Source organism: Lampetra fluviatilis, chromosome 61, assembly GCF_964198595.1.
Source record: "Lampetra fluviatilis chromosome 61, kcLamFluv1.1, whole genome shotgun sequence".
NCBI classification, from domain to species: Eukaryota; Metazoa; Chordata; class Hyperoartia; order Petromyzontiformes; family Petromyzontidae; genus Lampetra; species Lampetra fluviatilis.
The window spans coordinates 5,835,639-5,904,112 of NC_136335.1; the positions used below are offsets into that span (position 1 = coordinate 5,835,639).

Sequence of the window (68,474 nt, forward strand, 5' to 3'; positions counted from 1 at the left end):
CCCAGTCGCCCCCATCCGCCTTGAACGCCGACAGCGCGGGCAATCTTTGCTGGAGGACCCGATCGTCGTCGACGTCGGAGAGATTTTCCCGCGCTCCGCTGGAGTTGTGTAAAATGTCGGCTCGGTTGTCAGGCGCAAAATGGAGGGCTCCGGCGCGCGCTGATGACGTGGGCTGCGCTGCGCGGGGGTGTCCGGCCACGTGGCGTCCGTCTTTCCCGCCAATCGGTGGCGGCCCCCCAAAAACGGCGGCAACTTCCAGACTTTTGGCGCGAAGCGCCTTTTGGCGGGAATCCTCCAACGTCGCTTCCTCCACGACCCCCGCAGCCGTTTTTCCGCTCGCCGGAACGGAGATGTCGGCCAAGACAGCGGCGGCGGCGAGTAGCAACTCCGCCAACCGGGAGTGCGCGTCCTGGAGGCTGGTGTCGGAGGCAAGCGGAGCGTCGGCCATCACCGCGAAGTGCTGCATCGGCGGCAACTCCTCGTCCTCTACTCCCGAGGTCGGTGTCCCCGGTACGCCGTCGTCATCCCGACCTCGCTCGTGGGTACGGGTAGTCTTCCTTGTGTCCATACTTCTTGAAGACAGGTTTACTTCTGACGCCAGTTGTAATGTAGTAACTCGGCGGGAGACGACTTCACGGGTAACACACTCTTTATTTTATCAAACTTGGTTACAGGTGACTAACACCTACTTTGTATCTCGGGTGACAACCACCCACTTAGCTACTTGGCGACTAACGCCCACTGAGCTACTCGGATGACCAACATCCACTTAGCTACTCGGCGACTAACGCCACTGGGCTACTCGGATGACCAACATCCACTTAGTACTCGGGTGACAACCACCCACTTAGCTACTTGGCGACTAACGCCCACTGAGCTACTCGGATGACCAACATCCACTTAGCTACTCGGCGACTAACGCCACTGGGCTACTCGGATGACCAACATCCACTTAGTACTCGGGTGACAAACACCCACTTAGCTACTTGGCGACTAACGCCCACTGAGCTACTCGGATGACCAACATCCACTTAGCTACTCGGCGACTAAGTCTTCAGCTCCGTCTTCGGGTCTTCAACTGGGTAACTCTCCCCGAGTGCTCTCGCGCGTCCCCCTTTATACCCCACCTGCGGACGTCGCTGCGAGCACCCACTTATTCGACCAATCGCCGGGCGCTGGCTACGATCCTCTTTTCCCACATCTCATCGTGCCTCACCACTCACTCCGCGCCGCCCCGTCATCTGTCACTCCCGGCGCGCGTGTCCACACCACGCCCACAACGCGTGCCCAACCCCACACCCCGCGCCGCCCCGTGATCCATCACTGTCACAGTCGGCACACGTCAATACCACCACTACACTAGCATCGACGCAAGTCACAACGGTCTCCTCGTGTTCACCTCCACGCGCACGTGGCAGGCATCACCAGCAGCAGTGAAGTGGAGCGCAGCACCATCCCTCGCGATGGAGAAGCCGCAGTCCCCCTGCGCAGACTCCACATCCACGGCCTCATTCCGCACCGCTGGAGACATCAAAAACAAAGTTAAAAAAAAAACATGCATTTGGATGGATTACACACCACAAGTTCATGTGGGCAGCGTGACTGTAAGGAGAATAACAAAGTATGGTGTCAGTGTGAACGCAAATAGGAAATCTCCACAGTACCAGGAACGTCTCTAGAACACCGGATCCTCAATACACTGTTGGAATTATGGTACTCCCAAACCTGCACAACGACCTCTTCTAATAGTTGCTAGTAAATAAGGCTGCGTGTCGGATTTAGCGACAAGAGCTCCCAAGTCGTCAACGGAGGACTCGTGGGAAATGCAGACAATGCGAGGAGAGAACCAAAGTAGGACAGGAGTCACCAGGTTCAGTTTACAACGGAAGTCACGACCTTGCATGAAATGTTCCAACGAATGGGAGAGCCCATTGTGCAGGCAATCACGAGGTGGTATTGATTAATAAGGGATTTCACCGTCTAGTAAACACACGCAGCTATCCTATGGAAGAATAAGATTTGATTATCGTCGTCTGCTGCATTAGACTAGTGGAAATGAACCCTGACGCCAATACAGTATCATGCTTTGAATCCCAGATAAAAGTTTCCATCGTTCATGCGAAATACATTCCACACAGCGTTAACCAAAAATACCTAAAATCGACACCGAATAAGAGAAATTGAGAGGTTAGAGCACATCGAAAGCTAAGCAGTTGGGACCAAACTGGCCAGAGAATTTCATCCTCGAATCAATTTGATAGCATCTATGAGAAGCGTCATATATTCAATCATACAATGGATCAAGATGTCAATTATGTCATCACAATTTAAGTGAAAGCTCGAGGACTCACTCCGTACAAATACACGGTAGTCACTGTGGGAGGGGCTGCTCCATCCCACAGAAAAACCAAGGGTGGAGGAGATGCATTGCTTCAGCAGACCTGGGGGAGGCAGTTCAGAAGTTGAGACGTCAACATCAACTACACCTTATGGAGCAATTAAAAAAACAGCCCGCGACGGTTGCTTGGAGGGCGCACATCAGTACCTTCACTTTTCTGTGCACACATGTAAGGTGTTGTGTGTTGTTCTTATTTGGCGCAAATTCAAAAGGCACGTGCACAACTGGACAGTATGAACCTCACACCAGGGATCGTCAGCCTGCAGTTTCGACGCAGCTGGTTGCAACATGATATTTTGGTAGTAGACCCCTGCATTAGACTCTTGAAATTGCAGTAGAAAGTTGCCAAGGTAGAGCCTGATATGCAAATTATCAACGCGAGTGCACAGTTCGTTGTTACTATAATGGAAAGGAACAAGGTCATGATGATTTTGCACGCGTGTTTTACGTATAGTCGTGCAGTCAAATGTTGTACAATTCACTATTTTAAGTAAAGTTGCAAGGGCCGTGCCAATCAGTCACCAGCCATATTTTTCGAAAGCGTTATTATCGTAAAAAGGAACGTGCAAGGGAGAGTTAATGTCCCCGAACGCCCCCTTTTCCATGCGCTGGAGGATTATTAATTATCCACGTGCCGGCCTATGCCCAACGGCAGCCATCACGTCGCGTCACGTGACCGCTCCAACGGCAAGCGCACAACAAATTCACCCCCCTCCACCTCGTCCAGGCAGCGCTCTTGTTGGCAACTCGTGTCGCCGGTAACGCTTTACCAGTTCACCGAGAGACGCCGCCATTAAAGTCTTGTGCATGGCGGTGTCCAGACACACGATAGCGGTATTGAGAGAATGCGCGATGTGGTTGTCATGTGGCGACAGCAGCAGCAGCAGCGCCCCCTACCACTCGGCTCCCCCAGCGTCCGCGGTCCCAGCGACTGTCGAAGCCTCGCGTGGACGGAGCCCAGGCAGAGGAAGCTGCGGGAAGTACGAGACACGTGACCGCCAAGACGAGAGAACGCAGGGGGAGGAGAGAGAGAGAGAGAGAGAGGCAAACACCGCAACCCCTCCACAAAAAAAGAAGTGGCCCTGTAGCGATTTTAGGAAGGGCCTATTCAAGGCCAGCACGGTGCACAAAGGAGTTGGTGTAAACAGCGCCACGCAAAGCCACCTTTGGAACCCCTACCACCCACAATTGGGCAAGCGAGACATTTCGGGACCGCATTTCCACATTTTTATCTCAATGCATTTCTCCATGCAGGCCAGTTACCCAAAGCGATATGGAAACGCCCTCTCTTACAAACGTACACAAGACTTCATTAACCAGTGCTGTTGAGGAACATCCCTGAACACCACTCAGCACGCCCCTCCGCCTCCTCACCTGGTCAGGAGCAGGAGAAGAACTCGCAGAGCCGCCATCGTAAAACAAATCATCGGCTGCGTCGCTTCCCTTAGGCCATTGACCCCTTTTATATGGAGAGCCCTCAGCGATCCCGATCCAGATTGGATCAGATCCACCCACGCATTGTCTAATCAGCGAGATTTTATCAGAGCAGATCGAGTCACTCATTGTCTCATCAGTAGAGGTTTGCTCGATCTCGGCGCACGTGCATGGATAGGAGCTGCACCGCAAATCACGCGGCACGTACGCAGGAGGAGTTCATTGGCTCATTACTGAAACTGAATGAGGCCGCGCGCAGATAAAAGCCCCGAGTCGGGACAGTAGCTGCGTTGGCTCTGCTGGTGCCGTGCTAAGTCTCCGTTTTTTGTTATCCTTGCGATGGAGATCACGAGGGCTTTGTTTTCGGTCCTGGGGTTGTTATGTCTTGTCTCTGGTGAGTGGAGTTTGGTCGAAAGATTATTTTACAAACGTGTTTATTCGTCGTGTAATGTAACTGCCGTGTTTACTAATGCGAACACCATAATATACACGTACTAACGATGGGTTTGGTAGTGTGGCGTGGTGGTTAATTCACTGTTCTATATACCTGAACACGAATTTGCGTCCTGGTAATGTTAACATTGGCGAGATGTGTTTAGACCTGGGGCTTTGCCCTAATTCAGCCCGTACTGATCTGTATGGTCAAACTGACGACCGCAATGTGCGAGACTTGATCCAGTAGTAGATTGCCAAAACGTATTCTTAACCTGTCGTGACGCGTATATACATTCATTGAGGTGTTACTGGGGAATTCGAACTCCCTTGTATTAGCAGCTCCGTGTGGATGATTGACTCGAGGCTCAGACTTTCTACGGCTTCACTGACCACCTGTGTCACTGTTTGGGTAACTCTCGCGTCTCGTCCCGTGCGGCACTTCCAGCTGCAGTGGCCACCTCCGCCACGGTGAGTGTGGTGTGTGACGAGGCGACGCTCACGCTGACCGTGAGCAGGGACCTGTTCGGCACGGGTCACCTGGCCCAGGCGAGTGACCTGTCCCTGGGAGTACCAGCCTGCCCCGTCACTGGGAGCGACGCCCTTGCTGGAACGGTGACCTTCCTCTACGCACTGCAAAGCTGTGGCAGCAGCCTCCAGGTAACTGGCTGCTAATGCTGCTGTAACATAATCTGCGCAATCCAACTGCTTTATGTTTTTGCCGAGTATAGGTGCAGAAGAATTACAATTCCGCATTCGAGTCAAGCCAGACTTCTTCAATAACAGCGGGGAGTATCGCTTTGAAATCCCCTTGGTATTTGTAGATCGGTCATTGCATTATTATGTTAAAGTCCGTTCTGGTTGACCAGTCGTACATTAGAGCGTTTTTATTCTTCCATAATACATTGGGAATCTGCGTTTGCCATGGTTTGTGTGGGTGTTTTTATGGGTGACATGAGCTAGGTGAATTATTTAAACCAAGGAACAGCTGCATTGGGTCTTTCACCAAGGTGTTTGAGCTTTTTTATTATTATTATTATTCCGCTAGTATTGCAATGGGTAATAAATCCCACGTCTTCCTCCCTTCTTAGACGAGTGCAGAGCTGCTGTCTTACGAGAACTACCTCTACTACCGCCCCACGTCCAACACGGGCATTATCCGCACAAACTACGTCGCCGTGCCGGTCGTTTGCCGCTATCCCAGGCGAGTTCACCAGCAGTCTCTTGTTGACATTTTCTTAATTTTGAAGTCCAGCTAAACTGTTTACAATTCTACCACTGTCTTTAAAAATTGCCTGCCGTTGCGTGTGCTTTAGCTTTGCGAGGCATGAATTGCAATAAAGCCAATGTCAGCGAGTTAATCCACCGATGGAAAGTCTCCCTGTGCTGTCTGTCGTGGGGGTTTTTAGTGGCAACTTTACTGATGGGTTCACATCAAACGCCTGTCATGGCCTGCCTCAAACATCCAGCCTTGCAAGTGTCCACGCCTGAAGTGGTGCATGCATTGCATACTGTGTGAACCACGGTTCCCTTAATTATACTCCATTCCCCCAAGTCGTCTACTTTACTATTATTTGGTCCTCGTCGGATAAAAGTCTTGCAAGTTGCGATGTTAAATATACTCTGAAAATATAGTTCTGTATCTCTTCGCTTGTCTATTCATTGTAAGATGTTAACGACATTGCAATAATAATCTGGTCACAAATTGGTGCAGTTGAGCATCACCCACCTCTGCTCTTTGTAGAGAATGTGTGCCTGATCTCTTCCTGACTGCAGGAAGGGGAACGTGTCCAGCAATGCCATCAAACCCACATGGATCCCGTTCAGCAGCGCCAAGGTTATGCAACAGCAGCTGAGCTTCACGCTGAGGCTCATGACCGGTCAGTGGTGATGTGAGGACGTTGATTGCCTGTTATGCACATGGCTACTACCAGGATGTCAATTTAGACTATAACCCCTTCAAGATGTGTGCTTGGTATTGAAGAATAGGCCAGATATATGCCCGAGGTCCCTAAACTTTATCTGAGGTTTAAGAATAGGGTTGCCCCTTTTTTTCTGGCACCAAAACTGTGGTGTTTAGATGTTAAAACGCCAAACTGAGAACTTTTTTTATAAGGAATCTTGTCCACATTAACCACTAATTGTGGTCAGAATGCAAACAAAACAACTGATAATATATGCATTGTCTTTGAAATTGATTGGTCCACACCAGACGGCTTTCTGTCGAGGCGAAAGACTCTGCCAGAAAGAAAGCTGTCTCTGGTTTCCACCAAATGAGTTTCAAAGATGATGCATATATTATCAGTTTTTACTGGTATGAAGGAAGTGAACCAGCCTACAATGGATTATATCGTCCGTCCAGCAACATCGCCCCCTACTGCAAACTTTTGGCAGGACCCTACAAAAACCTTTACACTCGGTGAGGGTTTCCTGGCTAAACAAGTGTAATAATACATTATGTTTATATTCTTTGGTTATTTGTTCCTACCAGCCCACCCCGCAGGGACCTGTTTTATTTGCATTCTGACCACAATTTTTGTGGTTAATGCAGACATAAATCATTTGTAAAACGTTTCAGTTTGCTGTTTTAACATCTTAACACCTGTTGCCAGAAAAAAGGAAAACCTATTCTCATTTTGGTACTGGCAAAGGAGGTCCCATGATTTATCTTGGTTTCTTCCACAAGCAGTGGCGTGAGCAAGCACTTTCAAGACTGCGCTTTTAGTCTGCACTCGGCCTTGGCAATTGTGTTTTGAAGTTGTCTAATTGTGTTTCCTTTTATAAAGACGACTGGAGTGTGGCGCGACCTTCCACCGTATACCAGCTGGGCCAGACTCTGCATGTCGAGGCGAGCGTGCAGACACTGAACCACGTCCCACTCCGAATCGTCGTGGTCAGCTGCTTTGCAACCCCGGTTCCGGACAGGAACTCTCCCCTCAGCTACCAGATAATTTCTAACTCTGGGTGAGATTTCTCTCTTAATCCCACCTAATGAATGTTTATGTTCCTTGTCTTTAAAGGTGGCATTCCACTGCTTGAGTATATAACAGAGCCTGACCTTGGAATGCCGCTGAATCTTGCTCTGATGGTTAAGCCTGACCAGGTGTATGGTTAATGATTTTTACTGGTAGGAACGAAGTGAACCAGCCTACAATAGATCCGTCCGTCCGATGTCCGATTAGGTGTAGCAACATCGCCCCCTACTGCAAACACTTGGCAGGACCCTACACAAACCTTAACACTCTCTGAGGCTTTCCTGGCTAAACAAGTGTCATAATACATTATGTTTATATTCTTTGGTTATTCGTTCCTACCAGCCCACCCCGCAGGGACCTGTTATCATGTGGTGTCTGTCGGTACATTACTGATGAGAGATGTGGTCAATGTGTGTCATCGGTGACTGATTTGGTTTGCGAGTGGGAGCCCCTTGCCCCTTAAGAGGTGGGCTTGGCGCACCCTCTGTGCCGTATTATTCAGTGGAAGAGGAGTACTACATCTCCTAGCGCTGGCTTTCTGCTGGCCTGCCCTATGTAAAGTCACGTGTCGTACATCTACGGTGCCTGTGCAGGTGTCTGGTGGATGGCAAAGTCTCGTATGATGCTCACCTTACTTCTGGCTTCCTGCTCCGGCAAAGTGACAACGTCCTTCGCTTCTTCATCGATTCCTTCCGCTTCCTTGCGACGTTGACCAACAATGGCGATCAGGTGATCTACTGTCATGCAGGCTTCTACAGAAACCACCTTTTTAGCCACGTGGTAGGCAGTGTGGTTGAGTAATAACCATCTTCCTCTTCTCGGTCCAGGTTTTCGTCTTCTGCCAGCTGAAGGTTGCAGATGTTGCTACATCTCCTACGGCTGTCAATAAAGCTTGCACCTACAGCCCCTCGGCTGCTTACAGGTTGGTCTGCTTCCTTGCATTGCCCAGCAATTTGTTTTTCAGTGTCTTCCATCCAATAGCTCAATCCATGCCTTGCATGTGGGCTACATATTATTGCATGCCTGTGTGCTTAACTAATATCCCTGAGAGCTGACTGGTTTCTAGCTGCAACTGGTATTACAACATTTCCTGTGCAGGTCCCACGGGTCTTCTCTTGTTTAGATTTATTCAGGTGATTATTGGTCATAGCCTGCACTTGTCTTGAGTTTATCAACAAGTGTAGCAGCCTGCAAACGACGTCTGTCATTCGTTTGAGCTCCTTTTGAAAAATCTCAGCCTCTTAGCCAGAGTTCAAATCTCACTCGTGGCTAATGTCGGGAGCATCAACCGAGCCTCGTCTTCGTAGATTTTTTTTTCTTCCTCAAGCTGATCACTAGGGCTGGTGTGTAACAACATTGGAAGTGGTCCTGTTCACAGACCATCCCTTCATGCTACAAATACTTTCAGTACTTTCCTATAAGGCTCTGACTCTACAGGTCGGGTGCCGTCATACAGTTAAACACAACTACGCCCATAAATGTATTCCTGGCCACTGCTCCCATCGAGTGGCATTGTCGCTATCGGTCTGATCGACCGTGGTGCTGGCCAAATGGTACACCACTGTACGTTGCTTGCCCTGAACTGGTGCTCAATCAGCACTTTTCTCAAATGTGAACGGATACGAGTGAGCATTGCCTGTGTAACTACAGACGACGTTTGTGTGCAATGCAGGTGGGTCTCTGCTGATGGCTCGGACTCGGTGTGCAGCTGCTGCGAGTCCACGTGCCCCAGTGGAAGAAGGCGCAGGGAAGTGGCAGCTGTGACTGGTGAGTACAACCGTCGTATTCAGCCATTTAGTCTTGTACAGAAAACCCTTGAATATCAAGGGAGATACGTTCTTGGAAAGTGTCAGAAAAGCCAAACTGCGACATTCACTATGTAAGCCTTGCCTAAATAATGGTGTTAGCTATGTGCCAAGTAAACTAAATGGAAATAATTTCTATTTAAAGCTTTTGTGACTGCAGGAATTCCTATTCTTGTTTTTTTCGGTAAAGTCACGTAGAAGGGAAATAAAAAAATTAAACACTAAAATTCTCATGACGTTTGGATTGCAACACAAGCAATCATCATCAGTTGTGTATGGGCTTAAGCCTGGGCCTTCGCCACATTACTAATGTGGTCCTCTCACTCAGGACCGTCGTATGCGGTGGAAGATGTGATGCTGGGCCCCATCGTGATTGCCAAGCCCTTCTCAGATGGTGCCGAGCCAAGCAGCCCTGCAAAATGGCAGCAGCCACTGGTTTCTACATCTGCATCCAAAGGTAAAGCTACCAGATTCTTTAATGGCACATTTTTTCCAGTCTCGGTTAAAAACTATTTCTCATTTGATACTGGCAAAAAGGTCCCATGATGCATCTGCTCGCCCAGGGATATAAATGCTCTGATGCATGGATTGTCGTTGTACTGTTTGCCTTTTGACGTTTTCTGGTTTGACTCGGACTAGCCCATGAAGAAGGTTGTCTCTGGTGTAGACCAATCCGTTTCAAAGATCTTAATTTAGGAGCTTTCGTGACTGCAGGAATTATTCTTTGGTTCTTTTCGGTTAAGTCACGTCTAAAAATAAAATAATAAATTAAAATAACATATTACGACGTTTCGATTGCAACACAAACAATCATCATCAGATGTGTGTCCTCTCTCTGTGTGCCGTTGTGATGTCTGTCTGCTTGTATGTCTGTCTATAGTTTTCTAGTTAGATTTTTGTTGCTATTTCTTTTATACCTGATGATGATTGCTTGTGTTGCAATCGAAACGTCGTAATGTTATTTTAATTTATTATTTTATTTTTAGACGTAACTTAACCGAAAAGAACCAAAGAATAATTCCTGCAGTCACGAAAGCTCCTAAATTAAGATTGAACCACTTCTACGGGGAAGTTTTAAGCTTATCCTTTTTCTTTCTGGCTATTTGTTCTCTCTGCCTGTGTCCTCTCTTTGGAATTTTCACACTTAAAATTCTAACTTAGCAAATTTTGAAACACGTAATCAACCAGGCTATGCGTTAATTGTGTGTTAACCGACTCTCTGTGTTGTATTACATCACATTTCGATATTTTGCTGGGTTATTTAATTTTCATGTGCCTGTCTCCTAGTTTTCAATTTTGCGTGCGCGTTCCACATTGTCATCTTACTTGCAGCAGCAGCAGCAGCAGCAGTACGTTGGCGTACACTCATTGATATGCTAATTCTCTCTCCCCCCTCCCTCTCTCCGTTCTCGCCCCCCCTCTCTATATTTAAGGGACCGTCATAGAGACAACCCCTCTCTTTGTGCCGATGTGTGTCCTCTCTCTGTGTGCCGTTGTGATGTCTGTCTGCTTGTATGTCTGTCTATAGTTTTCTAGTTAGATTTTTTGTTGCTATTTCTTTTATACCTGATGATGATTGCTTGTGTTGCAATCGAAACGTCGTAATATGTTATTTTAATTTATTATTTTATTTTTAGACGTGACTTAACCGAAAAGAACCAAAGAACGTTTCAAAGATGATACCTATATAAAAGGAGCATGTTCACCAAAAGTGCGTGCGGTTAATGCAGACTTAATTTAAAACCAGGACATCCATGAGGCAATGACGCTTTAAGGTTGACCTCTCATGGATTGGCAGTCTGTAATACTTATTCTCTATACGGAACTTTGTGCAATTTGGGGAGGAAGCAATTTCTTTTTCGAAGTCTGCTTTCTTACTCATTTGAAAGGGCCTATGACATCCAACTACAACCCCTTTCCCCAATAACAAGTTGAAAAGGTACAAAACACGGATATTACAGCAGTGCCCTAAAAGGTATGACCAACAAATATTGCCATGATCCTCCTTAAATGTGCTTTGGTCGTCAGATGTAAATGTTTAAGATCTCAATTTGTTTAACATACCTAATATGATATTTGTGATTGGTTTTTTAATAACATAAGATGTGTGACGTGCTGAAGTAAAGCCATCCACCAGTGTTAAATGGCACACCTTGGTGAGTGACAAATTTGAACAGTACGCCTTTCACACCTTGACCAAATACTTGGATAGGTCAAATGCCCCCACAACCTCCAGCATGTGGAAACCCTAGCTTTACGGCTCTGCAGTTACCCACCAGCCCTTTCTCTCAATTGTTATTTTACAGGTGCTGCTCCCGTCCTTGGTCTGGGAGTGGCTGCGCTGGTGATGGCTGTCGCAGCAAGCGCCACGGTGGCTTTGTTTGTTTTGAAGAGGCGTCACACGACTCCTTCAAAGGGATTGGAAACGAGCTTCTGATCTTCAGTTGCTTTGCTTAAGTTGTGATAAATAAAACTGGTGCATTACTTATTGTCTTGTGAGGTCTTTGCTTGGCGTTTCGAGCACTTTGTGTAACCACACCATAGCCCAGTTCATGACGGTGAGCATGGAAACAATTATGGTCTCCAATTCATGCGTGCCCGGACTAATAGGATGTACCTAATAATAATGTCAAATGTTTTTTTTAAACCTTCCCAATTGTCCAAACTGGCAGTCATTGTTGTCCATGTACAATTGAGCAGTTGAACAATTTCAAGTAAGAAATCCATTCCTATGTCACTTTAATCTTCCATAAAAATGGCCCCAGACGTTTTTAACCGTGGCAGTAATTGGGCATTGTTGGTACATTACAAAGACGGATAATGTGTAACAACCGTGCACAAAATAGGAGCATTTAATACTGTACTTAAGCTGGTTGGAGTATTACATGTGGAAATTTGCTTCCAGAGTGCCCACAGCCTTAAATCAAAAAATTACCGGTAGGAACAATTCCACACTGCCCACCAGGGATTGGTGATCTGTCTTGCATAGCCACGCCCTCTATTTGTATTTCATAGAGCGCTTCGGGCGGGCTTAGTACCACGTGACACGCCGCCCCACGTAGCTTGCGCCGCGTGACACAGATCGCACGAATGCGTTATCCAACCAAGTTCCTACCTGCCCATTCCGAAGGAACTTGTTATTACAAATGTTATCAGTTCAGGACAAAGTAACTTTATACCATGACATTTCAGGCGCTAGGTCACGTAGATGTTTCGTATGTTTTTTTTACTTCAACAGGTACGACTTAAAAGGAACATTCAAATCTCCCCAAAAAAAATATAGTACCGCTTCATGCGTCATGTCAGTTTATTATGCAGGATTGAGCAAGTCCAGGAGAAATGGTCTTTACAGGTTGTCAGTCCTTCATACAGTTCGAGGAAGTTGAGGAGAAACGCCAAGGTAGAAGGGAGGAGGTCAATGATTTCCAGGCCGTGTTTGAGGCAAAAACTGTCTCCCTAACAGCCGAGTTTTCCAGGCAGATGGTTTAACACAGGTAGTTGTAGACAGGAGACTCTGGGCTATCAGCAAGTGTGGTGGTCATCAGAGGCGTAGCTAGGGGGGGGGGGGGGGCAGGGGGGTACATATGTCCCTGGGCGCCAAGGTAAAGGGGCGCCAAAATTAGGCTTGCAACGTTACATTATAACTTACTGCGGCGGGCGTGGCAGCCTGAAACTACTGCACAAATCTACACCTCAACCTAAAAGTTTATATATCCTGCCACACACAGCCTACATGTCATGTAATTACATGTTGGTACGCGCGCCTATTAAGAACTTACATGGAAGAACGTCCCAAACAACAGACAGGCGCAGTCTTTCAGCCTTAGTCACTGGCCTGTTTTTTTTTGGTGGCAGAAACTACGACGGCCTATTTTTAGTTCTTATTAGTGATGTAGTGGTGGTATTGACGTGCGCCGACTGTGACAGTGATGGATCACGGGGCGGCGCGGGGTGCGGGGTTGGGCACGCGTTGTGGGCGTGGTGTGGACGCGCGCGCCGGGAGTGACAGATGACGGGGCGGCGCGGAGTGAGTGGTGAGGCACGATGAGATGTGGGAAAAGAGGATCGTAGCCAGCGCCCGGCGATTGGTCGAATAAGTGGGTGCTCGCAGCGACGTCCGCAGGTGGGGTATAAAGGGGGACGCGCGAGAGCACTCGGGGAGAGTTACCCAGTTGAAGACCCGAAGACGGAGCTGAAGACTTAGTCGCCGAGTAGCTAAGTGGATGTTGGTCATCCGAGTAGCTCAGTGGCGTTAGTCGCCGAGTAGCTAAGTGGATGTTGGTCATCCGAGTAGCTCAGTGGCGTTAGTCGCCGAGTAGCTAAGTGGATGTTGGTCATCCGAGTAGCTCAGTGGGCGTTAGTCGCCAAGTAGCTAAGTGGGTGGTTGTCACCCGAGTACTAAGTGGATGTTGGTCATCCGAGTAGCCCAGTGGCGTTAGTCGCCGAGTAGCTAAGTGGGTGTTTGTCACCCGAGTACTAAGTGGATGTTGGTCATCCGAGTAGCTCAGTGGGCGTTAGTCGCCAAGTAGCTAAGTGGGTGTTTGTCACCCGAGATATGAAGTAGGTGTTAGTCACCTGTAACCAAGTTTGATAAAATAAAGAGTGTGTTACCCGTGAAGTCGTCTCCCGCCGAGTTACTACATTACAACTGGCGTCAGAAGTAAACCTGTCTTCAAGAAGTATGGACACAAGGAAGACTACCCGTACCCACGAGCGAGGTCGGGATGACGACGGCGTACCGGGGACACCGTCCTCGGGAGTAGAGGACGAGGAGTTGCCGCCGATGCAGCACTTCGCGGTGATGGCCGACGCTCCGCTTGCCTCCGACACCAGCCTCCAGGACGCGCACTCCCGGTTGGCGGAGTTGCTACTCGCCGCCGCCGCTGTCTTGGCCGACATCTCCGTTCCGGCGAGCGGAAAAACGGCTGCGGGGGTCGTGGAGGAAGCGACGTTGGAGGATTCCCGCCAAAAGGCGCTTCGCGCCAAAAGTCTGGAAGTTGCCGCCGTTTTTGGGGGGCCGCCACCGATTGGCGGGAAAGACGGACGCCACGTGGCCGGACACCTCCGCGCAGCGCAGCCCACGTCATCAGCGCGCGCCGGAGCCCTCCATTTTGCGCCTGACAACCGAGCCGACATTTTACACAACTCCAGCGGAGCGCGGGAAAATCTCTCCGACGTCGACGACGATCGGGTCCTCCAGCAAAGATTGCCCGCGCTGTCGGCGTTCAAGGCGGATGGGGGCGACTGGGGAGCCTTCCAACGAAGGTTCCTCGCTCATCAGGAGATGTCGGGGTGGTCCGACACCACTGCCCTGCGTGCGTTGCCAGCGATGCTTGACGACGACGCGCTTGCAGCCTTCACATCTGCTGCAAGGTCGTCCCGCTCTACGCTCCAGGCCGCACTACACCTGATGGCGAAGGTGTTCGGGCCGCCCTCCACGTGTCGCCACCAGTTCTACGATCGGCGGAAGGTGGCTGGGGAAACGACGCTAGCCTACCGCACGGCACTACTCGCCTTGGCGGACGCAGCTTTTCCCCGCATGGATAAGGAGGGGAAGGACGCCATGGTGACGGAGCAGCTGCTGGTGTTGGCCCACGAGTTGGGGGTCCCCATCAACGTGGCAGACGAGATGGAGATCTGCTCCCTGGCGATCGCCACGAGCATTCACGCGTACGAGGTCCTCAAACGCAAGCCGGGGGTCGTCTGCAAATGGCCGGGGAACGCGGCACTGGCCGCCACGATCGCCGAACCTCAGCCAGCTGCGGTGCAGGAGCAGGCCTTCGCTGCATCGCGTCCGGGGGAGTGGAGAACGGGAGGTCGTTCGCCCACACGTTCGCCCCGCAAGCTGGAGCAACCGAAACCTACGACGTCCGTCGTCTGCTACAACTGCGGCCTTCGGGGTCACGTCGCAGGCGGGTGCCGGGCCCCGCGTCAGCGCGCCGCAGGACCACGTCGGGACGACGACCAGGGCCACAAGTCATCCCAACAAAACCCGGTGCCTCGGGCTTGACGGCTGCTGACCGTCGAGAGCCTGAACCCCGGGGCACGCACGAGTCCTCGATGCCTGGCCGATGTCTTCCTGAACCGCCGGCACCACCGGACGTTCAACCGCGTCTGGTGCCGTACGACGGACCGGCAAGGCGGACTCGGGCTAGGTCTCAACAATTTTCATGAAGACGGTTTTTTGCTCTACACCGAGCTCGCCCGGTGTTCCCCTCTGCCGGGGTTATGTCCCGTTGTAGGGACGCTCGGAAGAAAAGGGGACACTGCACGAGTCGAAAGAAAAAAAAAATTTCCATTTGTTTTTTTTGCATACACATTGCTATTGTCACTAGCCGGTTTGTATATATTGTTCTATTGTCGCGGTGGCATTGGTTGAGGGTTGCGGATGGTAGTGTTCGCGTCGTGTTGTGTTGTTAGCTTAGTTGTTGTTCTTGTTGTTGTGTTGTGTTACGGGGCACACAGGGGGGGTTTGTATATTTTTATAGCAGCCGGGGCGGCTGCGAGCTATGTGGTAGGGGGTGATGTAGTGGTGGTATTGACGTGCGCCGACTGTGACAGTGATGGATCACGGGGCGGCGCGGGGTGCGGGGTTGGGCACGCGTTGTGGGCGTGGTGTGGACGCGCGCGCCGGGAGTGACAGATGACGGGGCGGCGCGGAGTGAGTGGTGAGGCACGATGAGATGTGGGAAAAGAGGATCGTAGCCAGCGCCCGGCGATTGGTCGAATAAGTGGGTGCTCGCAGCGACGTCCGCAGGTGGGGTATAAAGGGGGACGCGCGAGAGCACTCGGGGAGAGTTACCCAGTTGAAGACCCGAAGACGGAGCTGAAGACTTAGTCGCCGAGTAGCTAAGTGGATGTTGGTCATCCGAGTAGCTCAGTGGCGTTAGTCGCCGAGTAGCTAAGTGGATGTTGGTCATCCGAGTAGCTCAGTGGCGTTAGTCGCCGAGTAGCTAAGTGGATGTTGGTCATCCGAGTAGCTCAGTGGGCGTTAGTCGCCAAGTAGCTAAGTGGGTGGTTGTCACCCGAGTACTAAGTGGATGTTGGTCATCCGAGTAGCCCAGTGGCGTTAGTCGCCGAGTAGCTAAGTGGGTGTTTGTCACCCGAGTACTAAGTGGATGTTGGTCATCCGAGTAGCTCAGTGGGCGTTAGTCGCCAAGTAGCTAAGTGGGTGTTTGTCACCCGAGATATGAAGTAGGTGTTAGTCACCTGTAACCAAGTTTGATAAAATAAAGAGTGTGTTACCCGTGAAGTCGTCTCCCGCCGAGTTACTACATTACAGTGACACCACGCTCCAAGCGGCTGCAGCAGCCAGAGCAGCCCACGCACGTTCAATTACATCAGCATGGTTTAAACGCCGACTAGCGAACGGAGAGGAAGTGAATCGTTCGTGGCTATTATATTCACCAATCAATAAAGCTGCTTACTGTTTTTGTTTATTATTTACATCGAGTTCAAACTCACGAGCTTCGTTTGAGTTAACAAACGGTTTCAACAAGTGGAGAAAGCCAGAAAAACGAAATTCTCATGAAAACAATCCTAACCACCGCACAGCTTTTACTGCATGGAAGGATGCCGAACGAAGGATAATTGATGGTACTGGAATTGACGCAGTGGTTCAAGCTCTGATTCATTTGGAAAAACAACGTTGCCGAGATATATTGCAAAAGATACTCACCTGTATTAAGTTTCTGGTTTCACAAAATTTGGCACTACGTGGCCATGAGAAAAATTTGAATGCAGATGAGGATAACAATGTTGGAAAAATTATTGTGCTGATCAAATTCGTTGGTCAGTATGACCCATTGTTAGCAAAACACGTACAGCACGCAGGAGAAAATCCGGGATCAGTTTCTTATTTGTCACCCGAAATCCAGAATGAATTTATCCACATAATTGCGTCGACTGTAAAGAACCAATTGTTGAGTGATATCAGGAAGCATGTTCCTTCGGAGTGGGCAGGTAGGAACTTGGTTGGACAGCGCATTCGTGCATGACAGACAGACAAATAATCCCTGGTGGGCAGTGTGGAACCTGTTGTTTGTACCTGTATGTATAAAAAATAACTTGACTTTAGGTAGCCAGGCAGACAGCCCCCTTAACAATCGCCCCCCCCTCCCTTAGGCCCCTCCCCCCTTAGGCCCCTCCCCTGACCCCCTTTCCCATAGGCCCCTCCCCTGACCACCCCCCCCCATATCCTCAGGCCCCTCCCCTGACCCCCCTTCCCTTAGGCCCTCCCCTGACCCCACTTCTGTTAGGCCCCTCCCCTGAGCACCCCCCCCATATCCTTAGGCCCCTCCCCTGACCCCCCCCTCCCTCAATCCTCTCCACTGACCCACCCCTCAGGCCCCTCTCCTGAACCCCCCTCAGGCCCCTCCCCTGAACCCCCCCCCTCAGGTCCCTCTCCTGACTCCCCCCTTCCTTAGGCCCCTCCCCTGACCCTCCTCCCTTAGGCACCTCCTCTCTCCGTACCCGGCAGTAGGTCTCCACCAATCAAAGAGCTGTTTGTAAGGTCTCCACCAATCAAAGAGCTGTGTGTATTATATATTTATTTATGCACGACAGACAGTCAGACAGACAGACAGCTCAATAATCCCTGGTGGGCAGTGTGGAACATTGTTCCTCCCTGTAAAACAAGTACTACGGTATCTTACTTGACTCAACTCCTGATCTAGGACATCGGGAACAGCTTTCTCAGGTCATAAGATTTGTGAATGTGGATTTTTTAACTAAAAAAGTAACTATCAAATACATTTTTTTAGGTTATATCGATATACATGTGTAATAAACCTTCTCAAGACGGCTTCTGGAATCAGTCCTTTATTTTTTACTTCCACAGTTACACACACTCCCCGTTGCTGACAGGCAACTGGAAGCGGGCAGACAACCAGCTAAGTCGTCCGCGGCACCCAGAGCCCCGAACGCGCGTGGCTCCTGCTCTCTTCGTTCCCAGGTCTGCTCCCGACTCCTCCGTCTTTCCTCCTCTTAATCCCTGGGTCACGTGGTACTCCTAAGCCAATCCTCCGTAGTCAGCGTTGACCGTTCCAGATCATTCCCCGTCAATCCCGGGACCACGCCTCTGATTCGGCTTCCCATTAGCTGAGGCCCCGATCGGCCAAGCCAATCACCCAAGCTAACATGCCGTGATCACGCCGAGGCCATGCTCCCTGGCTCTCCCCTCATTGGCTACAAAGCGGGACCGGCAAGCCGATCACCACGTGAGCAATACATGGCTCTTATTACACATGCAAAAGATGCAGCAAGCCTAGAAAGAGTCATCATCGATAGACTGAAATCTGACAACATACCTCTAGCCGACTGTCGGGCACAATGTTATGACAATGCTGCTGTGATGACTGGGCATATATCCGGCCTTCAACAACGAATATGTGACAAAAATCACAGCATTGTTTGTCAACTGTGACAACCACAGCTTAAACTTAGCAGGAGTACACTCAGCTAAACAGGATCCACATTTCGTCACATTTTTAGGAACAGTTGAAAGTATATTTTTGTTTTTCTCTCGTTCAACAATTCGTTGGGAAGAGTAAAAAAAAAAGCTGTGCCCATCACAGTAAAGTGGGAGTCTGAAACATGCTGGAGTGCACGATCAGAAGCTGTTAAAGCTATCTATGAAGGACTGGATGAACTAGTAGGGTTGCTAGATAAATTATTGGAGGACGTAACTATGACGCCTGAAACCAGAAGCGATGCAGAACAGTTACAGGCATGCGTATTAAATTTTAACTTCATAGTTTTATTAAATTTCTAGAATGTCATTCTTGGAAAAATGTATCGTGTTCAGAAGCTCTTACAGGAATTTTTGGAAAACGGGGCATAGATACAACAGGATCCTACTATGAACTTCAAGGAAGCAGCAACTGATCTTGAATCTTTGGAGCATGAATTTGTCAAGCTTCGTGATGATTTGAGCCAAGTTTCTGTAGAAAACGCCAAAACAAGATGCACAGCCTGGGGATAGATGTGGACTCCATGCCAGGAGAACTGGCAAGAGATGCAGGACTTTCAGCAGAAGAAGAAATTGTGCGCGTTATGAAGAGCGTACTTTATCGACTTCAACAGGAGATGTCAACACGGCTTTTACGACTAAAAGACCTGAAGACAAAATATGGATTTCTGCTTGACGTCAAAACTATTCTAACCGACACAGATGTCGATGCAATTCGTTAAAATTGCACAGATTTGGAAAATTTCTGTGACACCGACATCAATGGCCACGAACTTTTCACAGAAATTGGAGATTGCAAAATGCTGATCAGTAACCGGAATGAAGTTCTACCAGAAACTCCTTTGGATCTTCTTGGTTTTATGGAGACGAAATATTTCCGAATTTCATTGCAAATTGTATTAACAATAGCAGTTTCAATTGCAAGCTGTGAGCGGTTGTTCAAATTGAAACTTATTGTCGTATTTGCGGCTTCAATGGGACAAGATCGTCTCAGCGATCTTGCTCTTCTTAGCGTTGAAAGAGAAACATTGGAAAAAACAGATTGATTTCGTGATTGACCAGTTTGCGACAGTGAAATCAAGAAAAATTAATCTTTTGTAGACTGTCAACCAGTCTATGACAGTGACCGAGTGAGCCATGTAATATAATTTCTATAAATTTGCTTCTTTAAATACGATGTTTCATTAAAATTTAAATTGTTATTCCTTATTCGATGTAATAGGAACATGTGATTAAACGGGGGGGGGTTGTCTTTTCCAGGGGCAGAGCACTTGACATAGACAGATGCTTTGTAATGCTACAACCAAGGTCAACCGAACCTTTACTTAAAGCTAGTTAAAGTTGGCAGTATTTCCGTTTCTCCCCCCTTGCCCAACATTCTTGATGTTCCTTTGAAATAGTTTGTTAGTGTGACGGAAAAAATTATCTGGAACATAATGTCCACATTTGCGTGTTTGGGGAAAAAGGATTCATTAGGTCATAAATAAAAGAAACCTGGATTCAGATTCTTTAAGAATGGCAAGGCACTCTTGTTTGAAGCCAAAGGCCTAAACCTTGGTACACGTTGCTGCTATCGAGGGACTTTCCTTGGGGAAGAAACGTGGCCAAATGCAGCACTAACACTGCCTACATATTGCACACATACAATCCTCGTGAAAGGTCAGAACAGCAGTAGCGAATTTAAGAATTTTATTTGACAATGGTCAGCAAGACATGCAAGTGCCAGCAATCACAAGTAGTCATCAATAGCCACTCCCATCGAGCGCCACAGCCCGGCTCCTGTGCCTCCTGACGGCAATGGCAGCAGACAGGAGAGCAATGACGGCTGTGGCAATGACGAGGAGAAAGGACAGAGTCCCAGCCGAGGCCCACGATGAGGAGGGAGCCTCCAGCAACAGCAGAGCAGCGTCGTTAACAGGAGCTTCTTCAAAGAGCACGGGGCCCTGCAGTGACACCACGTGCTTTCCTACCACGCTGGAAGCGTCAGAGATGGCGTTGCGCTCTGGAACAACAGAAATCGGTTGATGACAACTGGCCCATACGAAAGGACATCATATGCTGAAGGTAAAGTTACCCAGAAAATCAAACGAGTAGGTAATTATGGCATGCCACGGGTTGTGAAACCAGTCTGCAAAGTTTCGATTTAAAGCTTTCGTGACTGCAGGGAATCATCTTCTTTTGGTAAAGTCACGTAGAAGGGAAGTAATACAATAATAAAAATAAAACATAATAAAATAATTCACGACGTTTCGGCCACAACGCAAGCAGCAGTCCTCATGTGAAGCTTGGTGGCGTTTCATTCTTCACCTGAGGACGGCTGCTTGTGTTGTGGCCGAAACGTCGTGAGCATTATTTTATTATGTTTTATTTCTATTATTTTATTACTTCTCTTCTACGCGACTTTACAGAAAGAACCAAGAAGAGTCTGCAAAGGTCACAGCAAATGCACTTTAAATATAAACGATAACATAGCAACATTAAAACCCCTTCGTCCTCTTGAAAAATCGTTACTCTGAAAGGCTTTTCTGGGTAAACAAGCACAAAATATTCAATAGGTCACGGTGGTGCTGCTCACTGTAGCGCCTGGTCTGTCCACACTGCCGATTGCACTCGGTGAGGAAGTTGGGGCTAGAGCTGTCGCACACCACGATAGAGCAGTGGAGGTAAACCTGTGGGCAGACAGAATGCATCGCTCCGGTAAGTAAAGGTTCCCATGTTTTTAGGTAGTCCTTTTGCCCTCCAGTTGTACACAGTACACATCATCCCTCCATGGTGACCTGGTTTTTAATGGATGGAATGAATCGGGCACTCACGAGGTCACGGGTGGTGCTGCGGTCAGAGTTCATGAAGGCGAAGGCCTGGAGTGCCAGATGCTTGTAGTGAGAAGGCAGTGGCAGGTCAGCAACACCAGGGAAGAACACACTGCAACAAGGAGACTGCACGGGGCAGCTGCACAAGAAAAAGTGCCGTTTACCCTCAATTCAAAGAAGATTGAATGCACGCATTTTTATTTAAATCTGCACGCAAGGATGAAGGGCAGCTTTAGTCAAGACATGCTCACGACTAGCAAGGCAGCCCAAATGCCAATATTCAGTGCATCAGGTGCAATGCAACCATCACTGCATGTAGTCGGGCCTTGTACAAATCACCAGCTCTGGGAGGCAGAGGGTGGCTGTGTTAACATCCAGAACCAAAGGAGCAGTGGCCATCGACATTTGGGGATGGCACTGCAATCTTGCTTAGACGACAGTACTTGATAGTCACCATTACACGAACCGTTGTCATTAACAAGGGGACGTAATTAGCACAACTCTGCTTACGTGGGGGAAAAAAAAGAGACAACCAATGCCTCAAAAACCAGTTTCCCTCTGCAGGCCCTGCTGTGGCAGAGAGAGCACTACCCCGCCCAGCCTCACCCATCCACCACAAGTTTCCACTGCGTGGGGTCGGTGGCATCTGTCGTGGGCGTGGCCCAGCAGTCCTTCAGGAAGAGCACCAGCGTGGGGTCAGAGCGGTGCAGCAGTGACGCCTGCACGTAGAGCGGCGTTCCCAGAAGCGTTACCAGCGGGTACTGCCAGGGCTGGTACGGCGTGGTGTAGGAGTTGTCTGGCACCGTTCAGACATGGTTCACAAGGTATGTGGATTAGTGGTGTAAAGGACCTGTTTAGAGCACATTGGACAAGGTAAAGCACAAAACCCCTAAAACGTGCGCATTACTGTTGAATTGAACTAGTGCACATCTCAACATGTTCCTGGCATAACAATCGTGGTTTATATTTTAGTTGTATTTTCAGAATACAATTCTGTGACCCTCACCTACATACAACGGCATCTCTAAATGTCTGTAGATGCTGTAAGGGGGCACCATTTCACACGGAGGGACGGGAATCGGGTGCTAACAGTTGGCCAAGTTCTAGTCCCATTTTTAGCCAATTGGTAACCAATGAAGCTATTGATAACAATTCATTCAAGCAATTGTGATCTGACGAATGAGGCTAAGAAAGCCAGTCCAATTTTCCTGTAAACAATGCCCTCAAGGAGATCGTTTTGATTGATAGGGGCATTGTCATCCCGTTCAATGTCGGCCCCACACCAACATGGTTTCAAGCTAATAGCTGCTAGATTCAAAACCTCAGCAGAAATTAGCATTTGAAGTTATACGTCGTACCATGGAGAATGTGAACGTCGTTCTAGTTCCCTTATGGCGAATTATGAACTCTGTTGGCAGGTTCACAACACTGGCAGCACAGCCTAGCACGTCATCCGTTTGCAGTTCAAGTCCAGCAGCCATGCCGATTAATGCATTCAAAAATCGCATGCAGCCTGCAATCAGTGGAAATTAAACCAGGGTTGAGCTCCTAGCCGAGCAATGGCTATAATAATCATGACTTTCAGCTGGCTTCGAGTCAGAGCTAATACAGACCCAAGTCTTCCCTGGGTAGAGCGACATCACAACTCGTGTTCAAGGTGGCATTTGTCCATTCAGAGCTGCACAGGGTGTCGGAGAGAGCAGTACTCACCAGTGAAGACCTGGAGCAGCAGGGAGAGGGGCCCAGTGGCCGTGGCTGGAGGTGGCGGTGGCAGAGTGCTCACCTGCACTCGAAGCTGCAGGTCTCCACTTCCAAGGAAGCGGCATTGAAGAACCATCCTGGTAAAAACACACACCACCAGCCAAAAGGCATGCACAATGCCCTCACGGCAGCAATAGATTGCAGGAGCGACACAGCAGACCGATAGGGTGTTTTGCAGATGTACCAGTGAAGGGACCCCCACCTTGGTTAATACCGTGTTTACATTAGCCATGAACCATATTCCTACTACAAGATGTTAAAGATCCTGTGACGAGGAAAAGTCGCCCTTGTGCGTCGAATGTCCCAATTTAATAATTAAATCGTTGAATATGGAAGCACAGCTTGGTCACGGTTCTGCTGGCATATGCTGCAAATATTTAATGTCGCAGGGACAGTGGCCATTAATGTGGGTGGGTCTCCTCTGCAAGACTCATGCTTGACACTCATGAGCACAGCACTTGCAGGGGTGGTGGCAGTGCTTACTTGTATGTGGATGATTTGGTGATGGCGACGCTTCCATCAACGCAGAGCTCCCGCTCGGAGACCAACAGCAACTCGTACACGAGCTCCTGCCCACTCCACTGGACACACCACAAAGTAGTTGACACAAAACGATAATGCCAGAGTGATCAAGTAGAAGAATGATAAGTGGTACTGGCCAGGAGTCCAAATTTCTCACAATTAGCTACAAATTATATTAGAATCCCCCTAAAGTCTGCTTTGGCACTCGATTCATTTGAAACTCAATCATAAAGTGACCCTGTTGTTCTTCATCAACGCGTGTATGATTGTACTCTGCACATCAAGGAGTTGTGCATCGTGAAGGGTCCCGATGCAGCACTTCAACAAGGTCAAACAACAACCATCAGGATGGGGGCAGGGCAAAGCAGAGTCCAGGAGCCCATTACCTGGACAGTGGCACCACACGCTGCCATGGGTACGTCAAAGACTGCAAGGTCTGCAGACACCAGCACGGGGCTGCACTGCGCACTGCTACCGCCAGTCAGGTGCACGGTGCTCAGGTCCAGCGGCGGAGACGTTAGGTTCCGAGACACGGGCACCACAAAGCGCCCATCTGTGGTGCACACTGGGTGGAGCATGGCGGGAGGGTATGGTGAATCACGAAAGATGCCCCATGTAGACCGTGGTGATGGAACAAATCCAGGGAACCAGCACAGCAGGATGCTACTGTGCCAACATAGAACCTCAAAGCAGGAGCCTAGTTTAGGTAGTGAATGATGGAACCTCTGTTTTGAGTCAGCTACGTACCAGCTTCACTGTAGAAGCAGCGGCGTAGAGTGGGGTCGTAGCAGCAGCCACTCTGTGCACAGACGTCCGCGCTCGGGACACTCTGCACAGAGTTGCATGGGAAGTTCCTGCTCTGACCAGAGCACGTGGCGATCTCTAATAGCAGCAGGAGCACAACAGGTCATCGTACAAAACCCCACACGTACTTAAAATAAAACGGCATCGTTTGAGCCACGTATGTTAAGGAGTGTTACTTGGCACATGACCAAATCACCCGGGCAATGCACGAAATCTCAGAAGCGGAGCAGGGTTGAGTGTACAGCAAAGATGGGCGAAAACGTTGCTCACTGGCTGCAAAAGGCTCTGGCAGTGCAGCACAATTTGTTGCATTGAAGGTTAGTGCCACTCAACCGCGGCCAACAAGGAGCAGCGTGGTGAAGCATGGTCAAATTAACCCTCACGACCCAGGGCAGCACCAACCAGCAGTGGATTAGGAAAACGCGTTTTTATGGTGCAACTATTGCAATCAGCCATTGGGGGAAAGTGCATCGGAAAAGGATTCAAGCTGCAAGTTTGTCCAGTAAAAGCCAAGGGCATGAAACGCATCTGCAGGAAATGCAAGTGCATTATTGCAAGAGCACCAGGAGAGATGATCTAGGTCGAAACAAAAAGGTAGCTGTTGACCCAGCAGACCCATTCTATAGCACCAAGTCACAGGTAGTGCAGTCTGTGGGTCAGATTAGCAGAGTCAAATCAATGGTACTCACCTCCAGCCCTCGCCGATCTTAGGTTCTCAGGGCAGTCGATGGTGAAAGCCCAGACGAGTCCATTCAGCCCCTGCCGCATCTCCTGCAGCTCCACCTGGATCTTCCTCCTGCCGTCCTGGTGAAATCAGCAGTCCTGAACATCAGACTCGGGGCCAGTGCTCCAGGAAGGCTTAAACAAATCAGTAGATTTAGTGCATTCGACATTGTTGGGCGAGGCCAGGTTAATGACAAGTAAAACTGTCAAATGGGAAACCCGCCACCACCTACCACCCAAATTAAGGCAGGTAGACCGCACGTGGGGGGGGGGGGGGGGGTTGCATTCCTGGGTCCGAAATCACTTTCCCAGGTTAACCCTTGTTATTGTACAAACGGATGCTGCGCCGCGCCGTGTGTAATACAGTTTCCATATTCAGCTTGCCACAAAACCGCCAATACTCTTCCCACACACATAGCGCTCACAAATTACCAGAGGTGGGACAAAGTCATTGTTATGCAAGTCCAAGTCGAGTCGCAAGTCAAATTCATGACTCGAGTCCAAGTCACATGACTCGAGCCCACATCTCAGAGGTGGGACAAAGTCATTGTTATGCAAGTCCAAGTCGAGTCGCAAGTCATCAAATTCATGACTCGAGTCTGACTCGAGTCCAAGTCACATGACTCGAGTCCACACCTCTGCAAATTACCACCCTTCACAAGACTTTCATGTCTTCTGCAAGCAAACCTCAAGTAGTGCACATTTCTGGCACAAAGCTCGTATGTTGGTTAGGTCTGCCACTTTCATTTTGCTGTTGTAGATCATACATGTCCAAGTAAGCCCCGTGTGCAATATTTTCTTACATCTACGTTGGTCTCTTAGAGGCCAGCTTGGATAGTGACCTTCTGTAGCAATATATAGTGCCGTTAATTCTATACCAAGCATCAAACTGCTCCGATTCCCTTCTTTGCATTGAATAGTATCACGAATGCTGCATCCATTAGCAGGCGTGAAATACATCAACTGAAAGCTTGTTTTGCCGTGTATTTTGTGTGATGTAAACACCAGTTAACCGTTCAAACATTGCCTCTATTAAGGTGACCACTTTGGTGACATGGACGTCTAGATGGCAAATCCTTTACCATTAAGCACCGGAAGAGAACATTTATGCTAGAGATAAGACGGAGACTAAAGACAAAAAAGCAATGCAATGCGGCAAGAAAGGATACTTAGGATTGGTTTAAAGAGTAATGTAGCGACATTGCATACTACAATGAACAAGAGCACAAATGTCAAGTGCAAATCAAGGTAAATCTGATAAGACAAAGATAGCAGATCTTGATAAGACATATGGAATGAGGATTGCATTGATTGTCCAGGGATACCAGTCAAGAGAAAGAGCTGCTGTATAAACTAGAATTAAAGTCGCTACCACCGAGAGATGATCGAAATAAATTGAAAAAGCAATGCAAACAATCTGAAAACAAATTCCAGAGTGGACGGCAGGAGCTAAAAAAATAAAAAATCTTGGAAGGAACTTAAAAATAAATGCACGAGCTAAGCAAACGTGGAGGGGAAAATGCCAGAGTAGACAAAATCAAATTAGATTCTGGCCAGACAACATCTGTGGGCACGTGATGGCCGATCGGTTATGGACTGCGAAACATCAATTTCGCTACTACCACAGCAGTCCCAGCGGGTACTAGCATCGACGCAAGTCACAACGGTCTCCTCGTGTTCACCTCCATGCGCACGTGGCAGGCATCACCAGCAGCGGTGAAGTGGAGCGCAGCACCGTCCCTCGCGATGGAGAAGCCGCAGTCCCCCTGCGCAGACTCCACATCCACAGCCTCATTCCGCACCGCTGGAGACATCAAAAACAAAGTAAAAAAACCTGCATTTGGATGGATTACACACCACAAGTTCATGTGGGCAGCGTGACTGTAAGGAGAACAACAAAGTATGGTGTCAGTGAACGCGAATAGGAAATCTCCACAGTACCAGGAACGTCTCTAGGACACCGGATCCTCAATACATTGTTGGAATTATGGTACTCCCAAACCTGCACAACGACCTCGTCTAATAGTTGCTAGTGAATAAGGCTGCCTGTTGGATTTAGCGACAAGATCTCCCAAGTCGTCAACGGAGGACTCGTGGGAAATGCAGACAATGCGAGGAGAGAACCAAAGTCTGACATGAGTCACCAGGTTCAGTTTTCAATGGAAGTCATGACCTTGCATGAAATGTTCCAACTAATGGGAGAGCGCATTGTGCATGCAATCAAGAGGTGGTATTGATTAATAAGGGATTCCACCGTCGAGTAAACACACGCAGTTATCCTATGGAAGAATAATATTTGATTATCGTCGTCTGCTGTATTAGACTAGTGGAAATGAACCCCGACGCCAATACAGTATCATGCTTTGAATGCAGATAAAATTTCCCATCGTTCATGCGAATTACATGCCACACAGCATTAAACAAAAAACCTAAAATCGACACCGAATAAGAGAAAATGAGAGGTTAGTGCACATTGAAAGCGAAGCAGTTGGGACCAAACTGGCCAGAGAATCTCATCCTCGAATCAATTTGATTGAATATACGACGCTTCTCATAGATGCTATCATACAATGGATCAAGATGTCAATTATGTCATCACGATTTAAGTGAAAGCTCGTGGACTCACTCCGTACAAAGACACGGTAGTCACTGTGGGAGGGGCTGCTCCATCCCACAGAAAAACCCAGGGTGGAGGAGATGCATTGCTTCAGCAGACCTGGGGGAGGCAGTTCAGAAGTTGAGACGTCAACATCAACTACACCTCAAGGAGCAATTAAAAAACAGCCCGCGACGGTTGCTGGGAGGGCGCACATCAGTCCCTTCACTTTTCTGTGCACACATGTAAGGTGTTGTGTGTTGTTCTTATTTGGCGCAAATTCAAAAGGCACGTGCACAACTGGGCAGTATGAACCTCACACCAGGGATCGTCAGCCTGCAGTTTCGACGCAGCTGGTTGCAACATGATATTTTGGTAGTAGACCCCTGCATTAGACTCTTGAAATTGTAGTAGAAAGTTGCCAAGGTAGAGCCTGATATGCAAATTATCAACGCGAGTGCACAGTTCGTTGTTACTATAATGGAAAGGAACAAGGTCATGATGATTTTGCACGCGAGTGTTACGTATAGTCGTGCACAGTCAAATGTTGTACAAGTCACTATTTTAAGTAAAGTTGCAAGGGCCGTGCCAATCAGTCACCAGCCATATTTTTCGAAAGCGTTATTATCGTAAAAAGGAACGTGCAAAGGAGAGTTAATGTCCCCGAACGCCCCCTTTTCCATGCGCTGGAGGATTATTAATTATCCACGTGCCGGCCTATGCCCAACGGCAGCCATCACGTCGCGTCACGTGACCGCTCCAACGGCAGGCGCACAACAAATTCACCCCCCTCCACCTCGTCCAGGCAGCGCTCTTGTTGGCAACTCGTGTCGCCGGTAACGCTTTACCAGTTAACCGAGAGACGCCGCCATTATAGTCTTGTGCATGGCGGTGTCCAGACACACGATAGCGGTATTGAGAGAATGCGCGATGTGGTTGTCATGTGGCGACAGCAGCAGCAGCGCCCCCTACCACTCGGCTCCCCCAGCGTCCGCGGTCCCAGCGACTGTCGAAGCCTCGCGTGGACGGAGCCCAGGCAGAGGAAGCTGCGGGAAGTACGAGACACGTGACCGCCAAGACGAGAGAACGCAGGGGGAGGAGAGAGAGGCAAACACCGCAACCCCCCCACAAAAAAAGAAGTGGCCCTGCAGCGATTTTAGGAAGGGCCTATTCAAGGCCAGCACGGTGCACGAAGGAGTTGGTGTAAACAGCGCCACGCAAAGCCACCTTTGGAACCCCTACCACCCACAATTGGGCAAGCGAGACATTTCAGGACCGCATTTCCACATTTTTATCTCAATGCATTTCTCCATGCAGGCCAGTTACCCAAAGCGATATGGAAACGCCCTCTCTTACAAACGTACACAATACTTCATTAACCAGTGCTGTTGAGGAACATCCCTGAACACCACTCAGCACGCCCCTCCGCCTCCTCACCTGGTCAGGAGCAGGAGAAGAACTCGCAGAGCCGCCATCGTAAAACAAATCATCGGCTGCGTCGCTTCCCTTAGGCCATGGAGCCCTTTTATATGGAGAGCCCTCAGCGATCCCGATCCAGATTGGATCAGATCCACCCACGCATTGTCTAATCAGCGAGATTTTATCAGAGCAGATCGAGTCACTCATTGTCTCATCAGTAGAGGTTTTCTCGATCTCGGCGCACGTGCATGGATAGGAGCTGCACCGCAAATCACGCGGCACGTACGCAGGAGGAGTTCATTGGCTCATTACTGAAACTGAATGAGGCCGCGCGCAGATAAAAGCCCCGAGTCGGGACAGTAGCTGCGTTGGCTCTGCTGGTGCCGTGCTAAGTCTCCGTTTTTTTTTGTTGTCCTTGCGATGGAGATCACGAGGGCTTTGTTTTCGGTCTTGGGGTTGTTATGTCTTGCCTCTGGTGAGTGGAGTTTGGCCGAAAGATTATTTTACAGACGTGTTTATTCGTCGTGTAATGTAATTGCCGTGTTTACTAATGTGAACACCATAATATACACGTACTAACGATGGGTTTGGTAGTGTGGCGTGGTGGTTAATTCACGGTTCTATATACCTGAACACGAATTTGCGTCCTGGTAATGTTAACATTGGCGAGATGTGTCTAGACCTGGGGCTTTGCCCTAATTCAGCCCGTACTGATCTGTATGGTCAAACTGACGACCGCAATGTGCGAGACTTGATCCAGTAGTGGATTGCCAAAACGTATTCTTAACCTGTCGTGACGCGTATACACATTCATTGAGGTGCTACTGGGGAATTCGAACTCTCTTGTATTAGCAGCTCCGTGTGGATGATTGACTCGAGGCTCTGAGACTTTCTACGGCTTCACTGACCACCTGTGTCACTGTTTGGGTAACTCTCGCGTCTCGTCCCGTGCGGCACTTCCAGATGCAGTGGCCACCTCCGCCACGGTGAGTGTGGTGTGTGACGAGGCGACGCTCACGCTGACCGTGAGCAGGGACCTGTTCGGCACGGGTCACCTGGCCCAGGCGAGTGACCTGTCCCTGGGAGTACCAGCCTGCCCCGTCACTGGGAGCGACGCCATTGCTGGGACGGTGACCTTCCTCTACGCACTTGAAAGCTGTGGCAGCAGCCTCCAGGTATCTGGCTGCTAATGCTGCTGTAACATAATCTGCGCAATCCAACTGCTTTATGTTTTTGCCGAGTATAGGTGCAGAAGAATTACAATTCCGCATTCGAGTCAAGCCAGACTTCTTCAATAACAGCGGGGTGTATCGCTTTGAAATCCCCTTGGTATTTGTAGATCGGTCATTGCATTATTATGTTAAAGTCCGTTCTGGTTGACCAGTCGTACATTAGAGCGTTTTTATTCTTCCATAATATATTGGGAATCTGCATTTGCCATGGTTTGTGTGGGTGTTTTTATGGGTGACATTAGCTAGGTGAATTATTTAAACCAAGGAACAGCTGCATTGGGTCTTTCACCAAGGTGTTTGAGCTTTTTTTATTATTATTCCGCTAGTATTGCAATGGGTAATAAACCCCACTTCTTCCTCCCTTCTTAGACGAGTGCAGAGCTGCTGTCTTACGAGAACTACCTCTACTACCGCCCCACGTCCAACACGGGCATTATCCGCACAAACTACGTCGCCGTGCCGGTCGTTTGCCGCTATCCCAGGCGAGTTCACCAGCAGTCTCTTGTTGACATTTTCTTAATTTTGAAGTCCAGCTAAACTGTTTACAATTCTACCACTGTCTTTAAAAATTACGTGCCGTTGCGTGTGCTTTAGCTTTGCGAGGCCTGAATTGCAATAAAGCCAATGTCAGCTAGTTAATCCACCGATGGAAAGTCTCCCTGTGCTGTCTGTCGTGGGGGTTTTTAGTGGCAACTTTACTGATGGGTTCACATCAAACGCCTGTCATGGCCTGTCTCAAACATCCAGCCTTGCAGTGTCCACGCCTGAAGTGGTGCATGCATTGCATACTGTGTGAACCACGGTTCCCTTAATTATACTCCATTCCCCCAAGTCGTCTACTTTACTCTTATTTGGTCCTCGTCGGATAAAAGTCTTGCAAGTTGCGATGTTAAATATACTCTAAAAATATCGTTCTGTATCTCTTCGCTTGTCTATTCGTTGTAAGCTGTTAACGACATTGCAATAATAATCTGGTCACAAATTGGTGCAGTTGAGCATCCCCCACCTCTGCTCTTTGTAGAGAATGTGTGCCTGATCTCTTCCTGACTGCAGGAAGGGGAACGTGTCCAGCGATGCCATCAAACCCACATGGATCCCCTTCAGCAGCGCCAAGGTTATGCAACAGCAGCTGAGCTTCACGCTGAGGCTCATGACTGGTCAGTGGTGATGTGAGGACGTTGATTGCCTATTATACACATGGCTACTACCAGGATGGCAATTTAGACTATAACCCCTTCAAGATGTGTGCTTGGTATTGAAGAATAGACCAGATATATGCCCGAGGTTCCTAAACTTTATTTTAGGTTAAAGAATAGGTTTACCCCTTATTTTCTGGCACCAAAACTGTGGTGTTAAGATGTTAAAACGCCAAACTGAGAACTTTTTTTACGAGGAATCGTGTCTACATTAACCACTAATTGTGGTCAGAATGCAAACAAAACAACTGATAATATATGCATTGTCTTTGAAACTGATTGGTCCACACCAGACAGCTTTCTGTCGAGACGAAAGACTCTGCCAGAAAGAATGCTGTCTCTGGTTTCCACCAAATGAGTTTCAAAGATGATGCATATATTATCAGTTTTTTATTTGCATTCTGACCACAAATTTTGTGGTTAATGCAGACATTATTCATTTGTTAAACGTTTCAGTTTGCTGTTTTAACATCTTAACACCTGTTGCCAGAAAAAAGGGAAACCTATTCTCATTTTGGTACTGGCAAAGGAGGTCCCATGATTTATCTTGGTTTCTTCCACAAGCAGTGGCGTGAGCAAGCGCTTTTAGTCTGCACTCGGCCTTGGCAATTGTGTTTTTGAAGTTGTCTAATTGTCTTTTCTTTTATAAAGACGACTGGAGTGTGGCGCGACCTTCCACCGTATATCAGCTGGGCCAGACTCTGCATGTCGAGGCGAGCGTGCAGACACTGAACCACCTTCCACTCCGGATCTTCGTGGTCAGCTGCTTTGCAACCCCGGTTCCGGACAGGAACTCTCCCCTCAGCTACCAGATAATTTCTAACTCTGGGTGAGATTTCTCTCTTAATCCCACCTAATGAATGTTTATGCTCATTGTCTTAAAGGTGGCATTCCACTGCTTGAGTATATAACAGAGCCTGACCTTGGAATGCCGCTGAATCTTGCTCTGATGGTTAAGCCTGACCAGGTGTATGGTTAATGATTTTTATCATGTGGTGTCTGTCGGTACATTACTGATGAGAGATGTGGTCAATGTGTGTCATCGGTGACTGATTTGGTTTGCGAGTGGGAGGGGGAGCCCCTTGCCCCTTAAGAGGTGGGCTTGGCGCACCCTCTGTGCCGTATTATTCAGTGGAAGAGGAGTACTACATCTCCTAGCGCTGGCTTTCTGCTGGCCTGCCCTATGTAAAGTCACGTGTCGTACATCTACGGTGCCTTTGCAGGTGTCTGGTGGATGGCAAAGTCTCGTATGATGCTCACCTTACTTCTGGCTTCCTGCTCCGGCAAAGTTACAACGTCCTTCGCTTCTTCATAGATTCCTTCCGCTTCCTTGCGACGTTGACCAACAATGGCGACCAGGTGATCTACTGTCATGCAGGCTTCTACAGAAACCACCTTTTAGCCACGTGGTAGGCAATGTTGTTGAGTAATAACCATCTTCCTCTTCTCGGTCCAGGTTTTCGTCTTCTGCCAGCTGAAGGTTGCAGATGTTGCTACATCTCCTACGGCTGTCAATAAAGCTTGCACCTACAGCCCCTCGGCTGCATACAGGTTGGTCTGCTTCCTTGCATTGCCCAGCAATTTGTTTTTCAGTGTCTTCCATCCAATAGCTCAATCCATGCCTTGCATGTGGGCTACATATTATTGCATGCCTGTGTGCTTAACTAATATCCCTGAGAGCTGACTGGTTTCTAGCTGCAACTGGTATTACAACATTTCCTGTGCAGGTCCCACGGGTCTTCTCTTGTTTAGATGTATTCAGGTGATTATTGGTCATAGCCTGCACTTGTCTTGAGTTTAGCAACAAGTGTAGCAGCCTGCAATCGACATCTGTCATTCGTTTGAGCTCCTTTTGAAAAATCTCAGCCTCGTAGCCAGAGTTCAAATCTCACTCGTGGCTAATGTCGGGAGCATCAACCGAGCCTCGCCTTCGTAGATTTTTTTTTTTTTTTCCTCAAGCTGATCACCAGGGCTGGTGTGTAACAACATTGGAAGTGGTCCTGGTCACAGACTTTCCCTTCATGCTACAAATACTTTCAGTACTTTCCTATAAGGCTCTGACTCCAGGTCGGGTGCCTGTCATACAATTAAACACAACTACGCCCAGAATTGTATTCCTGGCCACTGCTCCCATCGAGTGGTATTGTCGCTATCGGTCTGGTCGACCGTGATGCTGGCCAAATGGTACACCACTGTACGTTGCTTGCCCTGAACGGGTGCTCAATCGGCACTTTTCTCAAATGTGAACGGATACGAGTGAGCATTGCCTGTGTAACTACAGACGACGTTCGTGTGCAATGCAGGTGGGTCTCTGCTGATGGCTCAGACTCGGTGTGCAGCTGCTGCGAGTCCACGTGCCCCAGTGGAAGAAGGCGCAGGGAAGTGGCAGCAGTGACTGGTGAGTACAACCGTCGTATTCAGCCATTTAGTCTTGTACAGAAAACCCTTGAATATGAAGGGAGTTACGTTCTTGGAAAGTGTCAGAAAAGCCAAACTGCGACATTCACTATGTAAGCCTTGCCTAAATAATGGTGTTAGGTATGTGCCAAGTAAACTAAATGGAAATCATTTCTATTTAAAGCTTTTGTGACTGCAGGGATTCCTATTCTTGTTTTTTTCGGTAAAGTCACGTAGAAGGGAAATAAAAAAAAATTAAACACTAAAATTCTCATGACGTTTGGATTGCAACACAAGCAATCATCATCAGTTGTATATGGGCTTAAGCCTGGGCCTTCGCCACATTACTAATGTGGTCCTCTCACTCAGGACCGTCGTATGCGGTGGAAGATGTGATGCTGGGCCCCATCGTGATTGCCAAGCCCTTCTCAGATGGTGCCGAGCCAAGCAGCCCTGCAAAACGGCAGCAGCCACGGGTTTCTACATCTGCATCCAAAGGTAAAGCTACCAGATTCTTTCATGGCACATTTTTTCCAGTCTCGGTTAAAAGCTATTTTTCATACCTTGATACTGGCAAAAAGGTCCCATGACGTATCTGCTCGCCCAGGGATATAAATGCTCTGATGCATGGATTGTCTTTGTACTGTTTGCGTTTTGACGTTTTCTGGTTTGACTCGGACTAGCCCATAAAGAAGGTTGTCTCTGGTGTAGACCAATCCGTTTCAAAGATGATACCTATACAAAAGGAGCATGTTCACCAAAAGTACGTGCGGTTAATGCAGACTTAATTTAAAACCAGGACATCCATGAGGCAATGACGCTTTAAGGTTGACCTCTCATGGATTGGCAGTTTGTAATACTTAATCTCTATACGGAACTTTGTGCAATTTGGGGAGGAAGCAATTTGTTTTTCGAAGTCTGCTTTCTTACTCCTTTGAAAGGGCCTATGACATCCAACTACAACCCCTTTCCCCAATAACAAGTTGAAAAGGTACAAAACACGGATATTACAGCAGTGCCCTAAAAGGTATGACCAACAAATATTGCCATGATCCTCCTTAAATGTGCTTTGGTCGTCAGATGTAAATGTTTAAGATCTCAATTTGTTTAACATACCTAAAATGATATTTGTGATTGTTTTTTAATAACATAAGATTGTGTGACGTGCTGAACTAAATCCATCCACCAGTGTTAAATGGCAAACCTTGGTGAGTGACAAATTTGAACAGTACACCTTTCACACCTTTACCAAATACTTGGATAGGTCAAATGCCCCCACAACCTCCAGCATGTGGAAACCCTAGCTTTACGGCTCTGCAGTTTACCCACCAGCCCTTTCTCTCAATTGTTATTTTACAGGTGCTGCTCCCGTCCTTGGTCTGGGAGTGGCTGCGCTGGTGATGGCTGTCGCAGCAAGCGCCACGGTGGCTTTGTTTGTTTCGAAGAGGCGTCACACGACTCCTTCAAAGGGATTGGAAACGAGCTTCTGATCTTCAGTTGCTTTGCTTAAGTTGTGATAAATAAAACTGGTGCATTACTTCTTGTCTTGTGGGGTCTTTGCTTGGCGTTTCGAGCACTTTGTGTAACTACACCATAGCCCAGTTCATGAGGGTGAGCATGGAAACAATTGTGGTCTCCAATTCATGCGTGCCAGGACTAGTAGGATGTACCTAATAATAATGGCAAATGTTTTTTAAACCTTCCCAATTGTCCAAACTGGCAGTCATTGTTGTCCATGTACAATGGAGCAGTTGAACAATTTCAAGTAAGAAATCCATTCCTATGTCACTTTAATCTTCCATAAAAATGGCCCCAGAAGATTTTACCGTGGCAGTAATTGGGCATTGTTGGTACATTACAAAGACAGATAATGTGTAACAACCGTGCAAAAAATAGGATCATTTAATACTGTACTTGAGCTGGTTGGAGTATTACATGTGGAAATTTGCTTCCAGAGTGCCCACAGCCTTAAATAAAAATATTACCGGTAGGAACAATTCCACACTGCCCACCAGGGATTGGTGATCTGTCTTTCATAGCCACGCCCTCGATTTGTATTTCATAGAGCGCTTCGGGAGGGCTTAGTACCACGTGACACGCCGCCCCACGTACCTTGTGCCGCGTGACACAGATCGCACGAATGCGTTATCCAACCAAGTTCCTACCTGCCCATTCCGAAGGAACTTGTTATTACAAATGTTATCAGTTCATGACAAAGTAACTTTATACCATGACATTTCAGGCGCTAGGTCACGTAGATGTTTCGTATGGTTTTTTTTTACTTAAAAGGAACATTCAAATCTCCCCGAAAAAAATATAGTACCGTTTCATGCGTCATGGCAGTTATTATGCAGGATTGAGCAAGTCCAGGAGAAATGGTCTTTACAGGTTGTCAGTCCTTCATACAGTTTGAGGAAGTTGAGGAGAAACGCCAAGGTAGAAGGGAGGAGGTCAATGATTTCCAGGCTGTGTTTGAGGCAAACGGTCTCCCTAACAGCCAAGTTTTCCAGGCAGATGGTTTAACACAGGTAGTTGTAGACATGAGACTCTGGGCTATCAGCAAGTGTGGTGGTCATCAGAGGCGTAGCTAAGGGGGGGGGGGGGGGGCAGGGGGGTACATGTCCCCGGGCGCCAAGGTAAAGGGGCACCAAAATGAGGCTTGCAACGTTACATTATAACTTATTGCGGCGGGTGCGGCAGCCTGAAACTACTGCACAAATCTACACCTCAACCTAAAAGTTTATATATCCCGCCACACACAGCCTACATGTCATGTAATTACATTTTGGTACGCGCGCCTATTAAGAACTTGCATGGAAGAACGTCCCAAACAAGACAGGTGCAGTCTTTCAGCCTTAGTCACTGGCCTGTTTTTTGGTGGCAGAAACTACGACTGCCTATTTTTAGTTCTTATTAGTGACACCACGCTCCAAGCGGCTGCAGCAGCCAGAGCAGCATGGTTTAAACGCCGACTAGCGAACGGAGAGTAAGTGAATCGTTCGTGGCTATTATATTCAACAATCAATAAAGCTGCTTACGGTTTTTGTTGTCTATTATTTACATCATCGAGTTCAAACTCACGAGCTTCGTTTGAGTTAAACGGTTTCAACAAGTGGAGAAAGCCAGAAAAACGAAATTCTCATGAAAACAATCCTAACCACCGCACAGCTTTTACTGCATGGAAGGAAGCCTAACGAAGGATAATTGATGGTACTGGAATTGACGCAGTGGTTCAAGCTCAGATTCATTTGGAAAAACAACGTTGGCGAGATATATTGCAAAAAATACTCACCTGTATTAAGTTTCTGGTTTCACAAAATTTGGCACTACGTGGCCATGAGAAAAATTTGAATGCAGATGAGGATAACAATGTTGGAAAAATTATCGCGCTGATCACATTGGTTGCGCAGTATGACCCATTGTTAGCAAAACACGTACAGCACGCAGGAGAAAATCCGGGATCAGTTTCTTATTTGTCACCCGAAATCCAGAATGAATTTATCCACATACTTGCGTCGACTGTAAAGAACCAATTGTTGAGTGATATCAGGAAACACGTTCCTTCTGAGTGGGCAGGTAGGAACTTGGTTGGACAGCGCATTCGTGCATGACAGACAAATAATCCCTGGTGGGCAGTGTGGAACCTGTTGTTCGTACCTGTATGTATAAAAGATAACTGGACTTTAGGTAGCCAGGCAGACAGCCCCCTTAACTATCGCCCCCCCCCCTCCCTTAGGCCCCTCCCCCCTTAGGCCCCTCCCCTGACCCCCTTTCCCATAGGCCCCTCCCCTGACCACCCCCCCCATATCCTCAGGCCCCTCCCCTGACCCCCCTTCTGTTAGGCCCCTCCCCTGAGCACCCCCCCCCCCCATATCCTTAGGCCCCTCCCCTGACCCCCCCCCCCCTCAGGCCTCTCCGCTGAACCCCCCCCCCCCCCTCAGGTCCCTCTCCTGACTCCCCCCTTCCTTAGGCCCCTCCCCTGACCCTCCTCCCTTAGGCACCTCCCCTCTCCGTACCGGCAGTAGGTCTCCACCAATCAAAGAGCTGTTTACCTGACTCCCCCCTTCCTTAGGCCCCTCCCCTGACCCTCCTCCCTTAGGCACCTCCCCTCTCCGTACCCGGCAGTAGGTCTCCACCAATCAAAGAGCTGTTTGTAAGGTCTCCACCAATCAAAGAGCTGTGTGTATTATATATTTATTTATGCACGACAGACAGACAGTCAGACAGACAGACAGCTAAAAAATCCCTGGTGGGCAGTGTGGAACATTGTTCCTCCCTGTAAAACAAGTACTACGGTATCTTACTTGACTCAACTCCTGATCTAGGACATCGGGAACAGCTTTCTCAGGTCATAAGATTTGTGATTGTGGATTTTTTAACTAAAAAAGTAACAATCGAATACATTTTTTAAGGTTATATCGATATACATGTGTAATAAACCTTCTCGAGACGGCTTCTGGAATCAGTCCTTTATTTTTCACTTCCACAGTTACACACACTCCCCGTTGCTGACAGGCAACTGGAAGCGGGCAGACAACCAGCTAAGTCGCCCGCGGCACCCAGAGCCCCGTACGCGCGTGGCTCCTGCTCTCTTCGTTCCCAGGTCTGCTCCCGACTCCTCCGTCTTTCCTCCTCTTAATCCCTGGGTCACGTGGTACTCCTAAGCCAATCCTCCGTAGTCAGCGTTGACCGTTCCAGATCATTCCCCGTCAATCCCGGGACCACGCCTCTGATTCGGCTTCCCATTAGCTGAGGCCCCGATCGGCCAAGCCAATCACCCTAGCTAACATGCCGTGATCACGCCGAGGCCATGCTCCCTGGCTCTCCCCTCATTGGCTACAAAGCGGGACCAGCAAGCCGATCACCACGTGAGCCATACATGGCTCTTATTACACATGCAAAAGATGCAGCAAGCCTAGAAAGAGGCATCGTCGAAAGACTGAAATCTGACAACATACCTCTAGCCGACTGTCGGGCACAATGTTATGACAATGCTGCTGTGATGACTGGGCATATATCCGGCCTTCAACAACGAATATGTGACAAAAATCACAGAGCATTGTTTGTCAACTGTGACAACCACAGCTTAAACTTAGCAAGAGTACACTCAGCTAAACAGGATCCACATTTCGTCACATTTTTTGGAACAGTTGAAAGTATATATTTGTTTTTCTCTCGTTCAACAATTCGTTGGGAAGAGTAAAAAAAAAATCTGTGCCCATCACAGTAAAGTGGGAGTCTGAAACATGCTGGAGTGCACGATCAGAAGCTGTTAAAGCTATCTATGAAGGACTGGATGAACTAGTAGGGCTGCTAGACAAATTATCGGAGGACGTAACTATGACGCCTGAAACCAGAAGCGATGCAGAACAGTTACAGGCATGCGTATTAAATTTTAACTTCATAGTTTTATTAAATTTCTAGAATGTCATTCTTGGAAAAATGTATCGTGTTCAGAAGCTCTTACAGGAATTTTTGGAAAACGGGGCATAGATACAACAGGATCCTACTATGAACTTCAAGGAAGCAGCAACTGATCTTGAATCTTTGGAGCATGAATTTGTCAAGCTTCGTGATGATTTGAGCCAAGTTTCTGTAGAAAACGCCAAAACAAGATGCACAGCCTGGGGGATAGATGTGGACAGAAGGAGATGCCAGGAGAATTGGCAAGAGATGCAGGACTTTCAGCAGAAGAAGAAATTGTGCGCGTTATGAAGAGCGTACTTTATCGACTTCAACAGGAGATGTCAACACGGCTTTTACGACTAAAAGACCTGAACACAAAATATGGATTTCTGCTGGACGTCAAAACTCTTCTATCCGACACAGATGTCGATGCAATTCGTCGAAATTGCACAGATTTGGAAATTTTTATGACACCGACATCAATGGCCACGAACTTTTCACAGAAATTGGAGATTGCAAAATGCTGCTCAGTAACCAGAATGAAGTTCTACCAGAAACGCCTTTGGAGCTTAGTTTTATGGAGACATATTTCCGAATTTGCGAATTTCACTGCAAATTGTAATAACAAAAACAGTTTCAATTGCAAGCTGTGAGCGGTCGTTCAGCAAATTGAAACTTATTTTGTCGCATTTGCGTGCTTCAATGGGACAAGATCATCTCAGCGATCTTGCTCTTCTTAGCGTTGAAAGAAAAACATTGGAAAAAACAGATTTTGATTACGTGATTGACCAGTTAGAGACAGTGAAATCAAGAAAAATTAATCTTTTGTAGACTGTCAACCAGTCTACGACAGTGACCAAGTGAGCCATATAAATTCTTCTTTAAATACAATGTTTCATTAAAATTAAATTGTTATTCCGTATTCGATGTAATAGGAAAATGTGATTAAATGGGGGGGGGGGGGGGGGGGGGCGCCAATTTTGTAGTTCGTCCCCAGGCGCAAAATATCCTAGCTACGCCTCTGGTGGTCATGCCCAAGGAGTTAAACGTTGACGAATCGAGGAGGCAGAGTTTATCCAGCATTCACCCCAATGCAGATAGACGGATGCGTCACCGCTTCAGAACCCAGGGATCTGAAACAAGCCACTTGTGCACAAGGCCACAAACAATGTCTATCAGCGTTGGTTGTCTTTTCCAGGGGCAGAGCACTTTTGACAATGTAGACATATGCGTTTTAATGCTACAACCAAGGTCAACTCAACCTTTACTTAAAGCTAGTTAAAGTTGGCAGTATTCCGTTTCTCCCTCCTTGCCCAACATTCTTGACGTTCCTTTGAAATAGTTTGTTAGTGTGACAGAAAAAAAAATTGTCTCTGGACCATAATGTCCACATTTGCGTGTTTGGGGAAAAAGGATTCATTAGGTCATAAATAAAAGAAACCTGGATTCAGATTTTTTAAGCATGGCAAGGTGCTCTTGTTTGAAGCCAAAGGCCTAAACCTTGGTACACGTTGCTGCTATCGAGGGACTTGCCTTGGGGAAGAAACGTGGCCAAATGCAGCACTAACACTGCCTACATATTGCACACTTACAATCCTCGTGAAAGGTCAGAACAGCAGTAGCGAATTTAAGAATTTTATTTGACAACGGTCAGCAAGACACGCAAGTGCCAGCAATCACAAGTAGTCATCAATAGCCACTCCCATCGAGCGCCACAGCCCGGCTCCTGTGCCTCCTGACGGCAATGGCAGCAGACAGGAGAGCAATAACGGCTGTGGCAATGACGAGGAGAAAGGACAGAGTCCCAGCAGAGGCCCACGATGAGGGAGCCTCCAGCAACAGCAGAGCAGCGTCGTTAACAGAAGCTTCTTCAAAGAGCACGGGGCCCTGCAGTGACACCACGTGCTTTCCTACCACGCTGGAAGCGTCAGAGATGGCGTTGCGCTCTGGAACAACAGAAATCGGTTGATGACAACTGGCCCATACGAAAGGACATCATATGCGGCAGGTCAAGTTACCCAGAAAAAAAAAATGAAACGAGAAGGTAATTGTGGCATGCCACGGGTTGTGAAACCAGTCTGCAAAGGTCACAGCAAATGCACTTTAAATATAAACGATAACATAGCAACATTAAAACCCCTTCGTCCTCTTGAAAAATCGTTACTCTGCGAGGCTTTTCTGGGTAAACAAGCACAAAATATTCAATAGGTCGCGGTGGTGCTGCTCACTGTAGCGCCTGGTCTGTCCACACTGCCGATTGCACTCGGTGAGGAAGTTGGGGCTGGAGCTGTCGCACACCACGATAGAGCAGTGCAGGTAAACCTGTGGCAGACAGAATGCATCGCTCCGGTAAGTAAAGGTTTCCATGTTTTTAGGTAGTCCTTTTGCCCTCCAGTTGTACACAGTACACGTCATCCTTCCATGGTGGCCTGGTTTTCAATGGATGAAAAGAATCGGGCACTCACGAGGTCACGGGTGGTGCTGCGGTCAGAGTTCATGAAGGCGAAGGCCTGGAGTGCCAGACGCTTGTAGTGAGAAGGCAGTGGCAGGTCAGCAACACCAGGGAAGAACACACTGCAACAAGGAGACTGCACGGGGCAGCTGCACAAGAAAAAGTGCCGTTTACCCTCAATTCAAAGAAGATTGAATGCATGCATTTTTATTTAAATCTGCACGCAAGGATGAAGGGCAGCTTTAGTCAAGACATGCTCACGACTAGCAAGGCAGCCCAAATGCCAATATTCAGTGCATCGGTGCAATGCAACCATCACTGCATGTAGTCGGGCCTTGTACAAACCACCAGCTCTGGGAGGCAGAGGGTGGCTGTGTTAACATCCAGAACCAAAGGAGCAGTGGCCATCGACATTTGGGGATGGCACTGCAATCTTGCTTAGACGACAGTACTTGATAGTCACCATTACACGAACCGTTGTCATTAACAAGGGGACGTAATTAGCACAACTCTGCTTACGTGGGGGAAGAAAAAGAGACAACCAATGCCTCAAAAACCAGGTTGCCTCTGCAGGCCCTGCTGTGGCAGAGAGAGCACTACCCCGCCCAGCCTCACCCATCCACCACAAGCTTCCACTGCGTGGGGTCGGTGGCATCTGTCGTGGGCGTGGCCCAGCAGTCCTTCAGGAAGAGCACCAGCGTGGGGTCAGAGCGGTGCAGCAGTGACGCCTGCACGTAGAGCGGCATTCCCAGAAGCGTTACCAGTGGGTACTGCCAGGGCTGGTACGGCGTGGTGTAGGAGTTGTCTGGCACCGTTCAGACATGGTTCACAATGTATGTGGATTAGTGGTGTAAAGGACCTGTTTAGAGCACATTGGACAAGGTAAAGCACAAAACCCCTAAAACGTGCGCATCACTTTAGAATTGAACTAGTGCACATCTCAACATGTTCCTGGCATAAAAATCGTGGTTTATATTTTATTTGTATTTTTAGAATAACATTCTGTGACCCTCACCTACATACAACGGCATCTAAATGTCTGTAGATGCTGTAAGGGGCCACCATTTCACACGGAGGGACGGGAATCGGGTGCTAACAGTTGGCAAAGTTCTAGTCCCATTTTTAGCCAATTGGTAACCAATGAAGCTATTGATAACAATTCGTTCAAGCAATTGTGATCTGACGAATGAGGCTAAGAAAGCCAGTCCAATTTTCCTGTAAACAATGCCCTCAAAGAGACCGTTTTGATTGATAGGGGCATTGTCATCCCGTTCAATGTCGGCCCCACACCAACATGGTTTCAAGCCAATAGCTGCTAGATTCAAAACCTCAGCAGAAATTAGCATTTGAAGTTACATGTCGTACCATGGAGAATGTGCAAGTCGTTCTAGTTCCCTTATGGCGAATTATGAACTCTGTTGGCAGGTTCACAACACTGGCAGCACAGCCTAGCACGTCATCCGTTTGCAGTTCAAGTCCAGCAGCCATGCCGATTAATGCATTCAAAAATCGCATGCAGCCTGCAATCAGTGGAAATTAAACCAGGGTCGAGCTCCTAGCCGAGCAATGGCTAAAATAATCATGACTTTCAGCTGGCTTCGAGTCAGAGCTAATACGGACCCAAGTCTTCCCTGGGTAGAGCGACATCACAACCCGTGTTCAAGGTGGCATTTGTCCATTCAGAGCTGCACAGGGTGTCGGAGAGAGCAGTACTCACCAGTGAAGACCTGGAGCAGCAGGGAGAGGGGCCCAGTGGCCGTGGCTGGAGGTGGCGGTGGCAGAGTGCTCACCTGCACTCGAAGCTGCAGGTCTCCACTTCCAAGGAAGCGGCATTGAAGAACCATCCTGGTAAAAACACACACCACCAGCCAAAAGGCATGCACAATGCCCTCACGGCAGCAATAGATTGCAGGAGCGACACAGCAGACCGATAGGGTGTTTTGCAGATGTACCAGTGAAGGGACCCCCACCTTGGTTAATACCGCGTTTACATTAGCCATTAACCATATTCCTACTACAAGATGTTAAAGATCCTGTGACGAGGAAAAGTCGCCCTTGTGCGTCGAATGTCCCAATTTAATAATTAAATCGTTGAATATGGAAGCACAGCTTGGTCACGGTTCTGCTGGCATATGCTGCAAATATTTAATGTCGCAGGGACAGTGGCCATTGATGGGGGTGGGTCTCCTCTGCAAGACTCATGCTTGACCCTCATGAGCACAGCACTTGCAGAGGGGTGGTGGCAGTGCTTACTTGTATGTGGATGACTTGGTGATGGCGACGCTTCCATCAACGCAGAGCTCCCGCTCGGAGACCAACAGCAACTCGTACACGAGCTCCTGCCCACTCCACTGGACACACCACAAAGTAGTCGACACAAAACGATAATGCCATCGAGTGATCAAGTAGAAGAATGATAAGTGGTACTGGCCAAGAGTCCAAATTGTTCACAATTAGCTACAAATTATATTAGAATCCCCCTAAATTCTGCTTTGGCACTCGATTCATTTGAAACTCAATCATAAAGTGACCCTGTTGTTCTTCATCAACTCGTGCATGATTGTGCTCTGCACATCAAGGAGTTGTGCATAGTGAAGGGTCCCGATGCAGCACTTCAACAAGGTCAAACAACAACCATCAGGATGGGGGCAGGGCAAAGCAGAGTCCAGGAGCCCATTACCTGCACAGTGGCACCACACGCTGCCATGGGTACGTCAAAGACTGCAAGGTCTGCAGACACTAGCACGGGGCTGCACTGCGCACTGCTACCGCCAGTCAGGTGCACGGTGCTCAGGTCCAGCGGCGGAGACGTTAGGTTCCGAGACACGGGCACCACAAAGCGCCCATCTGTGGTGCACACTGGGTGGAGCATGGCGGGAGGGTATGGTGAATCACGAAAGATGCCCCATGTAGACCATGGTGATGGAACAAATCCAGGGAAGCAGCACAGCAGGATGCTACTGTGCCAACATAGAACCTCAAAGCAGGAGCCTAGTTTAGGTAGTGAATGATGGAACCTCTGTTTTGAGTCAGCTACGTACCAGCTTCACTGTAGAAGCAGCGGCGTAGAGTGGGGTCGTAGCAGCAGCCACTCTGTGCACAGACGTCCGCGCTCAGGACACTCTGCACAGAGTTGCATGGGAAGTTCCTGCTCTGACCAGAGCACGTGGCGATTTCTAATAGCAGCAGGAGCACAACAGGTCATCGTACAAAACCCCACACGTACTTAAAATAAAACGGCATCGTTTGAGCCACGTATGTTAAGGAGTGTTACTTGGCACATGACCAAATCACCCGGGCAATGCACGCAATCTCAGAAGCGGAGCAGGGTTGAGTGTACTGCAAAGATGGGCAAACACGTTGCTCACTGGCTGCAAAAGGCTCTGGCAGTGCAGCACAATTTGTTGCATTGAAGGTTAGTGCCACTCAACCACAGCCAACAAGGAGCAGCGTGGTGAAGCATGGTCAAATTAACCCTCACGACCCAAGGCAGCACCAACCAGCAGTGCATTAGGAAAAACGCGTTTATATGGTGCAACTATTGCAATCAGCCATTGGGGGAAAGTGCATCGGAAAAGGATTCAAGCTGCAAGTTTGTCCAGTAAAAGCCAAGGGCATGAAACGCATCTGCAGGAAATGCAAGCGCATTATTGCAAAAGCACCAGGAGAGATGATCTAGGTCGAAACAGAAAGGCAGCTGTTGACCCAGCAGACCCATTCTATAGCACCAAGTCACAGGTAGTGCAGTCTGTGGGTCCGATTAGCAGAGTCAAATCAATGGTACTCACCTCCAGCCCTCGCCGATCTTAGGTTCTCAGGGCAGTCGATGGTGAAAGCCCAGACGAGTCCATTCAGCCCCTGCCGCATCTCCTGCAGCTCCACCTGGATCTTCCTCCTGCCGTCCTGGTGAAATCAGCAGCCCTCAACATCGGACTCGGGGCCAGTGCTCCAGGAAGGCTTAAACAAATCAGTAGATTTAGTGCATTCGACATTGTTGGGTGAGGCCAGGTTAATGACAAGTAAAACTGTCAAATGGGAAACCCGCCACCACCTACCACCCAAATTATGGCAGGTAGACTGCATGTCGGGGGGGTTGCATTCCTGGGTCCGAAACCACTTTCCCAGGTTAACCCTTGTTATTGTACAAACGGATGCTGCGCTGCTCCGTGTGTAATACCGTTTCCATATTCAGCTTGCCACAAAACCGCAATTACTCTTCCCACACACATAGCACTCACAAATTACCACCTTTCACAAGACTTTCATGGCTTCTGCAAGCAACCTCAAGTAGTGCACATATTTCTGGCACAAAGCTCGTATGTTGGTTAGGTCTGCCACTTGCATTTTGCTGTTGTAGATCATACATGTCCAAGTAAGCCCCGTGTGCAATATTTTCTTACATCTACGTTGGTCTCTTAGAGGCCAGCTTGGATAGTGACCTTCTGTAGCAATATATAGTGCCGTTAATTCTATACCAAGCATCAAACTGCTCCGATTCCCTTCTTTGCATTGAATAGTATCGCGAATGCTGCATCCATTAGCAGGCGTGAAATACATCAACTGAAAGCTTGTTTTGCCGTGTATTTTGTGTGATGTAAACACCAGTTAACCGTTCACACATTGCCTCTATTAAGGTGACCACTTTGGTGACATGGACGTCTAGATGGCAAATCCTTTACCGTTAAGCACCGGAAGAGAACATTTATGCTAGAGATAAGACGGAGACTAAAGACAAAAAAGCAATGCAATGCGGCAAAAAAGGATACTTAGGATTGGTTTAAAGAGTAATGTAGCGACATGGCATACTACAATGAACAAGAGCACAAATGTCAAGTGCAAATCAAGGTAAATCTGAAAAGACAAAGATGGCAAGATCTTGATAAGACATATGGAATGAGCATTGCATTGATTGTCCAGGGATACCAGTCAAGAGAAAGAGCTGCTGTATAAACTAGAATTAAAGTCGCTACCACCGAGAGATGATCGAAATAAATTGAAAAAGCAATGCAAACAATCTGAAAACAAATTCCAGAGTGGACGGCATGAGCTAAAACAAAATCTTGGAAGGAACTTAAAAATAAATGCACGAGCTAAGCAAACGTGGAGGGGAAAATGCCAGAGTAGACAAAATCAAATTAGATTCTGGCCAGACAACATCTGTGGGCACGTGATGGCCGATCGGTTATGGATTGCGAAACATCAATTTCGCTACTACCACAGCAGTCCCAGCGGGTACTAGCATCGACGCAAGTCACAACGGTCTCCTCGTGTTCACCTCCACGCGCACGTGGCAGGCATCACCAGCAGCGGTGAAGTGGAGCGCAGCACCGTCCCTCGCGATGGAGAAGCCGCAGTCCCCCTGCGCAGACTCCACATCCACGGCCTCATTCCGCACCGCTGGAGACATCGAAAACAAAGTAAAAAAACCTGCATTTGGATGGATTACGCACCACAAGTTCATGTGGACAGCGCGACTGCAAGGAGAACAACAAAGTATGGTGTTAGTGTGAACGCGAATAGGAAATCTCCACAGTACCAGGAACGTCTCTAGGACACCGGATCCTCAATACACTGTTGGAATTATGGTACTCCCAAACCTGCACAACGACCTCTTCTAATAGTTGCTAGTAAATAAGGCTGCGTGTCGGATTTAGCGACAAGAGCTCCCAAGTCGTCAACGGAGGACTCGTGGGAAATGCGACGAGAGAACCAAAGTAGGACAGGAGTCACCAGGTTCAGTTTACAACGGAAGTCACGACCTTGCATGAAATGTTCCAACGAATGGGAGAGCCCATTGTGCAGGCAATCAAGAGGTGGTATTGATTAATAAGGGATTCCACCGTCGAGTAAACACACGCAGTTATCCTATGGAAGAATAAGATTTGATTATCGTCGTCTGCTGTATTAGACTAGTGGAAATGAACCCTGACGCCAATACAGTATCATGCTTTGAATCCCAGATAAAAGTTTCCATCGTTCATGCGAATTACATTCCACACAGCGTTAACCAAAAAAACCTAAAATCGACACCGAATAAGAGAAATTGAGAGGTTAGAGCACATCGAAAGCGAAGCAGTTGGGACCAAACTGGCCAGAGAATTTCATCCTCGAATCAATTTGATAGCATCTATGAGAAGCGTCATATGTTCAATCATACAATGGATCAAGATGTCAATTATGTCATCACGATTTAAGTGAAAGCTCGTGGACTCACTCCGTACAAATACACGGTAGTCACTGTGGGAGGGGCTGCTCCATCCCACAGAAAAACCAAGGGTGGAGGAGATGCATTGCTTCAGCAGACCTGGGGGAGGCAGTTCAGAAGTTGAGACGTCAACATCAACTACACCTTATGGAGCAATTAAAAAAAACAGCCCGCGACGGTTGCTTGGAGGGCGCACATCAGTACCTTCACTTTTCTGTGCACACATGTAAGGTGTTGTGTGTTGTTCTTATTTGGCGCAAATTCAAAAGGCACGTGCACAACTGGACAGTATGAACCTCACACCAGGGATCGTCAGCCTGCAGTTTCGACGCAGCTGGTTGCAACATGATATTTTGGTAGTAGACCCCTGCATTAGACTCTTGAAATTGCAGTAGAAAGTTGCCAAGGTAGAGCCTGATATGCAAATTATCAACGCGAGTGCACAGTTCGTTGTTACTATAATGGAAAGGAACAAGGTCATGATGATTTTGCACGCGTGTTTTACGTATAGTCGTGCAGTCAAATGTTGTACAATTCACTATTTTAAGTAAAGTTGCAAGGGCCGTGCCAATCAGTCACCAGCCATATTTTTCGAAAGCGTTATTATCGTAAAAAGGAACGTGCAAGGGAGAGTTAATGTCCCCGAACGCCCCCTTTTCCATGCGCTGGAGGATTATTAATTATCCACGTGCCGGCCTATGCCCAACGGCAGCCATCACGTCGCGTCACGTGACCGCTCCAACGGCAAGCACACAACAAATTCACCCCCCTCCACCTCGTCCAGGCAGCGCTCTTGTTGGCAACTCGTGTCGCCGGTAACGCTTTACCAGTTCACCGAGAGACGCCGCCATTAAAGTCTTGTGCATGGCGGTGTCCAGACACACGATAGCGGTATTGAGAGAATGCGCGATGTGGTTGTCATGTGGCGACAACAGCAGCAGCAGCGCCCCCTACCACTCGGCTCCCCCAGCGTCCGCGGTCCCAGCGACTGTCGAAGCCTCGCGTGGACGGAGCCCAGGCAGAGGAAGCTGCGGGAAGTACGAGACACGTGACCGTCAAGACGAGAGAACGCAGGGGGAGGAGAGAGAGGCAAACACCGCAACCCCCCCACAAAAAATTAAGTGGCCCTGTAGCGATTTTAGGAAGGGCCTATTCAAGGCCAGCACGGTGCACGAAGGAGTTGGTGTAAACAGCGCCACGCAAAGCCACCTTTGGAACCCCTACCACCCACAATTGGGCAAGCGAGACATTTCAGGACCGCATTTCCACATTTTTATCTCAATGCATTTCTCCATGCAGGCCAGTTACCCAAAGCGATATGGAAACGCCCTCTATTACAAACGTACACAAGACTTCATTAACCAGTGCTGTTGAGGAACATCCCTGAACACCACTCAGCACGCCCCTCCGCCTCCTCACCTGGTCAGGAGCAGGAGAAGAACTCGCAGAGCCGCCATCGTAAAACAAATCATCAGCTGCGTCGCTTCCCTTAGGCCATGGACCCCTTTTATATGGAGAGCCCTCAGCGATCCCGATCCAGATTGGATCAGATCCACCCACGCATTGTCTAATCAGCGAGATTTTATGAGAGCAGATCGAGTCACTCATTGTCTCATCAGTAGAGGTTTGCTCGATCTCGGCGCACGTGCATGGAAAGGAGCTGCACCGCAAATCACGCGGCACGTACGCAGGAGGAGTTCATTGGCTCATTACTGAAACTGAATGAGGCCGCGCGCAGATAAAAGCCCCGAGTCGGGACAGTAGCTGCGTTGGCTCTGCTGGTGCCGTGCTAAGTCTCCGGTTTTTTTGTTGTCCTTGCGATGGAGATCACGAGGGCTTTGTTTTCGGTCCTGGGGTTGTTATGTCTTGTCTCTGGTGAGTGGAGTTTGGTCGAAAGATTATTTTACAAACGTGTTTATTCGTCGTGTAATGTAACTGCCGTGTTTTCTAATGCGAACACCATAATATACACGTACTAACGATGGGTTTGGTAGTGTGGCGTGGTGGTTAATTCACTGTTCTATATACCTGAACACGAATTTGCGTCCTGTAATGTTAACATTGGCGAGATGTGTCTAGACCTGGGGCTTTGCCCTAATTCAGCCCGTACTGATCTGTATGGTCAAACTGACGACCGCAATGTGCGAGACTTGATCCAGTAGTAGATTGCCAAAACGTATTCTTAACCTGTCGTGACGCGTATATACATTCATTGAGGTGCTACTGGGGAATTCGAACTCTCTTGTATTAGCAGCTCCGTGTGGATGATTGACTCGAGGCTCTGAGACTTTCTACGGCTTCACTGACCACCTGTGTCACTGTTTGGGTAACTCTCGCGTCTCCTCCCGTGCTGCAGTTCCAGCTGCAGTGGCCACCTCCGCCACGGTGAGTGTGGTGTGTGACGAGGCGACGCTCACGCTGACCGTGAGCAGGGACCTGTTCGGCACGGGTCACCTGGCCCAGGCGAGTGACCTGTCCCTGGGAGTACCAGCCTGCCCCGTCACTGGGAGCGACGCCCTTGCTGGGACGGTGACCTTCCTCTACGCACTGGAAAGCTGTGGCAGCAGCCTCCAGGTAACTGGCTGCTAATGCTGCTGTAACATAATCTGCGCAATCCAACTGCTTTATGTTTTTTGTCGAGTATAGGTGCAGAAGTATTACAATTCCGCATTCGAGTCAAGCCAGACTTCTTCAATAACAGCGGGGAGTATCGCTTTGAAATCCCCTTGGTATTTGTAGATCGGTCATTGCATTATTATGTTAAAGTCCGTTCTGGTTGACCAGTCGTACATTAGAGCGTTTTTATTCTTCCATAATACATTGGGAATCTGCGTTTGCCATGGTTTGTGTGGGTGTTTTTTTATGGGTGACATGAGCTAGGTGAATTATTTAAACCAAGGAACAGCTGCATTGGGTCTTTCACCAAGGTGTTTGAGCTTTTTTTTTTAAATTATTATTCTGCTAGTATTGCAATGGGTAATAAACCCCACTTCTTCCTCCCTTCTTAGACGAGTGCAGAGCTGCTGTCTTACGAGAACTACCTCTACTACCGCCCCACGTCCAACACGGGCATTATCCGCACAAACTACGTCGCCGTGCCGGTCGTTTGCCGCTATCCCAGGCGAGTTCACCAGCAGTCTCTTGTTGACATTTTCTTTATTTTGAAGTCCAGCTAAACTGTTTACAATTCTACCACTGTCTTTAAAAATTATGTGCCGTTGCGTGTGCTTTAGCTTTGCGAGGCCTGAATTGCAATAAAGCCAATGTCGGTGAGTTAATCCACCGATGGAAAGTCTCCCTGTGCTGTCTGTCGTGGGGGTTTTTAAGTGGCAAATTTACTGATGGGTTCACTTCAAACGCCTGTCATGGCCTGCCTCAAATATCAAGCCTTGCAAGTGTCCACGCCTGAAGTGGTGCATGCATTGCATACTGTGTGAACCACGGTTCCCTTAATTATACTCCATTCCCCAAAGTCGTCTACTTTACTCTTATTTGGTCCTCGTCGGATAAAAGTCTTGCAAGTTGCGATGTTAAATATACTCTGAAAATATCGTTCTGTATCTCTTCGCTTGTCTATTCGTTGTAAGCTGTTAACGACATTGCAATAATAATCTGGTCACAAATTGGTGCAGTTGAGCATCCCCCACCTCTGCTCTTTGTAGAGAATGTGTGCCCGATCTCTTCCTGACTGCAGGAAGGGGAACGTGTCCAGCAATGCCATCAAACCCACATGGATCCCCTTCAGCAGCGCCAAGGTTATGCAACAGCAGCTGAGCTTCACGCTGAGGCTCATGACCGGTCAGTGGTGATGTGAGGACGTTGATTGCCTATTATGCACATGGCTACTACCAGGATGGCAATTTAGACTATAACCCCTTCAAGATGTGTGCTTGGTATTGAAGAATAGACCAGATATATGCCCGAGGTCCCTAAACTTTATTTTAGGTTAAAGAATAGGTTTACCCCTTTTTTCTGGCACCAAAACTGTGGTGTTAAGATGTTAAAACGCCAAACTGAACTTTTTTTTACAAGGAATCGTGTCTGCATTAACCACTAATTGTGGTTAGAATGCAAACAAAACAACTGATAATATATGCATTGTCTTTGAAACTGATTGGTCCACACCAGACGGCTTTCTGTCGAGACGAAATACTCTGCCAGAAAGAAAGCTGTCTCTGATTTCCACCAAATGAGTTTCAAAGATGATGCATAGATTATCCGTTTTTTATTTGCATTCTGACCACATTTTGTGGTTAATGCAGACATTATTCATTTGTAAAACGTTTCAGTTTGCTGTTTTAGCATCTTAACACCTGTTGCCAGAAAAAAGGGAAACCTATTCTCATTTTGGTACTGACAAAGGAGGTCCCATGATTTATCTTGGTTTCTTCCACAAGCAGTGGCGTGAGCAAGCACTTTCCTGGCTGTGCTTTTAGTCTGCACTCGGCCTTGGCAATTGTGTTTTTGAAGTTGTCTAATTGTGTTTCCTTTTTATAAAGACGACTGGAGTGTGGCGCGACCTTCCACCGTATACCAGCTGGGCCAGACTCTGCATGTCGAGGCGAGCGTGCAGACACTGAACCACGTTCCACTCCGGATCTTCGTGGTCAGCTGCTTTGCAACCCCGGTTCCCGACAGAAACTCTCCCCTCAGCTACCAGATAATTTCTAACTCTGGGTGAGATTTCTCTCTTAATCCCACCTAATGAATGTTTATGTTCCTTGTCTTTAAAGGTGGCATTCCACTGCTTGAGTATATAACAGAGCCTGACCTTGGAATGCCGCTGAATCTTGCTCTGATGGTTAAGCCTGACCAGGTGTATGGTTAATGATTTTACTGGTAGGAACGAAGTGAACCAGCCTACAATAGATTAGTCCGTCCGTCCGTCTGTCCGATTAGGTGTAGCAACATCGCCCCCTACTGCAAACACTTGGCAGGACCTATTATATAAGTTCTAAAATTAAGACTTGGCAGGACCCTACAAAAACCTTAACACTCTCTGAGGCTTTCCTGGCTAAACAAGTGTCCTAATACATTATGTTTATATTCTTTGGTTATTCGTTCCTACCAGCCCACCCCGCAGGGACCTGTTATCATGTGGTGTCTGTCGGTACATTACTGATGAGAGATGTGGTCAATGTGTGTCATCGGTGACTGATTTGGTTTGCGAGTGGGAGGGGGGGAGCCCCTTGCCCCTTAAGAGGTGGGCTTGGCGCACCCTCTGTGCCGTATTATACAGTGGAAGAGGAGTACTACATCTCCTAGCGCTGGCTTTCTGTTGGCCTGCCCTATGTAAAGTCACGTGTCGTACATCTACGTGCCTGTGCAGGTGTCTGGTGGATGGCAAAGTCTCGTATGATGCTCACCTTACTTCTGGCTTCCTGCTCCGGCAAAGTGACAACGTCCTTCGCTTCTTCATAGATTCCTTCCGCTTCCTTGCGACGTTGACCAACAATGGCGATCAGGTGATCTACTGTCATGCAGGCTTCTACAGAAACCACCTTTTTAGCAACGTGGCAGTGTGGTTGAGTAATAACCATCTTCCTCTTCTCGGTCCAGGTTTTCGTCTTCTGCCAGCTGAAGGTTGCAGATGTTGCTACATCTCCTACGGCTGTCAATAAAGCTTGCACCTACAGCCCCTCGGCTGCTTACAGGTTGGTCTGCTTCCTTGCATTGCCCAGCAATTTGTTTTTCAGTGTCTTCCATCCAATAGCTCAATCCATGCCTTGCATGTGGGCTACATATTATTGCATGCCTGTGTGCTTAACTAATATCCCTGAGAGCTGACTGGTTTCTAGCTGCAACTGGTATTACAACATTTCCTGTGCAGGTCCCACGGGTCTTCTCTTGTTTAGATTTATTCAGGTGATTATTGGTCATAGCCTGCACTTGTCTTGAGTTTATCAACAAGTGTAGCAGCCTGCAAACGACGTCTGTCATTCGTTTGAGCTCCTTTTGAAAAATCTCAGCCTCTTAGCCAGAGTTCAAATCTCACTCGTGGCTAATGTCGGGAGCATCAACCGAGCCTCGCCTTCGTAGATTTTTTTTTTTTCCCTCAAGCTGATCACCAGGTATGGTGTGTAACAACATTGGAAGTGGTCCTGTTCACAGACTTTCCCTTCATGCTACAAATACTTTCAGTACTTTCCTATAAGGCTCGGACTCTACAGGTCGGGTCCTGTCATACAGTTAAACACAACTACGCCCAGAATTGTATTCCTGGCCACTGCTCCCATCGACTGGTATTGTCGCTATCGGTCTGATCGACCGTGATGCTGGCCAAATGGTACACCACTGTACGTTGCTTGCCCTGAACGGGTGCTCAATCGGCACTTTTCTCAAATGTGAACGGATACGAGTGAGCATTGCCTGTGTAACTACAGACGACGTTTGTGTGCAATGCAGGTGGGTCTCTGCTGATGGCTCGGACTCGGTGTGCAGCTGCTGCGAGTCCACGTGCCCCAGTGGAAGAAGGCGCAGGGAAGTGGCAGCAGTGACTGGTGAGTACAACCGTCGTATTCAGCCATTTAGTCTTGTACAGAAAACCCTTGAATATGAAGGGAGTTACGTTCTTGGAAAGTGTCAGAAAAGCCAAACTGCGACATTCACTATGTAAACCTTGCCTAAATAATGGTGTTAGGTATGTGCCAAGTAAACTAAATGGAAATAATTTATATTTAAAGCTTTTGTGACTGCAGGGATTCCTATTCTTGTTTTTTTCGGTAAAGTCACGTAGAAGGGAAATAAAAAAATTAAACACTAAAATTCTCATGACGTTTGGATTGCAACACAAGCAATCATCATCATCAGTTGTGTATGGGCTTAAGCCTGGGCCTTCGCCACATTACTAATGTGGTCCTCTCACTCAGGACCGTCGTATGCGGTGGAAGATGTGATGCTGGGCCCCATCGTGATTGCCAAGCCCTTCTCAGATGGTGCCGAGCCAAGCAGCCCTGCAAAACGGCAGCAGCCACTGGTTTCTACATCTGCATCCAAAGGTAAAGCTACCAGATTCTTTAATGGCACATTTTTTCCAGTCTCGGTTAAAAACTATTTCTCATAATTTGATACTGGCAAAAAGGTCCCATGATGCATCTGCTCGCCCAGGGATATAAATGCTCTGATGCATGGATTGTCGTTGTACTGTTTGCCTTTTGACGTTTTCTGGTTTGACTCGGACTAGCCCATAAAGAAGGTTGTCTCAGGTGTAGACCAATCCGTTTCAAAGATGATACCTATATAAAAGGAGCATGTTCACCAAAAGTGCGTGCGGTTAATGCAGACTTAATTTAAAACCAGGACATCCATGAGGCAATGACGCTTTAAGGTTGACCTCTCATGGATTGGCAGTCTGTAATACTTAAACTCTATACGGAACTTTGTGCAATTTGGGGAGGAAGCAATTTGTTTTTCGAAGTCTGCTTTCTTACTCCTTTGAAAGGGCCTATGACATCCAACTACAACCCCTTTCCCCAATAACAAGTTGAAAAGGTACAAAACACGGATATTACAGCAGTGCCCTAAAAGGTATGACCAACAAATATTGCCATGATCCTCCTTAAATGTGCTTTGGTCGTCAGATGTAAATGTTTAAGATCTCAATTTGTTTAACATACCTAAAATGATATTTGTGATTGTTTTTTAATAACATAAGATTGTGTGACGTGCTGAACTAAATCCATCCACCAGTGTTAAATGGCAAACCTTGGTGAGTGACAAATTTGAACAGTACACCTTTCACACCTTTACCAAATACTTGGATAGGTCAAATGCCCCCACAACCTCCAGCATGTGGAAACCCTAGCTTTACGGCTCTGCAGTTTACCCACCAGCCCTTTCTCTCAATTGTTATTTTACAGGTGCTGCTCCCGTCCTTGGTCTGGGAGTGGCTGCGCTGGTGATGGCTGTCGCAGCAAGCGCCACGGTGGCTTTGTTTGTTTCGAAGAGGCGTCACACGACTCCTTCAAAGGGATTGGAAACGAGCTTCTGATCTTCAGTTGCTTTGCTTAAGTTGTGATAAATAAAACTGGTGCATTACTTCTTGTCTTGTGGGGTCTTTGCTTGGCGTTTCGAGCACTTTGTGTAACTACACCATAGCCCAGTTCATGAGGGTGATCATGGAAACAATTGTGGTCTCCAATTCATGCGTGCCAGGACTAGTAGGATGTACCTAATAATAATGTCAAATGTTTTTTTTTACTTTCCCAATTGTCCAAACTGGCAGTCATTGTTGTCCATGTACAATGGAGCAGTTGAACAATTTCAAGTAAGAAATCCATTCCTATGTCACTTTAATCTTCCATAAAAATGGCCCCAGAAGTTTTTAACCGTGGCAGTAATTGGGCATTGTTGGTACATTACAAAGACGGATAATGTGTCACAACCGTGCAAAAAATAGGAGCATTTAATACTGTACCTAAGCTGGTTGGAGTATTACATGTGGAAATTTGCTTCCAGAGTGCCCACAGCCTTAAATCAAAATATTACCGGTAGGAACAATTCCACACTGCCCACCAGGGATTGGTTATCTGTCTTGCATAGCCACGCCCTCGATTTGTATTTCATAGAGCGCTTCGGGCGGGCTTAGTACCACGTGATACGCCGCCCCACGTACCTTGCGCCGCGTGACACAGATCGCACGAATGCGTTATCCAACCAAGTTCCTATCTGCCCATTCCCAAGGAACTTGTTATTACAAATGTTATCAGTTCAGGACAATAACTCTATACCATGATATTTCAGGCGCTAGGTCACGTAGATGTTTCGTATGGTTTTTTTTTTTACTTAAAAGGAACATTCAAATCTCCCCGAAAAAAATATAGTACCGTTTCATGCGTCATGTCAGTTATTATGCAGGATTGAGCAAGTCCAGGAGAAATGGTCTTTACAGGTTGTCAGTCCTTCACACAGTTCGAGGAAGTTGAGGAGAAACGCCAAGGTAGAAGGGAGGAGGTCAATGATTTCCAGGCCGTGTTTGAGGCAAACGGTCTCCCTAACAGCCGAGTTTTCCAGGCAGATGGTTTAACACAGGTAGTTGTAGACCGGAGACTCTGGGCTATCAGCAAGTGTGGTGGTCATCAGAGGCGTAGCTAGGGGGGGGGGGCAGGGGGGTACATATGTCCCCGGGCGCCAAGGTGAAGGTGCCAAAATGAGGCTTGCAACGTTACATTATAACTGATTGCGGCGGGCGCGGCAGCCTGAAACTACTGCACAAATCTACACCTCAACCTAAAAGTTTATATATCCCGCCACACACAGCCTACATATCATGTAATTACATTTTGGTACGCGCGCCTATTAATAACTTACATGGAAGAACGTCCCAAACAACAGACAGGCGCAGTCTTTCAGCCTTGGTCACTTGCCTGTTTTTTGGTGGCAGAAACTACGACGGCCTATTTTTAGTTCTTATTAGTGACACCACGCTCCAAGCGGCTGCAGCAGCCAGAGCAGCCCACGCACGTTCAATTACATCAGCATGGTTTAAACGCCGACTAGCGAACGGAGAGGAAGTGAATCGTTCGTGGCTATTATATTCAACAATCAATAAAGCTGCTTACGGTTTTTGTTGTCTATTTACATCATCGAGTTCAAACTCACGAGCTTCGTTTGAGTTTACAAACGGTTTCAACAAGTGGAGAAAGCCAGAAAAACGAAATTCTCATGAAAACAATCCTAACCACCGCACAGCTTTTACTGCATGGAAGGAAGCCGAACGAAGGATAATTGATGGCACTGGAATTGATGCAGTGGTTCAAGCTCAGATTCATTTGGAAAAACAACGTTGGCGAGATATATTGCAAAAAATACTCACCTTTATTAAGTTTCTGGTTTCACAAAATTTGGCACTACGTGGCCATGAGAAAAATTTGAATGCAGATGAGGATAACAATGTTGGAAAAATTATCGCGCTGATCAAATTCGTTGCGCAGTATGACCCATTGTTAGCAAAACACGTACAGCACGCAGGAGAAAATCCGGGATCAGTTTCTTATTTGTCACCCGAAATCCAGAATGAATTTATCCACATACTTGCGTCGACTGTAAAGAACCAATTGTTGAGTGATATCAGGAAACACGTTCCTTCTGAGTGGGCAGGTAGGAACTTGGTTGGACAGCGCATTCGTGCATGACAGACAGACAAATAATCCCTGGTGGGCAGTGTGGAACCTGTTGTTCGTACCTGTATGTATAAAAGATAACTTGACTTTAGGTAGCCAGGCAGACAGCCCCCTTAACTATCGCCCCCCCCCCTCCCTTAGGCCCCTCCCCCCTTAGGCCCCTCCCCTGACCCCCTTTCCCATAGGCCCCTCCCCTGACCACCCCCCCCATATCCTCAGGCCCCTCCCCTGACCCCCCTTCCCTTAGGCCCTCCCCTGACCCCCCTTCTGTTAGGCCCCTCCCCTGAGCACCCCCCCCCATATCCTTAGGCCCCTCCCCTGACCCCCCCCCCCCTCAGGCCTCTCTGCTGACCCCCCCCCCAGGACCCTCCCCTGAACCCCCCTCAGGCCCCTCCCCCGAACCCCCCCCCTCAGGTCCCTCTCCTGACTCCCCCCTTCCTTAGGCCCCTCCCCTGACCCTCCTCCCTTAGGCACCTCCCCTCTCCGTACCCGGCAGTAGGTCTCCACCAATCAAAGAGCTGTTTGTAAGGTCTCCACCAATCAAAGAGCTGTATGTATTATATATTTATTTATGCACGACAGACAGACAGACAGTCAGACAGACAGACAGCTAAATAATCCCTGGTGGGCAGTGTGGAACATTGTTCCTCCCTGTAAAACAAGTACTATGGTATCTTACTTGACTCAACTCCTGATCTAGGACATCGGGAACAGCTTTCTCAGGTCATAAGATTTGTGAATGTGGATTTTTTAACTAAAAAAGTAACTATCAAATACATTTTTTAAGGTTATATCGATATACATGTGTAATAAACCTTCTCGAGACGGCTTCTGGAATCAGTCCTTTATTTTTCACTTCCACAGTTACACACACTCCCCGTTGCTGACAGGCAACTGGAAGCGGGCAGACAACCAGCTAAGTCGCCCGCGGCACCCAGAGCCCCGTACGCGCGTGGCTCCTGCTCTCTTCGTTCCCAGGTCTGCTCCCGACTCCTCCGTCTTTCCTCCTCTTAATCCCTGGGTCACGTGGTACTCCTAAGCCAATCCTCCATAGTCAGCGTTGACCGTTCCAGATCATTCCCCGTCAATCCCGGGACCACGCCTCTGATTCGGCTTCCCATTAGCTGAGGCCCCGATCGGCCAAGCCAATCACCCTAGCTAACATGCCGTGATCACGCCGAGGCCATGCTCCCTGGCTCTCCCCTCATTGGCTACAAAGCGGGACCAGCAAGCCGATCACCACGTGAGCCATACATGGCTCTTATTACACATGCAAAAGATGCAGCAAGCCTAGAAAGAGTCATCGTCGAAAGACTGAAATCTGACAACATACCTCTAGCCGACTGTCGGGCACAATGTTATGACATTGCTGCTGTGATGACTGGGCATATATCCGGCCTTCAACAACGAATATGTGACAAAAATCACAGAGCATTGTTTGTCAACTGTGACAACCACAGCTTAAACTTAGCAGGAGTACACTCAGCTAAACAGGATCCACATTTCGTCACATTTTTTGGAACAGTTGAAAGTATATATTTGTTTTTCTCTCGTTCAACAATTCGTTGGGAAGAGTTAAAAAAAAGCTGTGCCCATCACAGTAAAGTGGGAGTCTGAAACATGCTGGAGTGCACGATCAGAAGCTGTTAAAGCTATCTATGAAGGACTGGATGAACTAGTAGGGCTGCTAGACAAATTATCGGAGGACGTAACTATGACGCCTGAAACCAGAAGCGATGCAGAACAGTTACAGGCATGCGTATTAAATTTTAACTTCATAGTTTTATTAAATTTCTAGAATGTCATTCTTGGAAAAATGTATCGTGTTCAGAAGCTCTTACAGGAATTTTTGGAAAACGGGGCATAGATACAACAGGATCCTACTATGAACTTCAAGGAAGCAGCAACTGATCTTGAATCTTTGGAGCATGAATTTGTCAAGCTTCGTGATGATTTGAGCCAAGTTTCTGTAGAAAACGCCAAAACAAGATGCACAGCCTGGGGGATAGATGTGGACAGAAGGAGATGCCAGGAGAATTGGCAAGAGATGCAGGACTTTCAGCAGAAGAAGAAATTGTGCGCGTTATGAAGAGCGTACTTTATCGACTTCAACAGGAGATGTCAACACGGCTTTTACGACTAAAAGACCTGAACACAAAATATGGATTTCTGCTGGACGTCAAAACTCTTCTATCCGACACAGATGTCGATGCAATTCGTCGAAATTGCACAGATTTGGAAATTTCTATGACACCGACATCAATGGCCACGAACTTTTCACAGAAATTGGAGATTGCAAAATGCTGCTCAGTAACCGGAATGAAGTTCTACCAGAAACTCCTTTGGATCTTCTTAGTTTTATTGTGTTTCATGGAGACGACATATTTCCGAATTTGCGAATTTCACTGCAAATTGTATTAACAATAGCAGTTTCAATTGCAAGCTGTGAGTGGTCGTTCAGCAAATTGAAACTTATTGTCGTATTTGCGTTCAATGGGACAAGATCGTTTTAGCGATCTTGCTCCTCTTAGCGTTGAAAGAAAAACATTGGAAAAAACTGATTTTGATTACGTGATTGAGCAGTTTGCGACAGTGAAATCAAGAAAAATTAATCTTTTGTAGACTGTCAACCAGTCTACGATAGTGACCAAGTGAGCCATGTAATATAATTTCTATAAATTTGCTTCTTTAAATACAATGTTTCATTAAAATTTAAATTGTTATTCCGCATTTGATGTAATAGGAAAATGGGAAAATGTGATTAAACGGGGGGGGGGGGGGGGGGGGGGCGCCAATTTTATAGTTCGTCCCCGGGCGCAAAATATCCTAGCTACGCCTCTGGTGGTCATGCCCAAGGAGTTAAAAGTTGATGAACCGGAGGCGGCAGAGTTTATCCAGCATTCACCCCAATGCAGATAGACGGATGCGTCACCGCTTCAGAACCCAGGGATCTGAAACAAGCCACTTGTGCACAAGGCCACAAACAATGTATAGTCAAGCCTCCATCAGCGTTGGTTGTCTTTTCCAGGGGCAGAGCACTTTTGACAATGTAGACATATGCGTTGTAATGCTACAACCAAGGTCAACTCAACCTTTACTTAAAGCTAGTTAAAGTTGGCAGTATTCCGTTTCTCCCTCCTTGCCCAACATTCTTGATGTTCCTTTGAAATAGTTTGTTAGTGTGACAGAAAAAAAATTGTCTCTGGACCATAATGTCCACATTTGCGTGTTTGGGGAAAAAGGATTCATTAGGTCATAAATAAAAGAAACCTGGATTCAGATTCTTTAAGCATGGCAAGGTGCTCGTTTGAAGCCAAAGGCCTAAACCTTGGTACACGTTGCTGCTATCGAGGGACTTGCCTTGGGAAGAAACGTGGCCAAATGCAGCACTAACACTGCCTACATATTGCACACACAATCCTCGTGAAAGGTCAGAACAGCAGTAGCGAATTTAAGAATTTTATTTTTGGCAATGGTCAGCAAGACATGCAAGTGCCAGCAATTACAAGTAGTCATCAATAGCCACTCCCGTCGAGCGCCACAGCCCGGCTCCTGTGCCTCCTGACGGCAATGGCAGCAGACAGGAGAGCAATGACGGCTGTGGCAATGACGAGGAGAAAGGACAGAGTCCCAGCCGAGGCCCACGATGTGGAGGGAGCCTCCAGCAACAGCAGAGCAGCGTCGTTAACAGGAGCTTCTTCAAAGAGCACGGGGCCCTGCAGTGACACCACGTGCTTTCCTACCACGCTGGAAGCGTCAGAGATGTCGTTGCGCTCTGGAACAGAAATCGGTTAATGACAACTGGCCCATACGAAAGGACATCATATGCTGCAGGTCAAGTTCCCCAGAAAATCAAACGAGAAGGTAATTGTGGCATGCTACGGGTTGTGAAACCAGTCTGCAAAGGTCACAGCAAATGCACTTTAAATATAAACGATAACATAGCAACATTAAAACCCCTTCGTCCTCTTGAAAAATCGTTACTCTGCGAGGCTTTTCTGGGTGAACAAGCACAATATATTCAATAGGTCGCGGTGGTGCTGCTCACTGTAGCGCCTGGTCTGTCCACACTGCCGATTGCACTCGGTGAGGAAGTTGGGGCTAGAGCTGTCGCACACCACGATAGAGCAGTGCAGGTAAACCTGTGGGCAGACAGAATGCATCGCTCCGGTAAGTAAAGGTTCCCATGTTTTTAGGTAGTCCTTTTGCCCTCCAGGTGTACACAGTACACATCCCTCCATGGTGACCTGGTTTTTAATGGATGGAATGAATCGGGCACTCACGAGGTCACGGGTGGTGCTGCGGTCAGAGTTCATGAAGGCGAAGGCCTGGAGTGCCAGACGCTTGTAGTGAGAAGGCAGTGGCAGGTCAGCAACACCAGGGAAGAACACACTGCAACAAGGAGACTGCACGGGGCAGCTGCACAAGAAAAAGTGCCGTTTACCCTCAATTCAAAGAAGATTGAATGCACGCATTTTTATTTAAATCTGCACGCAAGGATGAAGGGCAGCTTTAGTCAAGACATGCTCACGACTAGCAAAGCAGCCCGAATGCCAATATGCAGTGCATCTGTGCAATGCAACCATCACTGCATGTAGTCGGGCCTTGTACAAACCACCAGCTCTGGGAGGCAGAGGGTGGCTGTGTTAACATCCAGATCCCAAGGAGCAGTGGCCATCGACATTTGGGGATGGTACTGCAATCTTGCTTAGACGCCAGTACTTGATAGTCACCATTACACGAACCGTTGTCATTAACAAGGGGACATAATTAGCACATCTCTGCTTACGTGGGGGAAGAAAAAGAGACAACCAATGTCTGAAACCAGGTTGCCTCTGCAGGCCCTGCTGTGGCAGAGAGAGCACTACCCCGCCCAGCCTCACCCATCCACTACAAGCTTCCACTGCGTGGGGTCGGTGGCATCTGTCGTGGGCGTGGCCCAGCAGTCCTTCAGGAAGAGCACCAGCGTGGGGTCAGAGCGGTGCAGCAGTGACGCCTGCACGTAGAGCGGCGTTCCCAGAAGCGTTACCAGCGGGTACTGCCAGGGCTGGTACGGCGTGGTGTAGGAGTTGTCTGGCAGCGTTCAGACATGGTTCACAAGGCATGTGGATTAGTGGTGTAAAGGACCTGTTTAGAGCACATTGGACAAGGTAAAGCACAAAACCCCTAAAACGTGCGCATTACTTTTGAATTGAACTAGTGCACATCTCAACATGTTCCTGGCATAAAAATCGTGGTTTATATTTTAGTTGTATTTTCAGAATACAATTCTGTGACCCTCACCTACATACAACGGCATCTCTAAATGTCTGTAGATGATGCTGTAAGGGGGCACCATTTCACACGGAGGGATGGGAATCGGGTGCTAACAGTTGGCCAAGTTCTAGGCCCATTTTTAGCCAATTGGTAACCAATGAAGCTATTGATAACAATTCGTTCAAACAAATGTGATCCGACAAATGAGGCTAAGAAAGCCAGTCCAATTTTCCTGTAAACAATGCCCTCAAGGAGACCGTTTTGATTGATAGGGGCATTGTCATCCCGTTCAATGTCGGCCCCACACCAACATGGTTTCAATCTAATAGCTGCTAGATTCAAAACCTCAGCAGAAATTAGCATTTGAAGTTATACGTCGTACCATGGAGAATGTGAACGTCGTTCTAGTTCCCTTATGGCGAATTATGAACTCTGTTGGCAGGTTCACAACACTGGCAGCACAGCCTAGCACGTCATCCGTTTGCAGTTCAAGTCCAGCAGCCATGCCGATTAATGCATTAAAAAATCGCATGCAGCCTGCAATCAGTGGAAATTAAAGCAGGGTTGAGCTCCTAGCCGAGCAATGGCTAAAATAATCATGACTTTCAGCAGGCTTCGAGTCAGAGCTAATACAGACCCAAGTCTTCCCTGGGTAGAGCGACATCACAACCCGTGTTCAAGGTGGCATTTGTCCATTTAGAGCTGCACAGGGTGTCGGAGAGAGCAGTACTCACCAGTGAAGACCTGGAGCAGCAGGGAGAGGGGCCCAGTGGCCGTGGCTGGAGGTGGCGGTGGCAGAGTGCTCACCTGCACTCGAAGCTGCAGGTCTCCACTTCCAAGGAAGCGGCATTGAAGAACCATCCTGGTAAAAACACACACCACCAGCCAAAAGTCATGCACAATGCCCTCACGGCAGCAAGAGATTGCAGGAGCGACACAGCAGACCGATAGGGTGTTTTGCAGATGTACCAGTGAAGGGACCCCCACCTTGGTTAATACCGCGTTTACATTAGCCATAAACCATATTCCTACTACAAGATGTTAAAGATCCTGTGAAGAGGAAAAGTCGCCTTTGTGCGTCGAATGTCCCAATTTAATAATTAAATCGTTGAATATGGAAGCACAGCTTGGTCACGGTTCTACTGGCATATGCTGCAAATATTTAATGTCGCAGGGACAGTGGCCATTGATGGGGGTGGGTCTCCTCTGCAAGACTCATGCTTGACCCTCATGAGCACAGCACTTGCAGAGGGGTGGTGGCAGTGCTTACTTGTATGTGGATGACTTGGTGATGGCGACGTTTCCATCAACGCAGAGCTCCTGCTCGGAGACCAACAGCAACTCGTACACGAGCTCCTGCCCACTCCACTGGACACACCACAAAGTAGTCGACACAAAACGATAATGCCATTGAGTGATCAAGTAGAAGAATGATAAGTGGTACTGGCCAGGAGTCCAAATTTCTCACAATTAGCTACAAATTATATTAGAATCCCCCTAAAGTCTGGCACTCGATTCATTTGAAACTCAATCATAAAGTGACCCTGTTGTTCTTTATCAACGCGTGCATGATTGTACTCTGCACATCAAGGAGTTGTGCATCGTGAAGGGTCTCGATGCAGCACTTCAACAAGGTCAAACAACAACCATCAGGATGGGGGCAGGGCAAAGCAGAGTCCAGGAGCCCATTACCTGGACAGTGGCACCACACGCTGCCATGGGTACGTCAAAGACTGCAAGGTCTGCAGACACTAGCACGGGGCTGCACTGCGCACTGCTACCGCCAGTCAGGTGCACGGTGCTCAGGTCCAGCGGCGGAGACGTTAGGTTCCGAGACACGGGCACCACAAAGCGCCCATCTGTGGTGCACACTGGGTGGAGCATGGCGGGAGGGTATGGTGAATCACGAAAGATGCCCCATGTAGACCGTGGTGATGGAACAAATTCAGGGAAGCAGCACAGCAGGATGCTACTGTGCCAACATAGAACCTCAAAGCAGGAGCCTAGTTTAGGTAGTGAATGATGGAACCTCTGTTTTGAGTCAGCTACGTACCAGCTTCACTGTAGAAGCAGCGGCGTAGAGTGGGGTCGTAGCAGCAGCCACTCTGTGCACAGACGTCCGCGCTCGGGACACTCTGCACAGAGTTGCATGGGAAGTTCCTGCTCTGACCAGAGCATGTGGCGATCTCTAACAGCAGCAGGAGCACAACAGGTCATCGTACAAAACCCCACACGTACTTAAAATAAAACGGCATCGTTTGAGCCACGTGTCACGTATGTTAAGGAGTGTTACGTGGCACATGACCAAAGCACCTGGGCAATGCACGCAATCTCAGAAGCGGAGCAGGGTTGAGTGTACTGCAAAGATGGGCAAAAACGTTGCTCACTGGCTGTAAAAGGCTCTGGCAGTGCAGCACAATTTGTTGCATTGAAGGTTAGTGCCACTCAACCACAGCCAACAAGGAGCAGCGTGGTGAAGCATGGTCAAATTAACCCTCACGACCCAGGGCAGCACCAACCAGCAGTGCATTAGGAAAAACGCGTTTAGATGGTGCAACTATTGCAATCAGCCATTGGGGGAAAGTGCATCGGAAAAGGATTAAAGCTGCAAGTTTGTGCAGTAAAAGCCAAGGGCATGAAACGCATCTGCAGGAAATGCAAGCGCATTATTGCAAAAGCACCAGGAGAGATGATCTAGGTCGAAACAGAAAGGCAGCTGTTGACCCAACAGACCCATTCTATAGCACCAAGTCATAGGTAGTGCAGTCTGTGGGTCCGATTAGCAGAGTCAAATCAATGGTACTCACCTCCAGCCCTCGCCGATCTTAGGTTCTCAGGGCAGTCGATGGTGAAAGCCCAGACGAGTCCATTCAGCCCCTGCCGCATCTCCTGCAGCTCCACCTGGATCTTCCTCCTGCCGTCCTGGTGAAATCAGCAGTCCTGAACATCAGACTCGGGGCCAGTGCTCCAGGAAGGCTTAAACAAATCAGTAGATTTAGTGCATTCGACATTGTTGGGCGAGGCCAGGTTAATGACAAGTAAAACTGTCAAATGGGAAACCCGCCACCACCTACCACCCAAATTAAGGCAGGTAGACCGCACGTGGGGGGGGGGGGGGTTGCATTCCTGGGTCCGAAATCACTTTCCCAGGTTAACCCTTGTTATTGTACAAACGGATGCTGCGCCGCGCCGTGTGTAATACAGTTTCCATATTCAGCTTGCCACAAAACCACCATTACTCTTCCCACACACATAGCACTCACAAATTACCACCCTTCACAAGACTTTCATGCCTTCTGCAAGCAACCTCAAGTAGTGCACATATTTCTGGCACAAAGCGCGTATGTTGGTTAGGTCTGCCACTTACATTTTGCTGTTGTAGATCATTCATGTCCAAGTAAGCCCCGTGTGCAATATTTTCTTCCATCTACGTTGGTCTCTTAGAGGCCAGCTTGGATAGTGACCTTCTGTAGCAATATATAGTGCCGTTAATTCTATACCAAGCATCAAACTGCTCCGATTCCCTTCTTTGCATTGAATAGTATCGCGAATGCTGCATCCATTAGCAGGCGTGAAATACATCAACTGAAAGCTTGTTTTGCCGTGTATTTTGTCTATTAAGGTGACCACTTTGGTGACATGGACGTCTAGATGGCGTCCATGTCAAAATCCTTTACCGTAAAGCACCAGAAGAGAACATTTATGCTAGAGATAAGACGGAGACTAAAGACAAAAAAGTAATGCAATGAGGCAAGGCCATGGGGCTAGAAAGGATACTTAGGATTGGTTTAAAGAGTAATGTAGCGACATGGCATACTACAATGAACAAGAGCACAAATGGCAAGTGCAAACCAAGGTAAATCAGATAAGACAAAGATGGCAAGATCTTGATAAGACATATGGAATGAGCATTGCATCGATTGTCCAGGGATACCAGTCAAGAGAAGGAGCTGCTGTATAAACTAGAATTAAAGACTCTACCACCAAGAGATGATCGAAATATCATTGTAGGAATAAATTGAAAAAGCAATGCAAACAATCTGAAAACAAATTCCAAAGTGGACGGCATGAGCTAAAAAAAAAAATCTTGGAAGGAACTTAAAAATAAATGTACGAGCTAAGCAAACGTGGATGGGAAAATGCCAGAGTAGACAAAATCAAATTAGATTCTGGCCAGACCACATCTGTGGGCACGTGATGGCCGATCGGTTATGGATTGCGAAACATCAATTTCGCTACTACCACAGCAGTCCCAGCATCGACGCAAGTCACAACGGTCTCCTCGTGTTCACCTCTACGCGCACGTGGCAGGCATCACCAGCAGCGGTGAAGTGCAGCGCAGCACCGTCCCTCGCGATGGAGAAGCCGCAGTCCCCCGGCGCAGACTCCACATCCACGGCTTCATTCCGCACCGCTGGAGACAAATACAAAGTAAAAAAAAACCTGCATTTGGATGGATTACGCACCACAAGTTTATGTGGGCAGCGTGACTGTAAGGAGAACAACAAAGTATGGTGTCAGTGTGAACGCGAATAGGAAATCTCCACAGTACCAGGAACGTCTCTAGGACACAGGAGCCTCAATACACTGTTGGAATTACGGTACTCCCAAACCTGCACAACGATCTCGTCTAATAGTTGCTAGTGAATAAGGCTGCGTGTTGGATTTAGTGACAAGATCTCCCAAGTCGTCAACGGAGGACTCGTGGGAAATGCAGACAATGCGAGGAGAGAACCAAAGTCTGACATGAGTCACCAGGTTCAGTTTACAATGGAAGTCATGACCTTGCATGAAATGTTCCAACTAATGGGAGAGCGCATTGTGCAGGCAATCAAGAGGCGGTATTGATTAATAAGGGATTCAACCGTCTAGTAAACACACGCAGTTATCCTATGGAAGAATAATATTTGATTATCGTCGTCTGCTGTATTAGACTAGTGGAAATGAACCCCGACGCCAATACAGTATCATGCTTTGAATGCAGATAAAATTTTCCATCGTTCATGCGAATTACATGCCACACAGCATTAAACAAAAAACCTAAAATCGACACCGAATAAG

General features: G+C 47.9%; 7 protein-coding genes across 7 annotated transcripts in view; 3 read left to right on the forward strand and 4 right to left on the reverse strand.

Moving 5' to 3' along the window:
• Positions 1 to 3,810, reverse strand: part of LOC144951318 (zona pellucida sperm-binding protein 4-like) — an 11,883-nt gene extending 8,073 nt beyond the window's left edge. Inside the window, exons 1-4 of the mRNA XM_078881528.1 lie at positions 3,773 to 3,810; positions 3,296 to 3,369; positions 2,352 to 2,441; positions 1,400 to 1,521 (exon numbers count right to left, since the gene is read on the reverse strand). Coding sequence (XP_078737654.1) covers positions 1,400 to 1,521; positions 2,352 to 2,441; positions 3,296 to 3,369; positions 3,773 to 3,810 — 324 coding nt within the window. The remainder of the gene's footprint in view (positions 1 to 1,399; positions 1,522 to 2,351; positions 2,442 to 3,295; positions 3,370 to 3,772) is intronic.
• Positions 3,811 to 4,171: 361 nt separating this feature from the next.
• LOC144951180 (zona pellucida sperm-binding protein 3-like) lies at positions 4,172 to 11,481 on the forward strand. Its single transcript, XM_078881320.1, has 10 exons — positions 4,172 to 4,226; positions 4,713 to 4,924; positions 5,356 to 5,472; positions 6,045 to 6,144; positions 7,051 to 7,228; positions 7,833 to 7,968; positions 8,067 to 8,161; positions 8,912 to 9,006; positions 9,373 to 9,501; positions 11,351 to 11,481. Exons 1-10 carry the CDS (start codon positions 4,172 to 4,174, stop codon positions 11,479 to 11,481), a joined length of 1,248 nt encoding a protein of 415 aa, XP_078737446.1.
• Positions 11,482 to 20,255: 8,774 nt separating this feature from the next.
• On the reverse strand, positions 20,256 to 29,204 carry LOC144951316 (zona pellucida sperm-binding protein 4-like). Its single transcript, XM_078881525.1, has 13 exons — positions 29,167 to 29,204; positions 28,702 to 28,775; positions 27,760 to 27,849; positions 26,816 to 26,937; positions 25,100 to 25,214; positions 24,354 to 24,488; positions 23,993 to 24,171; positions 23,568 to 23,665; positions 23,034 to 23,161; positions 21,930 to 22,119; positions 21,327 to 21,462; positions 21,089 to 21,182; positions 20,256 to 20,515 (listed from the first exon to the last, which is right to left on the reverse strand). Exons 1-13 carry the CDS (start codon positions 29,202 to 29,204, stop codon positions 20,256 to 20,258), a joined length of 1,659 nt encoding a protein of 552 aa, XP_078737651.1.
• Positions 29,205 to 29,568: 364 nt separating this feature from the next.
• Positions 29,569 to 35,481, forward strand: LOC144951179 (zona pellucida sperm-binding protein 3-like). The gene is made up of 10 exons (XM_078881319.1): positions 29,569 to 29,623; positions 30,112 to 30,323; positions 30,750 to 30,866; positions 31,438 to 31,537; positions 32,228 to 32,405; positions 32,800 to 32,935; positions 33,033 to 33,127; positions 33,880 to 33,974; positions 34,343 to 34,471; positions 35,333 to 35,481. Exons 1-10 carry the CDS (start codon positions 29,569 to 29,571, stop codon positions 35,461 to 35,463), a joined length of 1,248 nt encoding a protein of 415 aa, XP_078737445.1. The 3' UTR covers positions 35,464 to 35,481.
• A 5,587-nt stretch (positions 35,482 to 41,068) lies between these two features.
• Positions 41,069 to 49,493, reverse strand: LOC144951315 (zona pellucida sperm-binding protein 4-like). The gene is made up of 13 exons (XM_078881524.1): positions 49,456 to 49,493; positions 48,991 to 49,064; positions 48,046 to 48,135; positions 47,107 to 47,228; positions 45,620 to 45,734; positions 44,873 to 45,007; positions 44,512 to 44,690; positions 44,085 to 44,182; positions 43,549 to 43,676; positions 42,447 to 42,636; positions 41,845 to 41,980; positions 41,608 to 41,701; positions 41,069 to 41,325 (listed from the first exon to the last, which is right to left on the reverse strand). Exons 1-13 carry the CDS (start codon positions 49,491 to 49,493, stop codon positions 41,069 to 41,071), a joined length of 1,656 nt encoding a protein of 551 aa, XP_078737650.1.
• A 363-nt stretch (positions 49,494 to 49,856) lies between these two features.
• Positions 49,857 to 56,044, forward strand: LOC144951169 (zona pellucida sperm-binding protein 3-like). The gene is made up of 10 exons (XM_078881311.1): positions 49,857 to 49,911; positions 50,399 to 50,610; positions 51,045 to 51,161; positions 51,735 to 51,834; positions 52,536 to 52,713; positions 53,366 to 53,501; positions 53,596 to 53,690; positions 54,442 to 54,536; positions 54,906 to 55,034; positions 55,896 to 56,044. Exons 1-10 carry the CDS (start codon positions 49,857 to 49,859, stop codon positions 56,024 to 56,026), a joined length of 1,248 nt encoding a protein of 415 aa, XP_078737437.1. The 3' UTR covers positions 56,027 to 56,044.
• Positions 56,045 to 61,672: 5,628 nt separating this feature from the next.
• The window catches only part of LOC144951319 (zona pellucida sperm-binding protein 4-like), an 8,418-nt gene continuing 1,616 nt past the window's right edge, over positions 61,673 to 68,474 (reverse strand). The window contains exons 4-13 of the mRNA XM_078881529.1: positions 67,706 to 67,827; positions 66,221 to 66,335; positions 65,467 to 65,601; positions 65,106 to 65,284; positions 64,684 to 64,781; positions 64,148 to 64,275; positions 63,041 to 63,230; positions 62,441 to 62,576; positions 62,206 to 62,299; positions 61,673 to 61,932 (exon numbers count right to left, since the gene is read on the reverse strand). Coding sequence (XP_078737655.1) covers positions 61,673 to 61,932; positions 62,206 to 62,299; positions 62,441 to 62,576; positions 63,041 to 63,230; positions 64,148 to 64,275; positions 64,684 to 64,781; positions 65,106 to 65,284; positions 65,467 to 65,601; positions 66,221 to 66,335; positions 67,706 to 67,827 — 1,457 coding nt within the window. The remainder of the gene's footprint in view (positions 61,933 to 62,205; positions 62,300 to 62,440; positions 62,577 to 63,040; positions 63,231 to 64,147; positions 64,276 to 64,683; positions 64,782 to 65,105; positions 65,285 to 65,466; positions 65,602 to 66,220; positions 66,336 to 67,705; positions 67,828 to 68,474) is intronic.

What these genes read in the sequence shown, in the direction of transcription:
- LOC144951315 (XM_078881524.1), bottom strand. Translation starts at nt 49,493, where the DNA reads ATGGCGGCTCTGCGAGTTCTTCTCCTGCTCCTGACCAG. An exon ending in AAGATCGGCGAGGGCTGGAG is followed by an intron (nt 45,008 to 45,619) that starts GTGAGTACCATT and finishes TGCTGCTATTAG; the next exon opens with AAATCGCCACGTGCTCTGGT. An exon ending in ACCAAGTCATCCACATACAA is followed by an intron (nt 43,677 to 44,084) that starts GTAAGCACTGCC and finishes TGTTTTTACCAG; the next exon opens with GATGGTTCTTCAATGCCGCT.
- LOC144951316 (XM_078881525.1), bottom strand. Translation starts at nt 29,204, where the DNA reads ATGGCGGCTCTGCGAGTTCTTCTCCTGCTCCTGACCAG. An exon ending in AAGATCGGCGAGGGCTGGAG is followed by an intron (nt 24,489 to 25,099) that starts GTGAGTACCATT and finishes TGCTGCTATTAG; the next exon opens with AGATCGCCACGTGCTCTGGT. An exon ending in TGGACAGACCAGGCGCTACA is followed by an intron (nt 20,516 to 21,088) that starts GTGAGCAGCACC and finishes CTGTTGTTCCAG; the next exon opens with AGCGCAACGCCATCTCTGAC.
- LOC144951169 (XM_078881311.1), top strand. Translation starts at nt 49,857, where the DNA reads ATGGAGATCACGAGGGCTTTGTTTTCGGTCCTGGGGTTGTTATGTCTT. An exon ending in CACGCTGAGGCTCATGACCG is followed by an intron (nt 51,835 to 52,535) that starts GTCAGTGGTGAT and finishes CTTTTTATAAAG; the next exon opens with ACGACTGGAGTGTGGCGCGA. An exon ending in CAGATAATTTCTAACTCTGG is followed by an intron (nt 52,714 to 53,365) that starts GTGAGATTTCTC and finishes GTGCCTGTGCAG; the next exon opens with GTGTCTGGTGGATGGCAAAG.
- LOC144951180 (XM_078881320.1), top strand. Translation starts at nt 4,172, where the DNA reads ATGGAGATCACGAGGGCTTTGTTTTCGGTCCTGGGGTTGTTATGTCTT. An exon ending in GCTGTGGCAGCAGCCTCCAG is followed by an intron (nt 4,925 to 5,355) that starts GTAACTGGCTGC and finishes CTCCCTTCTTAG; the next exon opens with ACGAGTGCAGAGCTGCTGTC. An exon ending in TTTGCCGCTATCCCAGGCGA is followed by an intron (nt 5,473 to 6,044) that starts GTTCACCAGCAG and finishes GACTGCAGGAAG; the next exon opens with GGGAACGTGTCCAGCAATGC.
- LOC144951179 (XM_078881319.1), top strand. Translation starts at nt 29,569, where the DNA reads ATGGAGATCACGAGGGCTTTGTTTTCGGTCTTGGGGTTGTTATGTCTT. An exon ending in CACGCTGAGGCTCATGACTG is followed by an intron (nt 31,538 to 32,227) that starts GTCAGTGGTGAT and finishes TCTTTTATAAAG; the next exon opens with ACGACTGGAGTGTGGCGCGA. An exon ending in GGAAGTGGCAGCAGTGACTG is followed by an intron (nt 33,975 to 34,342) that starts GTGAGTACAACC and finishes CCTCTCACTCAG; the next exon opens with GACCGTCGTATGCGGTGGAA.